Below are 60948 nucleotides of genomic sequence, written 5' to 3'. Positions count from 1 at the left end.
AGTGGGGGTCTCTGGCTCCCCCAGAGATTTAAGGGTGGATCCCCCACCGGCCAGCATCAGACAAGGTTACTCTGTGTAGCCCTGGCTGTCCTAGAACTAGGCTGGCCTCGAATTCAGAGATCCTCCTGCCTCTGCATCCCGAGTGCTGGGATTAAAAGTCTGTGCCACCACCACCACTCGGGTGTGCTTTGTGATTAAGTGTCAAAATACAGAACTGGAGGAGACACGGATACCCTAGCTTAACAGTGGTCATCACTGTGGAAATGCTGCAATTCCAGCATCCGGGGAGGCTGAAGCAGGAGGTCTTTGAGTTTGGAGGCCCACCTGGAGGCTACACAGTGAGCTCCAGGCTAGTCTGGGTTAAGAGGCAAAATCCTGCCTCAAAAGGAACTAAAAAGTGAGGTGACAATCGTGCTGTGCTTTAAACGAATTTACCGAAGCCAGAAAAGACACTTTGAAAATATTCTAATGGTTTGCTTTAAAGAAAAACATTCGTTTACCTAATTGTGTGGCACTGCGGCTGGATGGGAGCGGCACGTTCCCAAATTAACCCCTCCCTGGCTGGTCTAAGGAGGCTGGGTGGCGCAAGGCTTGCCCTTGACAGTTTCAGCAGAGAGAGGAGGAAGCGGAGGCGATCTGGCCCCCTCGGTCCCCTACCCACCTTTCGGTGTTGCACCTTTTGAACCAGTGACCTCGAGCCTCGGAGTCCCCTCCGCCCCCGCCCCCCCACCACCACCACCACAAGCGCTTGGCAGCGCCAGAGTATTGTCGGGCTTGGCAACCGGGGTGACCGCGCTAAGGGACCGGGTGCTGGCGGGGTTCTCCTTTGTGCGGCGGCTGCGCGCGGCTCCACCGCTAGGGGGCGGCCTGCGCCCCGCAGACCCCGACAATAGGCGAGGCTGGGGAGCCGCGCGGTCCCGGAACTTTCCCGGGGTCGGCGGGACACTCGGCCAGGCCATGGAGGAGGGGGCTGGCGCCGCGTCCCCGCTCTGGAACTGGGACTACCTGGACCGCTGCTTCGCCCACCGCCGTGTCTGCATCTCCTTCGGCCTGTGGATCTGCGCCGCCTGCTGCTGGATCGCCGCCCACGCGCTGTAATGGGGCTGGGACCCGCGCGAGGGGTGGCGGGCCACCCGCGGGGCAGATTGGGCGCCACTCGCCTCGGCTCCTCTAAGACTCCTAGGGGCAGGGGCGCAAAGGGGGCTGTTCAGGAGGCAGCTCAAGTCCGGGGTCAGATCTGACATTGCTCTATGGACTGAAGTGCGGTGCCTTCTGAATTCCGAGCACGGGGAAGCTGGGCTGAGAACCAGCGGCAGGAGGCTGGGTGGTGCAGTGGCTGCGGCTTTGATTGGCTTCTGTTGTCAGCCTTTCCCTGCTGTCCGGCGGGGAGCGAGGGCAAGGTGTGAGCCTTTAGACCTCCTGTGAATAATGAGGCTATGCCTCATAGAATGGATGCGAGTATTAAATGAGGTACGGCAGGCGAAGGACTTAGTAAGTGGTCATTAAACTCCATTACCGCTCTGAATCTGCCGCCCACCCTTAGGGACTCTAGTAAGCCTCTCGATGTTTTCCAGTTTTAATGTACCCAAAGCTGGAAAGAGGTGTGGCAGAGGCGATCTGACTCCGGCCACAATTTTTGCTTTTGTCTGCCTTGAAGTAGTTTGGCCAGGTAGTCCCTGTCCCCTGAGTTCTGAGAGTGAAGCCTCTTGGTCTTCAGCCACCCTGTCCCTTGCACGGAAATCCAGAGGTAGTTTCCAGGGTGGTACCACCCAAGTATACCCAGGCAGGATGGAGAGGGTGTGTCATCCCTCTGTCCCCACTTCTGTCACCAGCTCACCTTAACGCTCAGGTGACTGCCACTCAGACTTTCCATGGTGGTTCACGGAATCTGCAGCCCCACTAACTAGTGGTTGGAGTCCAGGAAAGACACTCCGGCCTGGGTGCATTTCTTCACGCCCTTGGTTCCTGCCTGCCCCAGCCCCTAAGGCAGGTTCTGTTAGCGCCCTTTCGGATGAGGAGCCTGCTTACTGAGGGGGCAATAGTCCTGCCTGTCACACAGGCAGGCTTCAGGGATTGAGCTCTCTGAGTCGAGGGTGCAAAGGAAGAGGATGCTGCAGGCACCATCTCCTTTGTCACGCCACTGTCTCCTTTGTTCCTCAGCCACCCTGTGCTGCTGACACGGTTAGGCATGCTTGCCCCTGGAACCAGGGCTTCTAGTAATAACACTCTGAGCTTCAGGCTTGGGGCTGAAGACCCAGAAATATTTAGGGTGTTGGGTAACAGCCTTCCTTCTGTAACTATGTTCCTTGGGACCAATGCTCAGACCCTAATCAGTTTAGTAAACACCAACCACCCTGTCTGAGTGAATGAAGCCAGAGCTATTAAATAAATAAATAAAATAAAATAAATAAAATAACCAGCAGGGAGACATCTGAACCTTCATGTGGTGGAGACGGCATTGATGATCTTGCCAGAGAAGTTTCTGCCTCTGCTAGTTTGCCCTGTCCTGTGTATGGCCCAGGTGTGAGGAAGGTGGGGGGAGGGCTAAAGGGAGAAAAGCCAGCGATTTGGAGAGCTAGGGCGAGGGGCCCAGAGCACCGTGCTGCCACTCCGATTTGTTTTCCCAGCCTTATGAATATGCACAAATTGCTCAGCTGGCAGAGCCTGCCACCCACTGCACAGATGGACTGGATAGATTTCACTCTAACTTCAAAGAAGCAAATTGCCTTTTAAATTTAGGCAATTATCGCTATAGTTAGCTGTGGCGTGTGTGTGTGTGTGTGTGTGTGTGTGTGTGTGTGTGTGTGTGTATTGTGGGGGTGACTTTTAGAACCTGTTTTGTTTCCCTTCCACGAAATAAAACCCAACAGTTAGCTTGTGGAGGGAAGGGGGGTCGGTCTGTTGACCCAGCCTGATTTGGAGGAGTCCCATATCTTTTCTTAAAGATAAGACCTACTATGTAGTGCAAGCTGACCTCGAACTCGAAACCTCCTGCCTCTGCTTCCCAAGTACTAGGACCACAGGTGTCTCAGAACATGCTAAGGCTTGGAAGAATCTGAGCTACATGCCCCTTGCCCAGCTGGTCTCCCGCTTCTGTAGAAGAGGACAGTATCTCTACAATGAGAGCTCCAGTTTCCCGGGATGGCCTCGTGGTTCTCCTTCTGGTCTTTTCTTCCCCACCTGTAGACTGAATCCAGAAACATGTGATACTCCAGGGCATCGGAGGAGCCGGTGCTTCATAGAACAGAGGTCATAGCTGCCTTTTCTAAGATGTCCTCTCTGGCCCTCTTACCCCAGGATTCTCTACCTGAGATGCACAAAAAAATGTGGCCGGGACCAGTCAACACTGTGTGCTGCCTTCTGCCTCCTGACCAGTCTGTGTGACATGGTGGGGGCCATTCTAGCCAGACAGCTCACGATCCAGGTATGCCTAGCACAAGCATGGCTTCTGTTTCTCTGTGGCAGCCACACAAACCTGTCTTTCCCCTCAGCATGCAGAGCAGTTTCCTCTCGGAACCTGTACCTTGTCTTTTCTGTTTTCTCAAGCTCCCCACCTCTCTCTCCCTCTGTGTCCACACGGCTCATCATCACCTCCCTCAAGCATTTGTTTAAAGTCACCTTTTAAAGCAAAGCTTCCACTGGACAGCGGTGGCACACATCTTTAATCTCAGCACTCTGGAGGCAGAGGCAGGCAGCTCTCTGTGAGTTTGAGGCCAGCCTAGTCTTCAAGAGCTAGTTCCAGGACAGGAACCAAAAGCTACAGAGAAACCCTGTCTCGAAAAACCAAAAATAGATAGATAGATAGATAGATAGATAGATAGATAGATAGATAGATAGATGATAGAGCAAAGCTTCCTGGGGCTGCAGCGATGTGCCCATGGGTAAGAGCACACAATGCTCTTCCAGAGGACTAGAGTTTGGTCCCCAGTACCTGTGCCAGGTTACCTATACCCGTGTGAGCTCCAGCTCCAGGGGATTCCATGGCTCCTAGTGTGCCTGTACACACACACACACACACACACACACACACACACACATAAAACATAAAGTCAAAAAAGGCCTCCCCATGTTTAAAATTGTGGCACATCTCTCTCTAAAGTGCTCCAAACTCCCTTCTCCTGCTGTGTTTCTCAGCTTACGTGTCTTAGTTAGCTTCCAATTGCTGCAACAAAAGGCCATGACCCAGGCCATATATGAAAGAAAGCCCTTAATGGGGCTTATGGTTTTAGGGGGTGTAGGGCTCACGATAGCAGCGCAGAGGCATGGTGGCAGGAACAGCTGAGAGCTCACATCTTGGTCTTCAAGTAGAAGAAAGAGACACTGGGAAGGGTGTCATTCTTTTGAACTCCCCCCTCCCCGTGACACACCTCCTCTAACAAGGCCACACCTCCTAGTCCTTCCCAAACAGTTCCACCAACTGGGGACCAGGGATTCGAAGATAGGAGTCTGTGGAGGTCACTCTCATTCCAGTCACCAGAGCAGGGACTTGCTCACTGCTGTATTGACACTGTACACAGCTCATAGTGGATGTTCAACTAGTTCTCATTGTCGCTACTGTCGGCAGGGCTGAGACCCGGCAATGGCAGCCAAGTCCTTCCCCAGGCTGTGATGTAGGATTTGGCACAGGGAAAAGCAGTTTCTGGTTTCCCCAAAGTGTAGGACCTCAGATAAAGGCTTCTAGCCCTAAACACATATCCCAAAGAATATTTTTTTTTGAGCCCCACTGCAAGGAACTCAGGATTTGACTTTTGTGGCCACCCAGGCAGGGATAAAGAAGGGCAGCCTAGTGGTCAGGACACTGGCTTGGAGGTTTGAGCTGCTGAGGACAGTACCCTGATGGCTTTGGACCAGACTCCCTTTCCTGTTGGCTTGTGGGATAAAATGAGGTTCTGCTTGTGCCCAAAAGGGATGGCTGGCTGGAGTTTGTTAAATATTTAACTGCATCTTGGTGCTAAGCTTCCCTTGCGTGTTAATTCATATAGTCCCGAAACTGTCCAATGATATGGGTCCCGAAATCATTCATCTGCTACAGATGTGGAAACTGAGGCACAGAGAATCATCTGTAAGGCCACCCTTTAGTGCGTACCCGGGCCAGGATTCCAAAGCCACAATGTACACTCTTTCCACTGGTGATGGTCTTGTCTCTGGTACCGTTGACTTTCTCTGAGTCCCAGTCCAAAAGCTTGCCATGAATTGTTTCCAGAAATCTACATGGTAGTCATTGAGGGAGGCCTGGTTGTATGCCGGTTTTACAGATGGGGAAACTGAGGCTCAGAGTGTTTCCATGTCTGGTATATAGCTCCACAGCAAAAGCTACCCATGCCACAGACACGCCCCAGTGTAACCCACGTGGTGGAGGGCATCCCAGGGTGGCGGTGCTGTGGTGTCTGCAGGATGACTCTGGATTGACCAGACTCCGTCTCCATTTGCTTCCAGGTGTTCACGGGAGCCTACCTAGCAGTTGTCGACTTTGGGAATTTTATGTCCATCCTCTTCCCAGTCTGTGGATCCAAATCCAAGTCAAAGTCTGGTGAGTGTGCGTACGCAGCCATCCCATCTGTCTACATTCTTCTTCTGTTTGTCCATTCGCTCAGTACCTGTTCCTTACCACACCCTGAGCCAGACAGAGAAACGAGGTCCCTGACCTCAGCCAGGTGAGAAAGATGGGACCCTCAACAGTCACTGTAGCTGGCGTCTAGGGGACAGACCTATGGGAAAGCAGGTGACACCAGGACTGGTGGCAGGCACAGGCAAGCAGACCACAGTGGGCCAAGGCCAGGAGCAGTGGTGGCACATGGCTTCAGGGGACAATGTGCACGACTGGCTGACCAAGCCAAGCCACACAGTTTCTGGAAATGGATGGCAGAAACAGGCATGGATCACTTCAGCAAGAGCAGGGCTGGAGGGACCGAGATGGGGTGAACATCCCTGAGTACGTAGGACTGGGGTTCCTGAGAAGAGAGAGGTGATCTTAGACTCTTGTCCAAAGGCAGGATGGTCACATCAGTGGGTCAACCCAGTCCATGTAGTTCAGAAGAGAAATATTCTTTAAAATGCCCAGAAGAGTGTGTGTCGTATGTTCCACGAATGTCCTCTCATTGGAGGAGGTGGCTGGACACACAGTCTCTTACTCACCTGTAGGATGCTGTTCTAGGAGAGTTGTGACTGTAGGGACATGGTCACTAGGATGCTGTTCTAGGAGACCTGTAACTGTAGGGACATGGTCACTGGGATGCTGTTCTAGGAGAGGTGTAACTGTAGGGACATGGTCACTAGGATGCTGTTCTAGGAGACCTGTAACTGTAGGGACATGGTCACTAGGATGCTGTTCTAGGAGACCTGTAACTGTAGGGACATGGTCACTAGGATGCTGTTCTAGGAGACCTGTAACTGTAGGGACATGGTCACTGGGATGCTGTTCTAGGAGACCTGTAACTGTAGGGACATGGTCACTAGGATGCTGTTCTAGGAGAGGTGTAACTGTAGGGACATGGTCACTGGGATGCTGTTCTAGGAGACCTGTAACTGTAGGGACATGGTCACTGGGATGCTGTTCTAGGAGAGGTGTAACTGTAGGGACATGGTCACTGGGATGCTGTTCTAGGAGAGGTGTAACTGTAGGGACATGGTTACTGGGATGCTGTTCTAGGAGAGGTACGACTGTAGGGACATGGTCACTAGGATGCTGTTCTAGGAGGGGTGTAACTGTAGGGACATGGTCACTGGGATGCTGTTCTAGGAGGGGTGTAACTGTGGGGACATGGTCACTAAGATGCTGTTCTAGGAGAGGTGTAACTGTAGGGACATGGTCACTAGGATGCTGTTCTAAGAGAGTTGCGACTGTCTGCATGGATACCAGCATTCAAAGCTTCCCTCCGAGGAAGACAAGCAGTAGGCACCGTGGGTGGAGGCAGTTTCTGAAAGAGAACTTGACCCCAGAGCTTTGAAGGAGGTCACGATCTGCCATAGCAAGACACAGGAGGGGAGGTAGAGTCTACCCCAGCTCCTCCCACACCAGCCATCTGGTGAATTCAATGGTCCAGGAGCATCATGGAGGGGGCGGGGTTTCTGATGTTTTTTGCAGGTCGGAGCAGCAGAGAGAGGAAGAGAAGAAGGCATCTGAGAGCCAGTGTGTTTGCCCTGGCTCTGCCTCTGTGCCTGGGTCCAGGCTGGGTGATCTGGGCTGCTGTGCCCAAGGCTTCAGCCCCAGTCGGAGGGCCACAGCGGAGGCTGCTGGGAAGCCTGCTACAGGTAAGGCTGAGCATAGGAAGATGGAGTGGTATAGGTCACTTCCCTCCTTGTGCATCTACTTGGTGCCCTGGGAGAGGGTGAGCGCTCTTGACATTTGACATTGGATATCATATTGGGCTTGTTGCCACTTGGGGCATAAGTACAGTCTCTACACATCCCTTCTTGCAGGAAAACCCGGAAGTCTTCGGCTACCTGCTGGGTGGCATCGCTGCCTTTGGCTCCTGGGCATCCCGGATCCCACCATTCTCCAATATCGTGAGCCTGGGGTGGGGCTGGGGTTATGGGTCATGTGACCAGTCTCGGGGCATCAGGAGATTCTGGGGGTGTGATGTCCCTGTGTGGGGCACACTTGTGCTTATGTTTTTCTGAGGAGCTAGAGTGTGACGGCAGTGGGGTGTGTATGTGTGTGCACGTGCATGCGTGTCCGTAGGTGTGTGTGTGCATGCATGTGTGTCCGTGTGTGTAGGTGTGTGTGTGCGTGCATGTGTGTCCGTGTGTGTAGGTGTGTGTGTGCGTGCATGCATGTCCGTAGGTGTGTGTGCGTGCGTGCATGTGTGTCCCTGTGTGTAGGTGTGTGTGTGTGCGTGCATGTGTGTCCGTGTGTGTAGGTGTGTGTGTGTGCGTGCATGTGTGTCCGTGTGTGTAGGTGTGTGTGTGTTGCGCGTACATGTGTGTCCATGTGCGTCGGTGTGGGTCTGAAGGGCCATGGCTGAACAGTGGAGTCCTGGGACCTACAGAAACTTTCCAGGAAGTCTGAGTTGCTTCTCCCTACTTCCTGTAGCCCAGGAAAGTAGAGCAGGAAAAGGTCTCAGGGGTGGGACAGATTAGAGTCTCACAACAACACAAGGAAGGCACGGAAGTTCAACACAGCATTGGCAGAATTTCCAAACGTCTGGGTCGTGGGAAGATTTACCGGCTAGGCCTGTTGAGGTCAAATGGGATTTGTCTTTGGGGAGCTCTCAATCCTGTGGAGACTCAGCTGGGACAGTGAGGGGTCTCCCTGCTCTCCAAACAGTGGAAACAGTGTTTGGTTTGGGGAACAGGCGAAGGCCCCTGTGCTGACTGAGTGCTGGTAGAAACCATTACAGTTTAGAGGTTTGCAAAGGCAAGGGGGGGGGGGGGGGGGCTGGCGGAGGCAGACACCGAGAAGGGGCTGTCTGTCCATGGCAGAGGGCACGGAAAAGCCACCACATAGGGCAGTGCCTGAGTGAGCTTTGGGAATGGTATAGAAACCACCCTGCCAGGCTTTCTCTGTGGAAGATCCTGCTGTCGTGTTTCTGCCTCCGTGGCAGGACCAGCGTGGGCCCTGACACCCGAGAGTGAAATGGGCCTGTCGTTTGGTCTGCCGAGAGCCACTTTGCTGGGAGTGCCATGCTTTAGTCCAGAAGAGCAGGGCGTGGAGGCAGCAGATTGGAACTGTGTGCATAAAGAGCCCAGCTGTGCCTCGAGGCCTTGGAGTCCGGGAGTCCCGGCTCCAGAGCTTCCCAGACTGACCACAGCCACCTGTGAGAGTCTCCAGGAAGGGGGTGGGCCATCACAAGGTAGGGACACCTTCCAGGGAGCAAGCGCAGTATCATGACTACCTGTTCTAGTTCCCTGAGAACTGCAGCGGGGTAGTCAGGTTGGGGACCTCACAGACCTTTAACGGCTATGAGAAACACCAGGGTGTTGTGGGAAGGAACCATACAAAAAGGCGTGATTACCCTTAGGCTGTGGAGCCAAAGACCAGGCCCACCCTCACACCCGGGGACTCCACAGAGGGGTGCTTGGCTGGGCCTCTCTATTCACTGGCCTTCCGCAGATGGCAGCCAGAGGAGAAGCTGGGAAGAGAGCTGGCTGAGATACAGCCTGTGTGCCCTCCTGGCAGTTTCTGTTTGTGCAGTGCTGAGCTTTTGACCCAGGACCTCACATATACTAGGCAATCATTCTACCACTGAGCTACCTCCCAGCTCATCTGAGCATTCTTTGGGGGATTTAAAACAAAAAATGAGAGAAAAGTCAGCCAAAATACACCCTTCTCCTGAAATTTGTTCCATTCCTTAGCCAACACCTAAATAGTTCTAAATATCGTCACCTAACAAGGAAATCAGCATAGATATAAACTTTAATATATTTGTGGTTTAGTATGTAGTCTTTTGTATGCATGTATAAATGTATACATAAAGTGACTTTTAAATATTTATTTATCCGGGGGTTGGAGGTTTGGCACATGTGTACCCTGGCTCAGGTGTTATGAGCACAGAACAGCTTGCCGGAGTCGCTTCTTTCTTCCTACGATGTGGGTTCCAGGGATCCAACCTAAGTTGTCAGCAGCAGGTGTTTTTACCTGCTGAGCCACTGGCTGTAAAGCGACTGTATACCTACAGAGACTCCTTACATAAATGTTGTATATGTCCCTGTTTAGTGAGCCAATATCTCCACTGTTAGTTATCCCAGAGTGTCCCCTTGGCTTCGCAGCTTTCAGGATGTCATCTCTCATTCCCTTGATCCTCCTGTTTGGTGTGGTTCCCCAGGGGACAAGCTGGGGCATGGCTTTGTTATAACTCGGGCTCCCTCATTTTTCTCAGCTGGCATTCCCATGTTCCCTCCCACTGGCAGGAGTTGAGCATTGAAATGGGAGGGTCGCTGGTCTGCCCCCAGGAGCACTCTGAATGTGTAAAGTCTTGCATCCCTCCATGTCCGAGGGACTTGCCTGGTGTGATGCGGTCCAGAAGAGAACCGATGCCCCATAGGGTGGAAACAGTAAGGAAGGTTTCCAGCGTTAGGACTAATCCAGATTCTGAGGAAAGAGTAGGAGTTTGTCAGGCAAAGGCAGAAGCTTGCAGAGTAGATGCCTAGCGGGTGGAGCACCCTTTGTGAGCAGCCGCTCGTAGAGGGCTCACCATCTGCTGTCGAGAGCAGGGGTCTCAGGATCCAGTGTCCTCCTGATCAGTCCCTCCTCTCTCTGCAGTGTCGGGGCAAGTCATTCTCCTACATTCACCTGTGGACTCGGTTCCTGTCAGCTCTGGCTGGCCTCCTCTACGCCTCGGCCATCGTGGCCCATGACCGGCACCCTGAGTACCTCCTCCAGGCCACACCCTGGTTCCTGATTTCCCTGGGCCGAGCTGCGCTGGACCTTGCTGTATCCACCCAGGCCTCATGGCTGTGGAGGCTGGATTGCCTGCAGCCAGCGGCCTTGTCCTACCTCCCATCTGCCATGCCCTCTTTTGGTCTTGCTGGGTAGCATGCTGGCCCAGCAGTCCGGTGAGTGAATTGTCGCCTGAAACAGGTGGACACCACTGCAGTGACCTTGACATTCAAGAGCTCTGAGTCTTGGGGGTCAAAGGACACAGCTCCAGGTTCAGTTCTGCTTTTCCCCAGCATCTCTCCAGGGATCCTGCCCTCTCGGAGAAGGAGCCTGTTTCTCCTCTCCTGTCAGACCCTTCTGAGGGGTCCTGTGGGCTGGCCTCCTGCACGGGCTCATTCTGCTCTCTGCGCTGTTCTATCCTGCCACTGCAGAACTCAGAGGTGACAAATGCTGCCTTTGGTCGGTGGCTGCTGAGCCCACTCAGCTCCTGGGGCCCCATTGGTGCTGCGTGATGTGCTGTCACCAGGTGACCTTGCGTGCGTGTTTTCAAGGGTAAGGGAAGCTGAGTTGGTGGCTGGAGGAGGCCGTTGGAGGTGCTGACAGCTTCTGAATGGGATCCTGCGGTGGTGGCAGTGGGAGAGTGGAAATTACCCAGAAGTCCAAGATCAAAGCAGGCCTCGTGCCTTCTGACCTGTGACCTCCAGAATTCTTTAGCTGCAAATTTATATTGTTTTTCCTTTATGAGACAAGTTCTTGGTACATAGCTAAGGCTAGCCTTGAATTCAGATCCTCCGGCTTCAGCCTTGGGAGTGTTGCGACAGGCAGGTGTCGCCACATCTAGCATTGCCTCCAGCGGCTGTCTGTCTTCAGCGGCTGTCTGTCTATGGCCTGTCTTCTTTCTCGTATCTCTGCATGTCTTCCCTTCTAAGGACTCCAGGCATCCTTGTAGGTCCACTTTGGCTCTCCTCTCAAATAAGCCTCTGATTTCATGTACACCGCATGTGTCTTCCCCCACCATGTGTGCTATCACTATAAGGCAGGGCCTGAGGAAAGATGTTCTCTGAATGTTTCGGTGTCACAAGCCTTTATCAGGGAACTGAAAGATAAGGAAAAACTGATCAGGCTCTGACTTCAAGATGTACTCTGACTGTCTGGGACAGGATGGTTTCAGGGAGGGACCAGGGTAGGCTGCTGGGGGCAGCAGGGTGTGACAGTCTCTGCTTCTGCTTCAGTCTACCTTAACTTCCGCATCTCAGATCATCTTTCTGTCCTGTGTGATCAAGAGCAAGATGAGGCGAGCCTTCGGGTTTGCTGCCGAAGCCAGAGAGGGCCCCGACACACAAGCCCTTTTGACATGCACAGAGAAAGAAGACAATCAGGAGGCCGGGATCGAAGACAAGGTCTCTCTGGGTAGAAATGGTTTGCAGACTGGGTGCGCAGAGGCGAGAAGTACTAGGAACCTGGGACCATCCATGCTAGGTTTTTGTATTGGTTTGGTTTGATTTGGTTTGGTTTTTCGAGACGGGGTTTCTCTGTGTTGCTTTGGAGCCTGTCCTGGAACTAGCTCTGTAGACCAGGCTGGCCTCGAACTCAGAGATCTGCCTGCCTCTGCTTCCCGAGTGCTGAGATCAAAGGCCTGCACCACCACCCGGCTCTATGCTAGGTCTTTAAAAAAACTCTACTTTTTATATCCAAAGCTCACACGATCCTCCAATTTCCCAGGTCCAAAAATTCTTTTAGTGTTTTTTTGTTGTTGTTATTGTTTGTGGTTTTGGGTTTTTTTTGTTGTTTGTTTTTGTTTTTGGTTGTTTCGCTTTGAGTTCCACAAGGCATTCTCTCAGCTGCGTAGCTGGATAATCAGAGTCCCTTGTGTTATTCAGTAATCCACATACTGCCTACGTCAGTGTCTTTATTTTACAACAGGTTGGGCTTTCCCACTCTTTGCCCATAAAATCGCCTTCCCACGTTCCCATGGATCTTTGATGTCATTGCCACCTCCTGACAATCCCGGAGCATAGCAAATGTTCGTTCCCACCTTTGCGTATCTGTGTGGTACTATTTCTGGAAAACTGGCCCAGGGCACAAGGACTCATTTGTATTTGAGGCCACTGCAGTTTAACTGTCCCTGCTTGGAGGCTGGTTTTGCTAAATGCTCTTCTGGGGAAGTGTTACTTGTGATAATGCCCAGCATTTATGCTATAATCTACCACGAGTGAGAATCGATATGTCGGAGGCATGTGTTTGTCTCCTTGGTGTTGCGGTGTTAGGGCTGACCAGAGCCTTCTGCCCATTACACAAACTCTGCCCTGAACCCAGGCCTCCTGTCTCTTTCTGCTTGATTCAGACTGGTGACTCTAACTGAGGCAATCTGTCCTCATCAAAAGACCCATTGTGGAAGCTTGTATGAAGATAAGCAGCTCCCTTTTACTAATTTGGGGGGACTAAAGTGGTGTCATGTAAATGGAGGTTTCTCTCCCACCCACCAATTCCTGAATAGCCACTCAGAGGCTTACAAACTGGCCTTGTTTAGCTCAGGCTTATTACTAGCTAGCTCTTACATTTAACCCATTTCTATTAATCTGTGTATCACCGCATGCCCCGTGGCATGTTGTTCCCCCTCCAGGGCTTCTCCCCAACCCCACCTTCTTTTTCCCTGTATCTCTGCTTGGATTTCCTGCCTGGCTCTATTCTGCCTGGCTATTGATCAAATCAGTTTCTTTGTTAACCAATGGTAATAAGACATATTCACAGCATGCAGAAGGGCATCCCCCATTAGTCTCACCTGCTGCATGGCTCCTCAGCACTTCAGGTCCCTTTTACAGAGCACGGACATGAAGGAGGCTGGGATTCCTTTACCAAAAAGACTAGGAAATGGGGACAGAGGGGGTGAGTGAAAAATTAAAAAGTAAAACTGCTCCCTGGAACATTCTAGGCTCAATAGTGTAGCGTGAGCTGACAAAACAGAAGGGACTGGTATGCATATAGCAAAGAGTGAGTGGGGTGTTTGGGCTGTGAGTTTGCAGGAGGGCCCAGGGGACACTTATTTCCTTCACTCTGGCAACTGTGCTAAAGTTGTTCCTCTGCAGGGAGCTCGCAGTACAGACGACTGTGTGACTCTGAGCAGACAAGGAGAACCCTTTGGGTATCTGCCATGGTCCCTGTAGGTATATCCAATGTTTGGACATTGTCACCCACTGTTGTCATCCACACAGTTCACGCCTGACAGCCAGGCGGTGGTGGCGCACGCCTTTAATCCCAGCACTCGGGAGGCAGAGGCAGGCGGATCTCTGTGAGTTTGAGGCCAACCTGGTCTACAAGAGCTAGTTCCAGGACAGGCTCTAAAGCTACAGAGAAACCCTATCTCGAAAAAACGAAAACAAAACAAGAAAAAACAAACAAAACAAAACTAACAAAAAAAAAAAAAAGCTCATGCCTGAGAATTACACAATCAAGTTACCAAAAAAAGCAAAAATAAATCTAGCAATGTTTAAACTAAGGCCATGATCTTGGGTCAGACTACATTCATTCAAATTTTTGTGACTGGCGAGTTGTGGATTAGACACACCTCTTGACAGTAAGAGTTCTCAGAGTGTGAGTTCTGGACCAGATGTCCCTACTCTAAATCCAAGGTGGCCTCTAGCAAACTTTCCCAAGGTCACATCAAGTCAGAACCAGTGCTTTGAATCAGACTGTACTCAGTACCTGTTGTGCTGGCTCCTGGATTCTGAGCACACAAAGATCTCCAGGAAGCCGCTTTTTTCTGAGACAGGTTTTCACTGTGTATGCCTGGCCAGCCTAGAACCTGCTATATGAATCAGGCTGGCCTCGAACTCACAGAGATTCACCTGCCCCTGAGTTCAGAATCAAGGGCTTGCATCACCAAGTCTGGCCCTTTTGAATAAAATGGGGCCATCATTTTAGTAAGTGCCTCCTGGCTTTACAGTTTCTCTTTGTTACCCCTCTGTTTCTGTTTCCAAGAACTCAGATTGGGTACCTCTCACCAGCCTGGGACACCACAAGCCACTGAGGACAATGACAGCCATCAGTCGCTACATGGAGCTGACCATTGAGCCCGTGCAACAGGTGAGTGGTGCTGAGTATCCAGGTGGAGCAGAGAGAGCAGCCCTGGAGGGCTTCCTGGGGGAGGGGGCACTTCAGCTGCTAGGATGCATCTAGAGTTCTCCAGAGTTGCAGAGGAGGGGAGCCCACGGGAGGAAAAGTCCTCTTCCCTCTGCTCTCTTGGGTACCACGACTGAGGACTGGAAATCGAACAGATGAAAGAAAAAGAAACCTATTCATTACCTCTACATGGGAGTTTACAAAGGAAAATGGGGCTCAAGGAAGTCTCCAGATGGTTGAGGTTTCTAACCCTTGTCAAGCTCAGGAAAAAGGCCTAGAGTTGTGGGGTCAGCAGGCGAGTTAGGGAAGGAGAGGGAGGGGAGTATGGGACTCAGTGTTGTCTTCTTGTGCGGTGAGAGTCTCAGGTGGCAGATGGCAGCTGTGCCTGGAAGTCGCTTACCTGGGGGTGCGGGGTGGGAATGGGTGTTTCCTTTACAAACATGAATGGCTATGCAGAAAGGAAATGTATAGCCGGCCTCTTTTGAAGATTGCAGCTTTTATTTACTTAAGTGGTTTTTCATTGTATCTATCCATCACAGACAGCTCCTTATTACCCAAAGATATTTTCACACCAGTGCACACTGTATGTATGCTGACACATGGTATATGTATGCATGTTCCCCACCTCGTGTATTAGTGTTTGATACATTGCTAAGACAAAGACAAACCACTTCAGGGAGCTGGGGGTGACTTGGGCTCACAGTCGTGGAGCGACTCAGGCGACTGGTCACATGGCATCCGCAGACAGGAAGCAGGAAGGGATGGTTGCTGTTTGCAGCTTCAGGACCCAGTCCTGGGACTAGTGCTGTCCGCTCCTAGGATGGATCTTCCCACTAACTGACTTGCTCTCCACATGATCACCAAGGGGCTGGTACCCAGGTCCTGTCAAGCTGACACTCAATATTAGCCATCACGCCACCTCCTGCTTCCGGACTCTTCTTTCTGCCTCCTCCCCGCTCCCCCTTCCCTTTAGTTCTCTCTGTTTTACTGGGCAGTGTCTTAATTAGGGTTTCTGTTGCTGTGGAGAGACACCATGACCACGGCAACTCTTACAAATGGAAAGATTTAACTGGGTGGCTTATAGTTCCGAGGTTCATTCCATTATCACCATGATGGGGCATGGCTGTGTGCAGGCAGACATGCGGCTGGAGAAGGAGATGAAAGTTCTACATCTTGGTCCAAAGGCAGCAAGAGTCTCTGTCCTACTGGCCAGACTTGACTTTATAAGATCTCAAAGCCCTCTTCCGCAGTGGCACACTGCTTCCAACAACGCTACCCCTATTCCACAAGGCCACACCTCCTAATAGTGCCACTCCCTGTGGGCCAAGCATTCAAACACATGAGGGCCTCTGAGGGCCTTTCCTATCAACCCACCACAGTCAGCTTTCCTCCTGTGCCCATGTCGTAGACACTTACATAACCATGTCTGACTTAAGATAAGGGACCACACATGAGAGAAAGCATGTAATAATTTACCTTCCTGAGACTGATTTAATTCTCTTAGTGTGACTCTCTGGAGTCGAATCTATTTTCCTGCAAATGACCTGGCAGTGTTTTTTCTTTAAGCCCACTCCATTGCGTATGTAAGCTACACTGTCTTTATTCTTCGGTTGGATACCTGGGTTGGTCCCACAGCTTAGGTACTGCACATAGTAGCACAGTAAGCACTGATGTGTGGGTGTCTCTGTGACACCTTGACTAGGAGAGGTCCCTCAGGCGCATCCCGGAGTGCTAGCTGGGCCCTGTGCTGGATCTGTGTTTAGTTTTGTGAGACTTCGCCATACTGACTTCCTAATGGCTCGGCTAGTTTGTATTGCCACCAGTAAATGGGGAAGGGTCCCTTTGTCTGTGTCTTTGTCGGTGTTTGTTGTTTCTCTTTTCATTCTCTCTCTCTGTCTGTTTCTCTGTTTCTGTGTGTGTGTGTGTGTGTGTGTGTGTGTGTGTGTGTGTGTGTGTAGGCCAGAAGAGGACATTGGAACTGGAATTACAGGCAGTTGTGAGCTATATGATGTGCGGAGGGGTTGGGATCTGAACTCGGATCCTCCAGAAGGCAGCATGTGCTCTTAGCCCCTGATCATCTTTCCAGACCTGTTGCTTGTTTTCTTAATGACTGCCATTCTGACTGGGGTGATATACATTTTCATTGTAATTTTAAATTAAGGATTCTCTGGTGGATAGTGAGGTTGAATACTTTTTTGTATGTTTATTGATCACTTATATTTCATCTTTTGTGGACTGTACATTTCATTAGAATATTTATTGACTGAGTTGATTGGTTTCTTATTGTTTAGTTTTTTCACTCCTTTGTATATTCCAGATGTTAATGCCTGATGTATAGATTGTCAGCATTATTATTATATAGTCCAGAAAGTAATGTCCGTTGGCAAAGATTTTTCTCCCCTCCAGTGGGCTGTCTCTTTATTTGATGAACTATTTCCATTGCAGTTCAAAAGCTTTTTAATTTCATAAGGTTCCATTTACCATCTCCTCAGTGACTGGAATCCTATTCAGAATATCCATGCCTGTGCGTGGATCCTGAAGTCTTTGCCCACTTTTCCTCTAAGGATTTCAGAGCTTTAGGTCTTACATTAAGGGCTTTGGCTCATTTGGAGCTGCTGGTCTTCATCTTACTGTTTTGCTTTTGTGTTAGGTTTTTGTTGTCGTTGTTATTTTGATTCTTTCCTCCCCCTTGAGATGGGTTCTTAGCTTATGATGAAGCTACGTAGACCAGACTGGCCTTGCTACATAGACCAGACTGACCTTGAACTGACAGAGCTCTTGCAAATCCAGCACCATCCACATAAGGGACTTGAGCACCCCGAGTTCCAGTGTCCATAACAGTCCTGGAAGGAGTCACCATTTTGAGGGATGACTGTGCTTTCTAGGCAATTATGAGATGGCAAAGACTTTCTCCTGGTTTTTACTTGCCCTTAACTTAAAATAATCCATATGCCAAAGAGACATGTTTTGGTCCCTTCCAGAATGCATTGTATATGAAAGCCGGAGAGGAGACGGAAGTCAGATCACCAGGTGTGGTGTCCCGATGTCATTCTAAGAGTAGTGACACCTGGGAAGACTGTGGGTCTAAAATCAAGGTCACCCATGCCTGTCTGAACCATCCTTAGGTGGCAGATAGGCAGAGAGATGACTAGCAGCGGCTGGTCCACAGGGGTCACTGTAAGTCTCGAGAAGAGTGGTGAGGCTTTGGGCTAAGGCTGGAGGCCATGGAAAAGCAGAGGGCCGTAAGTAAGGTTGGGGAAGGGGCTGCAGGGCTCTGGCCTGTTTTCTGGGTCTTTAAGAGGGAGAGGGCTGGGAAAGGAGTGACGGGAAGTTCATCCCCTCATCCCACTCTTCTCAGATTCCTTGGCCTGCTCACCAGTGACTTCCGAGCTGCTGAGTTCTCAGTCGTTTCTGTCTGGGACTTAGTTGCCTCTGCTGCTGACTCTCTGGCCCCAACCCCGTTTTCTGCCCTTCGCACCCACTCATGGTTAGCTTGCCCTTAGAGTGGGACTGTCTCGACCCTGTCGGGGAGTGCTCCCCCATGGCAGACTCCAGTTCCACTGCCCACTCCTAGCTCATGCTGACTCCCGGGAAGCATCTGTTCCTTTCCCCTTACTTCCGGTCCCAGATGCCTCTTCTGGTCACAGCCCCACATGGCATCTCATACTTACTATATCCACACCCAGCTCAGGCCTTCCCTGCCCAGGTGGGCTCCTTCTGCATCACGGGAAGTAGTATCCCCATCTGTGTGGTGGCTCAAGCCCCAGAGTCCCCTCTCTCTTCCCCTCGCTCCATCCCCTTCCTGCCCAGCCCATTTGACAGTCCTGCAAATGCTTCTGTTAGAATAGCTAATGACACCTGTAGTCCCGTACTGGAGAGGTGAGGTAGAGGATTGCTCCGAGTTCAGAGTCAACCTGGGCACACAGTGAGTTCAAGACCCAGGGTATAATGAAACTCTGCAGAAACAAAACAAAATAATGCCTGGGCCATGTGTCAGCAACCCGGGACGCACACAGGGAGTGTCTCAAAGAAGGGAGGGGCTTCTTACGGCAAACAGCTGTCCACTGGCTCTCCTCTGTTGCCATGTCTGTCCCACCCTGCCATCTAACCAGCAACCATAAGGGTTTTTTTGCTTTGCTTTTGGTTTGCTTGAGGTTTTGTTGGTTTGGTTGTTGTTTATTTATTTGTGACAGCTCTATCGGGAAGCTGTCCTGAAATTCAGCTTCTCCTACTTCAGGCACTGTGGTTGTAGGTGTGTGCCCACATACCAGGTAGGAAAGTTCTTTTACAAATGTAACTTACATTTCTTAAGATGTATTCATTAGTGTGTGTGTGTGTGTGTGTGTGTGTGTGCGCATCTGAGGTACGTGTACACATCACATGTGTGCAGTAGCCCATGAGGTCAGAAGAGAGTGTCAGATCCCCTGGAGCTGGAGTTATGGGGTAGTGGTGAGCCCCATGTAGGTGTTGGGATCCAAACTTGAGTCCCCCGCAAGAGCAGCAAGCGCTCTAAACCATGGAGCCCTCTCTCCAGCCCCATAACTGACATCTTAACCTGCCTTGCTTTAAAACACTTCTCTCTGGCTTTCTCTTTCACACAGAGTAAAATCTAACCTGCTTCCAGGGACTCCAGGCCTCCTAGGTCCTGGTCCGTTCCTTCCCTGGCTGTGCCCCCACTCAGCACCTGCTCAATGCTCCCCACTCTCCAGTACCCGCCCGCCCCCCCCCCCCCCCCCCCCCCCCCCCCCCCCCCCCCCCGCGCGGCTGGCCTCTTCTCACACTCCTCGCCCCCACTGTTCTGCCCTCCCCCTGGATTGTCTTAGCTCTAAGGGTTCTCAGCAAAGCCCTGGTCACCTTTTTACTTTTCTGCACTGGCCCTCTCCCGCCTGACTTTCTCCTGGAGCCTAGGACTTGCAGGTCATGGGCCCTCACTCAGTCCAGGTGCATTTTGACCACACAGCTCAGTGGTGTGTCTCCTGTGCCACTAGGTGGTGGACACTGGAGCCCGGAGGACAGCTAGGCTTGACCCTTTGCCGGGTTACTTATTGGTGAGTTCCTCTGCCCCGGCGAAGTTCAGAGAGAACCAAAGCAGGAATTTATAGTGAAGAGCCCGCTGCAGCCATGAAAGCATTCTTTTGACCAGAGGGAAAGAAGAGTAGGTGGGGGAAGGACTCGGGAATGATTTATTTATTTGTTTGTTTGTTTAGGTTTTTTGAGACAGGGTTTCTCCGTAACTTTGGAGCCTGTCTTGAAACTAGCTTTTGTAGGCCATGCTGGCTTTGAACTCACAGAGATCCATCTGCCTCTGCCTCCCGAGTGCTGGGATTAAAGGCGTGCATCACCAGCTTGATTTTTAAATCACAGCACTTAAAAAAAAAGCATCCGAAGCTTTTCTGGGATGGGACCTGGGCTGTGACTTGCACCTTGAAGCCCTGGGTTCCATCGCCAGCACTGTAGAAAAGAGAATAGTGTGAAATTGTGTTCACCTTCAGCCACCTCACCCCTCGGTGTCGTAAGGCCGATACTAGGGAACTGCGTCCTTACTACCCCGTGTCCCCCATTCCTACCCACGCACTAGGGCTGTGCGCCTCCCCATTTCTCCCACACTGAAACCCCACCACCAGGGCACTTTACCCAGCCTCTTCCACCTATGTCCACCAGAGGGCGAGAAGGGCCGAGACCATGCGGACCAACAGCTCCACAGTCAACAGGGAAGTTTGAAACCCTCGTTCATTTGTTGATTTGGGTGTACATCTGCCCACCCCCCGAAATTATAAGAATTATTCTGTTGCCTAGGAGCCAGCCGCTTCCCCGCTCCACCCACAGGTTTCTATTTCAGCTCCCGTCTTCCGAGGGCAGCAGGGTGGAGCCCTACCTGTGTTCAGAGCGGGGCCGCGCACAGCGCAGGGCCGCGTACCGAGCGGGGCCGTCATTCCCTTGCCGACTCTCTCCATCTGGCGCACTGACTCACAGGCAGGGGTGCGTGCAGTCCTCCTAGGACTGAGCCCTCATTATCGGGCCCAGAGCGTTTCCATCGGGCCCCTTTGTCATGGCTGAGATCATCACACTCGTCTACTGGCTGGGAAAAGAGAACCAAAGAGGACAGATTTCCTCTGGAGGTGACACAGCCTTTCAGAAAGCTCTGGTGGAGGCTGCGCGTGCTGCCCAGCAGTTGTGCCGTGGTCCTACACACAGCATACAGGGGTCAGTTCTGCCCTTTCCACCATGTGGGTTCTGGGGGATCAAGCCCAGGCTTGCGGGCAAGCACCTTTACCTGTTGAGTCACATTGCCAGACCAATGTACAGCCCAAGCTAGCCTTGAATTTATAATCCTCCTGCCACTTCCTCTTCAGTAGATCCTACCAGCTGGGCCACCACACACCCTCTCCTTTTCGGTACTGTTGTTCAAAGAGACCATCGTAAGCCTGGAACTTGCCGTGCAACTGAGTATTGCCTAAAACTCCTGGGCTCTTGCCTCCCTCTTATGTGCTGGGATTAAGGACACACGCCGTATCCTGGCAGAAACCCGAAATGTTGCACGGCTCTGAACGTCCTGCAGGGGGAGCTTTTCTGCTTGCCGAGAAGACTGTCTTCCACGGGCCCTGTGCTCTGTGAAGAACAGAGGGGTCAGGGAGGTTGAAGACGGATGACAGATAGATCCCAATTCTCCCACCACACCTCACATGCTGCTATAGTGTGAGCTGAGAAAGCCTCAGTGGAATGTGTTTTAGCTGTCCGGGTTACAAACGGACACCCCCTTTCATCCGGAAATTCCTAGAGATTCTCTGAGTCCCCGGAAATCTTAAATGTCTGCCTGTGTTCGTTATTTTTCTATTGCTTTGCGGAAACACCGTGACCAAAGCAACTTATAGAATGAAGGGTGTTGTCTGCGCTTCCAGTTCTAGAGAGAAGGCGTCCAGAGTGGTGAGGGCAGCTGTAGCTGGCCAGTGGAAACGCGGAGCTCAGCTCATCCCTGGAACTGCAGCCCCAAAGCAGAACTATCAGTGGCGCGAATCTAAAGTATCAAACGTTACCCCGCATGTGTATTTCCTCCAACAACTCCCCACCTCCTAAACTGCCCAGACTGTCACCAACTAAGAACCTAGTATTCAAAAGCCTGAGGCTACAAGGGCCACTGCCCTGGTGTGACTGTATGTAGTCAGCGCGGACTGGAAAAGCGAGAGAATTCAAAGCCCTGAGTGCACATTAGTAAGGGACTGTTCAGTGGACTCCAAAAATGCTGCTGTCCGGGCACCCTGCGGCACACACATTCCCACCTTGGGAATCCCAAGTATATGCTCGCTTTGTACGCTGAAAGGTGAAGTAAGTCAAGTGTCTTCACCCACCCTTTCCTTCGTTCCTTGCAGGCTGGCTGTGGTGCCACCAGACTACCTGGTGACGGACAGACGGTGACTGGAGATGCCACTTTGCAGGAGCCGCCTTCATACCCTCCCATTCAGGTCATCCAGGCCAGAGTGTCTTCCGGCAGCTCCTCCGAGGTCTCTTCCATCAACTCCGACCTGGAGGTACAGGGCCTGCCGGGTGGGAGGGTTCGCGGGTGTGTCATCTACCAATCCTTGCTGGGCCTCCTTGAGATTGACATGCTTTCTAACCCTGCCTTCTTAACTTCGAAGCTGCTAATCACAAATGAAGCTCTGCCTGGCTCCCACGGTCTGTGGAGAAGCTTCTCAAACTGGATGGGCTACTCCATGGTTGGGCTGGTCAAGGGAATACTGAATGTTGGGGTCCATTTCTCCTAGATGCATATCCAGGTCCTTCCTACAGGAAAAAAAAAAAGCAAGGGTAATCCCTTAAAAAGCCTCCATGGTTTAGGAGGGATGGCTTAGGCTGTAACCCCAGCGCTCAGGCAGCTGAGGCATGAGGATCATGAGTTCAAATCCAGCCTGGGCTACATATGAACCTGTTAGAAGGAAAGGAAAGAGGGAAAGAGAAAGGAAGGCAAGAAGGTTGGTACCAGTGTTTCCCTGCCCATCTGACCATGGAAGAGTTTCTTTACCCCAAAGAAACGGGAACCCATGATACCGGTTCTGACCCACGTGGGCAGGACCTATGGGAAGCGGCATGCCTAGCCCCCATCTCACTTTGTGTCTGAACAGGATGCATGTCACACCAGGGATGCCGAGAGGTGTAGCTCCCACACGTTCTGTCACCCTAGATTCTGGTTCCGTAAATCCCAACCTCATTCAACAAGGGGGTTACATTTGTATGAGGCCAGAGGAGAGCAAGGACGGCATAGGGGTCACGTGTATGTTGAAGAGGGTTGCCGTCTGGAATTTTTGGTGGAGGAATGACTGAATTTTGCATTGTAGCCTTTTGGGTGTTGAATGCCCCTTTGTGGTGTGATGGTAGTCAGCAGTAAGAATGCTGAGTTGTGGTTTGGGTATGGTTTGATTTTTAATGCCCTTATTTGGCAAAATAATCATAATTTGCTCAGAATCTGAAAATTGGTCAGACTTATGCTGTACCCTGAAATCCAAAACTCAAGACCTTCTGACTGTGGGGTAAACCAGCTTCCTTAGTGTGATATTCCAACCCTTTCTAGATGTGCACAATGCTGTCTCTGCTCGTAACTAGCGTTCTGTCCTGGCCACTCTGTTCCCTGTCCCAGACCTCTGGACCGTTCTTCCTGGGTTCCCTCTAGCCCCATTTCCATGGGTCAGAATTTTACCCAGAGGCCTGCTTCTGTGAACTGTTACCTCAAGCTCCCTCCACCGGCTGCCCAGAGCCTGTTTTCCTGCCCACGTCCACAGGTGACCACGGCCTGATGAGTATGGGAGTGTGGGTGTCTCTCGGTCCCTCACTCCTAGAACAGCTGGTGGCTGAGAGCTGGGTTGTGCACCCACTGGGGCCATATTCCTAAACTGAGTCTGGTAATGGTTGTGACCCCAAGAAGCCTGGAGCCGGCAGTCTCCACAGACGCCTGCGGCAGAAGGAACTACAGAGCGAGCCCAGGGCAGAGCAGGGACAGGAGGGCCCATGGGGGAGTAGGAAAATACTTACTCTGTGGACTCGCTCCCCGTCCTGCAAAAGCATTTGTTATCCATCTTGGACATTGCTGGAGCCTGCCCTTGTCACTGGTTCGGGCCGTTTCTCTGCCCCTTCTTTCCCTCCTTTACAGTCTCACAGTCTTTAGAAATCCATTGCTTAAAAGCAGGCACATCCTTGCTGTGTTGGTATCTCATGCCCGCAATCCCAGCACTCAGGCAACTAAAACTGGAGGACCACTGAAGGTTCGAGACCAGCCTGGACTACACAGGGAGACCCTGACTCAACACAAAACAGGAAGTGAAATATATGTTAATTCTTCGAGTCCACACTAAGCAAGTGGCCCTGACTGTGTCTGCCCACATTAAATGATTAATTTGTAAATCGGGTGGTAGTCGTGAACACCTTTAATCCCAACACTCGGGGGGCAGAAGCAGGTGGATCTCTGTGAGTTCCAGGCCAGCCTGGTACAGAGTGAGTTTCAGGACAGCCAGGACTTACACAGAGAAACCCTGTCTCTCAAAAAAAAAAAAAAAACAAACAACAAACAAAATTCTCATTCTTTCTATTTCCCCATTGCTTTGTTTATTGCTGGGGACGGAACCCACAGAACTGAGCAGCCTACAGGAGTACCCTGCTGTTGAGCCATTATCAGACCTGTGTCTTCAAACTCATTCAGTACTCGGGACTACGCTGCTCCGAATGAGCTTGTCCCCCATAGGTTCATAGTTTTAAATGCTTGCTTCCTAGTTGGTGGCACTATTCGAAAAGGGTTAAGAGTGTGACCTTGTTGGAGGAGGCATGTCACTGGTGTGGGCTTATGTCTCCCTCTGCCTCATGCTTGTGCCTCAAGATGTGGGCTCTCAGCTGCTCCAGCACCATGCCAGCCTGTCTGTGTGATGAGATGCCATGTAATACACATGTGGGGGGCAGAAAATGTGGAGAGCATAAAGAGAGTAAAGAAGAAAATTAAAATCAAGCACTTGACTCACTAACCAACGGTCACCTCCTCCATGCCGTTGGTTTGGGGAGCCGTGTTCCTTAAAGAACTTGGTTTGTTGGCTACTAAGTGAGATCAGAAAGGCGTCTGTTAGCAGATGATGTAACCGTACACTTTACCTCGGCTTCTGGTCAGTTATTCAGTAAACATTTTCTGAGCGTGGGCATTTGAAGGAAAAATACACAAGGTCTGAGGGACTGGCCTGAACCTGCCCACAGGCAGGCAACTGCAGTGCCTCTTGGCCACAGTGACTCAGATCCTCTCTGCACATGCCCTCAGATGGACGTGGGGGTCAGAGTCAGGTCTCACCTCACTCATCCCTAAGCTGGTATCATCCACATACTCGATGGCATGCAGCTTGGACATCCAGGGCAGCTCTTCTCCCTCTTGGGATGCCTCTGCCCCTGCCCTGCCCCTCCTCTCTGAATGCTACTGAGTGTCCTTCCCCCATCTCCCTGGCTTGAATCTGTCAGTTATCACCCAGGCTTCACTTTGATCCCATTTGATGCAATCTAGGAGAATCATACCTGTTTGTCTCTCTCTGGCCAATGTGAAAACGTGAACCCTGCCAAGTCTGGTACCATCTTACTTCCCTGGCCTTGGGGACAGTCACTTCTCCTCAAATATAGGAGGGAGAAGTTAGACAGATGGTCTCCAAGAGTGAACCACAGTTCCCACAGTCTGTACCTTAGACGTAGAAGGTGGCCTTATTTCCTCAACACTTTTAGTGCCCCCTTCATCCTCAGGAATAGAAGAAATGATACCACCTGCTGTGCAGACAAGAGCTAGCGCATGCTTCTTGGTTTCAGAAACACGAGAAAGCATGTTTTAGGAAGCTTGTGAATTGAAACACTGTGTGCTATGGTCCCAGGATCATGGCCCTGAAAATTAGTTGGGAATGCATGGAGCCAGGTATGGTGGCCGCACCTGGAGGTCTAGTCCTTGGGACTCGGACGCTGGTCCAGTGACACATCAAGATCCTGTCCCAGAGGATAAAGACTGTGGACATGTTTATTGTGTACAAAAGGGAAAACGATTTCGCACAGTTTGATCTTACTGCAGTGTACATAGAATACACATATGGCATCATTATACGTACAGCCGTACAGCATGACTGTGATAATTGTTCTCAGAAGGTTATTCGATAACTGTTCAGAGAGAAAATCTCCCAAGGATAGAATATGGACCACGCTTGCATGCACACGTGTCTCTGTGTGTGTGTGTGTGTGTGTGTACTTTTAAACATTTATTTCTATTTTTATGTGTATGAACATTTTCCTGCATGTGTCTTTGTACCACATGCATGCAGTGCCTGAAGAGGCCAGTAGAGGGCACTGTATCCCCTGGAGTTAAGTGAAGCACCATGTTGGTGTTGGGAATCAAACCTGGGTCTTCTAGAAGAGGTGTTGAGTCATCTTTCCAGTCCCTGGTGTGTATATATTTGGAGGAGTCTTTTTTTTTTTGAGTCCTATGTAGCCTAGGCTAACTTCAAACCAGTATGTAACTGAGGGTGGCCTAGAAGACTTCAGATTCTCCTTCTTGACCTCCTAGTGCCAGCTGGGATGTTTTGTTTTGTTTTATTTTTTCTGTGAGAAAAAAAAGCATCTTTTTATTTTCTTTTGTTGTTATTCTTGAAATAGGGGAAAGGCCTAAAACATTTTATTTATTGTTAGTCTTTTGGGAGGATAGACTTCTGTTACAAAGATTTGAGTTAACTGGGCTTAGGATTTTGTCATTATTGGCTTAGAATGATGATTTATAAACCAGGTGTGGTGTTGCTTGTAATCCCAGCACTACAGGCAGAGGCAGGAGGGGTGCCTGTTTGAGGTTAGTTTGAGCTACATTACCCTGTCTTTTTTTCTTTTTTTCTTTTTTTTCTTTTTTTTTTTTTTTTTTTTTTTGGTTTTTCGAGACAGGGTTTCTCTGTGGTTTTGGAGCCTGTCCTGGAACTAGCTCTTGTAGACCAGGCTGGCCTCGAACTCACAGAGATCCGCCTGCCTCTGCCTCCCGAGTGCTGGGATTAAAGGCGTGCGCCACCACCGCCCGGCTTACATTACCCTGTCTTAAAAACAAACAAAAAAAACAAAAAACAAAAAACAAAACAAAACAAAAACAAAAAAAAATAAAAACAAAAAAAAAAAAAACACTAACTACTCCTTCCAGCAGAGGGCGCTCTTCTTAAATCTCATGCTGTCTCTGGTGTTGGCTTCTTGGAATGACTTTCAAAGTTTCATTTCCACCCAGCTGGGAGACCCAAGCCTACTTATTGGTTTGCTTGGCTTTAAATAAACTTTTTATTCTGAAATAATTTTGGATGTACAGAATTTTTTTTTTCAAAATTAGCACAAATTTCCCATGTGCCCTTTTTCGCCCAGCTGCCTCTGTTAGCGTCTTACACAACACGCTACATTTAGCAAAACTAAGAAATGAACTCAGTACGTTTCTACCAGCTGGAGTCCAGGCTCTGCTTGGATCTCGGCAGTTTCCCACCGGCTGGATTTGGTCCAGGACAGCACACAGCACTCTGAGACATTCCTTAAAGAACCGAGCGCACGTTAACTGTAACACCGCAAACGGCCGTTTACATGTTGTGGGGATGTCTGTATTTTTGTAAGGAAAAGCAAAGCGCTTTTGAATTTGACTTCTCTTCTCATTCCCATCATACCTTCAAGTTATGGAGCTTTCTCGGCGCCTGCGTTATATCGGTTTAGTAATTTGTACCTCTTCCCATGCACGTTTTCCACTTGTTTCCCCGAGAAGAAAGTCATTTAAAGATGGGTAGAGGTGAGTGCCCTCATCCCAGAAGCCCCCGCCTCCCTGGCTGCAGCGTGTCTGTGTTATTGATTTGTTTCTGAATGTTTCCTCTCCACTTAGGGAGAAAGAAAGGTGACCATTGGCAGGGAGGAGGCAGGGAGGTAGGAAGGGACAAGGATGAACAACAATGATAGATATATATTCCAGCTTAGAAAGGAAGGTGCATGTCAGCCAATCATAGTGATACAAGCCTGTAATCCCAGCGCCGGGGAGGCCAAGGCAGGAGGATGACATGTTTCATGCCAGCCTCTGCTACACCCTGAGAGCCAGTTCCACAGAATGGACTTAAATGATTGAAAATAAAAAGACGAATGGCAGCTAGGGGTGCAGCTCTGGGAGAGTTAATGCATAGGCCAGGTTTGGTGTGTCACCTAACATCCCAGCTCTGGGGCTGCCACGTGTTCAAGGCCAGCCTGAGCTATACTATGAGTCCTTATCTCATAAAAAAAAAAAGGAAAGAAAAGAAAACTGAGGTTTAGCATGCGTGAGGCCCTGTGTTTCAGGATAAGTACCCCCTCTCTGCAAAATGAGATGGTTGCTAAGGATTCTGCACTGAGGTTAGCTGGGGCTATATGGAGATTGTTTTAGGTTTAGTCATGACATTGGAATAAGGATTTATCTACCGAAGCATTCTAAGTTATTCGCAAATAAAAATGATTTACTTTAAGACACCAGATTAGAAGATGGGGGAGCAGGCGGTCCCGCTGGCATTCATTATTCTTTTGCCTTTGTGTATGGCTAAAATACCCTATCATTAAAGCATTGAAAATGTAAAGAGTTGGCCAAGCCAGGTCTGTCATCGCATGCTGGTGACCCAGCATTTGGGAGGTGAAGGGAGGAGGAGGGAGGCCAGCCTCAGCTGTACAGCGAGTTTGAGGCCAGCCTCGCCTACGGGAGACCCTGTCTCAAACAAACAAAACCAAAAACCGAAACAAAACAGAAGACTCAGAAGAAGCTTTGTTTCTGAAGTCTATCGCCTGTGGCGTTGTCTACTAGACACCCACAAACAGCCAGTCAGCTTAGACTCCTAGCACTTGGGTCAGAAACGCAGGCCTTTGGGATCCGAATGGAGAGCTGAGGTGCGAGGCAGACGGTCTGAACTTGCTCCTCCAGGATCCTGAGTCAGGCATATTTGAGGCTTGGAGAGGAACCAGCCATGCAGCAGATGCCAAGTAAGGGAGAGTGTGAGCTGCTTGGCAAAGCCCATAGGTGGAGGTTTTATTTGTGCCTCTTTCTTAAGAGGTTTATGAGTTTGCATTGGCCCATCCCTGCTATGTGGTTAATAAATAGAAGATTTACTGTTATTATTACTATTATTAGAACCGCCACCACTACTACCCGTAATTTCTAATTATAGTAATTGTGAAGTGTCTGGGAGTCGTTTCTTCCAGAACCCCAGCCCTGCATAACCATGGTGGGCTTATTTTATTTGATCATTTAACTAACTTACTAAATTAATTACTCTGCCAATCGCAACCGCCTTCCTGCTTGCTGGAACCTTGTCTTTCCCCCACCCCCACCCCGCAGTCATCCAAGGCTCTGACTCCCGGCTCTGAGCTCAGGGGCTGGATCTGGGCTCTGCTCTGTGGCCTGGGATGGGATCTGTTCAACACTCTGTCTCTCTTTTTGTCCTACAGCAGAAGTATTGGGAAGCCCTAAACTCGGAGCAGGTATGGACAAGCACTTGGTCTCCTTCTGGAGGGAATCTCTCTTGGAGGACATGATAGGTTTTTTTTTTTTTTAGTTTAAAAAAAGAGGGGGGACTGAGTTGTGGAGATGCAGTTCAGAAGAGGGTCTGCCCGGTACAGCCTACTCCCAGCACTGCAAAGTGAATATGTAAGAAGTAAGAAAACTCAGGAAGAAAGTCTGAAGACCCGTGGGGCTCGGGGACTCTCTTTACAAGGTCTTTTTCGCACTAGGAAGTATTCAGAACCAATTGGCTCAACTTGGGAAGAATTCAGTATAACCCAGTGAGGAAACCCAGTCTGTCGGGGTCTGTGCACTGTGGAGTAGCTGCAGATCACGTGTGGTGTTTGGGGTGTGGCTGCAGCGGTTATGAGAAACAGCCTCACGCTACATGTTGGCCGTTGTCTTTCTGAGACCGCATGCAGCTGGCAGTCTCCTTGCTCGCAATAACAGATAAGCATATTTGGTGACAGCTACCAGTGCCTGTCATCACCCAGGACTGTTCGTGACACAAATTCATGGTCTGCCTTTTTTTTAATTTTCCTTTTTTTTTTTTTGTCTTTTGTTTTATTTTTTGAGACAGGTTTTCTTTCTGTATTCCTGGCTGTCCTGGAACTCACTTTGTAGGCCAGGGTGGCCTCGAACTCACAGAGCTCCACCTGTCTCTGTTTCCCTAGTGCTAGAATTAAAGACGTGAGCCACCATGCCCCGGCTTTATGCCTTCTTCCTAATTATATTTTATTGCTCAAAGCAGTTCAACACATTGTCCTACAGAAGGCAGACTCTAAAAGCCTTCTAAGATGTAATCTACATTAAAGGGTTCACCCGCTCAGAGTGCCAGACTTTTTGTTCAGGTGAGTCCATCAAGGTTAGCAAGAACAACTTAAGCAGTATTCAGAGTTGGAGCGGCGGTGTTCAAACATCTAGGAAGCACTGCAGTGACTTGTTAAGATGTTAACTCGTGAGTCTCAGCCCACCAACCGAGGTTGCAGAGCCTGCGGCGTCCTTTCAATGACTCCTGGAGCACTGTCAGTCCAGAGTGTGTTCTGAGATGTCAGATCTAGGCCCGAGGTCTGTGCTTGCCCACTGTGTTCATCGAAAGAGCCCTGGCCATCCTTAGAGGACAGAACAGGCCCCTGCTGCTGAGCACGTGGCTCAGCACTAAGTTAAGGCTAAGAGCCACTGAGTTAGTTTATGTAGAATCTTCGGTGTCTGGAAAGGGTTTGGTTAGAGGTGCCACGTCTGCAGTCACAACTACACAAGAAGTTTGCACAAGCCCAGATGGGTACAGAGCACTGAGCTGCAGGAACCAAGTTATCTCAGTGCCAGATCTGCGGGGTCGCTGGGCTGCAGGAGTCTTTTTAAAATGGTGTGTGTGTGCGTGTCTGTGTGTGTTTGTGTGTGTATGCCTGTGTGCATGCATGCATGTATGTGTGTGTGTGTATGTGTGAAAGAGAGAGAGAGAGAGAGAGAGAGAGAGATTGAGAGAGAGAGAGAGAGTAGGGTGGTACAGAACATCATGCACTCACGGAGGTCAACAGACAGCCTCCTCATTTATTCCTCTCCACCTTACTCTTTTAAATGAGCTGAAGAGAGTCTGAATAAAAAGGCGGGGTCTCTCTGTAAACCTAAACCTTGTCATTTTCAGTAGGCTGAAAATGTGTCTGGGTCCATGACCCTGCTCAAAGAGATCTTTCAGCCCAAGCTGACATGGCTCCCATGGCCATTGCTTGTTTCTGGATTTTGTTGTTTTGTTTTTTATTTCTTTGGTTTGGTTTGCTATTTTTGTTTTTTGTTTTGTTTGTTTTTGAGAAAGGGTTTCTCTGTGTGGCCCTGGCTGTCCAGGAACTCACTATATACACCAGGCTGGCCTCGAACTAGAGGTCTACCTGCCTCTGCCTTCCAAGTGCTGGAATTAAAGGTGTGTGCCACCAACCACAGCCTGGCTTTGTTTTGCATTTTCGTGATAGGTTTCACTGTCTAGTCCCGATTGTCCTGGAATTCTCCATGTAGACATCTATGTAGGCTGGCCTCAAACTCACAGAAATTTGCCTGCCTCTGCCTCTTCCTCTGCCATGCTGGAATAAAAGGGGTGCACCACCATGTCCAGCGATGGAGTTCTTAATCTTCAATCACGTGCAAGTCTCACTGTCTGCTTTGTCGTCTTTGGAGAGTATTTTGCAGATAATGCCACCTACACTTACAGGTCATTTCTAATCCCTCCTCTCAAGCCTTTGCAGATTTCAAATTGCCATTCTTATTGGAACCAGTGATGGTAGTATCCATCATGCTGAATTGGCTTTTTAAAAATTACATGTGCATCTGTGTGTGTGCGTGCATGTGTATGTGAGAGACAGCTCGCATGTGGGGATCAGAGAACAACATACTTGAATTAGTTCTCTCCCTTCACGTGGTCTCAGGGCTCAGACCCGTACTGTCAGACTTGGCAGCATGCACCTTTTACCCACTAAGCCACCTCACTGGCTCTCAAGTGGTGAAGTGGCTTTCTAAATATATATATTGCTGGGTGGTGGTGATGCACACCTTTAATCCCAGCACTCATGAGGCAGAGGCAGGCGGATCTCTGTGAGTTCAAAGCCAACCTGGTCTACAGAGTGCATTCCAGGATACCTCGGGCTATAACACAATGAGACCCTGTCTCGAAAAACAACAACAAAAAATTATATGTGGAAAATTTTTGCCTGCATGTATGTCTGTGTACCACATGTATGCAGTGCCGAAAGAGCCAGAAAGGGGGATGGGATCAGATTTCTGGAATTGGAGTTACAGACGGTTGTGAGTAGCAATGTAGGTGCTAGGAATGGAACTTGAGTCCTCTGGAAGAGCTCTTACTGCTAAGCCATCTCTGGCCCGGAGCTGGCCTTTAAGAGGTGACTATAGCTTTTAATCCCAGCACTCCAGAGGCAGAGAGGCAGTTTGAGGCCATCCAGGTCTACAAAATGAGTTCCAGGACAGGCTCCAAAGCTACATAGAGAAACCCTGCCTCGAAAGAAAAAAAAAGTTGACCTTAGACCTGTCTGCTCAGCCTCAAGCTGAGAGGAAAGACTTCATGGGGCAAAGGCACAGCTCTGCTCGGCTCCTCAGGAACTCATCATCTCCAGCAGGGCCAGGCAGATGTTCAAGGAGAGACTAGAGCTGCCCATAAAGAAATAGGAATGAGTGGTGGGGCAATACAGAGTAGGGCTGAGAACTCCCCGATAAAGCTTCAGAGAGTAACACTTGCTCCGGAGGAGCTGCTTCCATGGGCTGGAAAGGGAATTGAGTCTCTCTGCTCTCTTCCAGAGTGTTCCAAGGGCACTTGGGGGCAAGGCTTGGTGAAGGAAGTAATGGGGGAGATGGCAAGGGACATGGGGCTAGTCTGCCCAGGGTGAGGGTGGCTGTTCTTTCATTCCTTGATTTAATGCTACACTGTGTGGGGGCCGTAAGGCCAGTGTGAGGACAGGAGACATAACAGTGGTAGAACACTTGCCTGGCATGCTCAAGGCCCTGAGTTCCATCCCAAGACCACCAAAATTAGTAAAGCTATATTCCTCTAATTGTAGACCACAGGCCGGGCTAGCTTGTGCTTGCTGACTTCCCCTTGTCTTTGCTTGGGTCATGAGACCCAGGGTTGGGCTGTCATCTGGGGGTGGCCAGGCTGGAATAGTTGGAAAGGATCTGTCACACCAAGATACCTTTTCTGTGTCTTCTCTACAGTGGGACCCTGAAGATGTCAACCTTGAAAGGAACAAGGACAACGTGGAGTTTGTTAGCTCACAGATGCACAGGGGCTCTTTGACTCCGGTGGATTTGACCTCTGACGACTGACCTCTCCAGAGCCAGTTCACCAGCTCAGAACTCAAGGTCAGGCATCTGCCAGTGGGACAACCTACAGTGCCACCCCTGGCAGAAGCGGAAGCTGCTGCAGAAGCTTTCCAAGGAGTGAGGACCCCCAAGCTGTCACTTGGCTCATGGCTCAAGTCTACCCCATGGCTCAGAATGGAGCTAAGGCTGTGGGGCCACTAGACAGAGCTGCACAGGCCACGATTACTCTGATGATGATAAGTTCGCAGATGAATCCTGTTTGTAAAGATAAGCTTCCTCCCAAAGGACATAGGATCTATTGCCGTGAGAGTCAAGCGTAAATACCGTTTGCTTAATAAGAGGGTTGGACTCGCCAAGTGCTACCGTTTGGACCTCAGAAGAATGCATTTGAGATTCAACTCAGCTCCGATGAGAGACTGGGCCCACAAGCTAGGGGACCTAGGCACATGCACAGGGACTGGCTTCTGCTGTCCAGTCCCTTACATAGCTGCCACCACACCTTATATAGGACTGCCTGGTCAACCGAGTATTTGAAAGACATTGGCAGGGCAAGGGCAACTGCTATGTGATCTTGGGAACAGGACCCCCTCCAGCTTGGCCACGTCTGGGCTGGGTTCGCACAGTATGGGGTCTTATGTGCACGCAGGGGATACGGACACAAAGCAAAGAGCGGTTTCAAGTATGGCGAGGCCATCTAAGGGTGGTTTTGATACCATGACCATGATGAGTGAGGGGAAGAAATGAAGGGAATGGGGTCAGGCGGGAGTGAACACTGGGTTGAGTGGATTAAAATATCTCAAGGTGGAGTACAGGAATAAGTCTGAATCCTAGCACAGAAGTCTGCCACGAGGGGAACTGGGAGAAATGCCAAGAAACACAGCTCTGCTCGCAGCTGGCCCGTGACTGCCTGTGACTCAGCTGCAGTTGCCCAGTGTCTCCTTAGGGGCGATACAAATCTCCACAGTGTGAAGAACGGGGTGCTGGTGGAAGGGGTTGATTGCGCAGATTTCCACAGAGTGCCTAATGCCCCGTGACCTCTAAGCCAGAATTCAAAGCTGCTTTATCTGCTTTGAGCCCTTGGTTTTCTTGTGAGGGAGCTTGCCGAAGTCGGTGTTGCTTTGTCGTCTTCAGTCCTGAAGCTATTTTGAGGAAAGAGGATCATTGGGGCCTGGGGTGAAATGGAACATTTCAGCCCAGATCATAGCAAACTAGAGGCAGTGAAGGGTGTGATCTAGTCAAGGAAGAAGCCTGGCATGGCCAGCATGGCTAGAGCCATATAATTTTGAAAAGAGAGAGCTGGGAAAGAATCAGACTATGGAGACTAGGGTGTTAGTACCAAACGCTGTAACCATGCAAGAAACCAAAAGAGGAAGGTGACTGACTTGCTCAAGTAGACTACAGTTAGTGAGTTTCTCATCCTTGAATTTTCATAAAGCAGAAATGTAATCATGGGTGCAGAGTAAACATGAGACACACGATTAAAGTATATTTGTTTAAAAAGGGGAGGGGGACTGTAAGAGGCCAAGATAACCTCCAGATCATGACCCTCGTCCTGCCCCTGCTTTCCGAGTGCTGGGATTCCAGGCCTGAGTCATTGCCGCCTTGCACTTTATAGACGAGGAAACATGTTTAGAAACTAACCAGAGTATTTGCCCACAGGTGGAAGTGGCCGTAATAATGACAGTGCAGGCCCTGCTTGAACTCCTGGAGTCTGGGCACGCTATCTGTCCTGACGTCTGTATGATTTAGGGAGTGCTCTGATTACTACATTCCCTTAAAAGCTTGCCTGGGGGTCTGGGGCTCGGTTGGGTGAAGGCTTTCCTAACATGCACGAGCCCCTGGCTTCTGTCTTCAGTACAGCATGAAGGAGGTATAATGATGCACAGCTGGAATTGGGAGGTGGCGCAGCAGGGTTAGAAGTTGAAGATTATCTATCTTTAGCTACACAGCAAAGGTCAGCATGGGATGTCTGAGACCCTGTCTCAAGGGAGGAAGGTAAAATACAATAGTATAGACCTTGAGGAACTAATCACTTTCAACCCATCCAGAGGTTTGAGGACGAGGACCATCTGATGATGTATGCACATCTGTTTCCATGAGAAATGGCTCTGGGCCCAAGAGCATGACCAGTCTCCCATTCCCAGGGCTGCATCAGTATGCTGTCATCCCTCTTTCTGGGTCACAGTTTCCCCATCTATAACAAGAAAGGCCAAGCATGGTGGCTCACACTTGGGAAGCTGGGACAGAAGGGCTTCCACAAGTTCAAGGTTAGCCTGGCTATCAAGACCAGGTCTCAAAAGACCAACAAACCAGGCTGAATGTGGTGGCACATGCCTTTAATCCCAGTACCCAGGGGACAGAAACAGGAGAATCTCTGTGAGTCTGAGGCCAGCTTGGTCCAGGGCAATATAGTGAGACCCTACCTGAAACAAAACAATCAACCACCACTGACCTGGGGCTACGGCTACAGCTCAACGCTGGAGTACTTGCCTAGCATGCATGGGCCCTTGGGTTTCATCCCCTTCCATTTTCCTTTCATGAATATGCCAGTTAGCATTTCATACATAAGACTGACTTTATAAACAGAAAGAGATGTTATATGAAGGGAGATTTCATATACACCTTGAAAATAGGTATCGCTATATAGTATATACCATTGCTTCAATTTGTTATTTTTTGTGTATGTTGCAGCTGCACCAAGGAGCATGTATGGGGGTCAGAGTGACAACCTGCAGGTGTCAGTCCTCTCTCCACCATGTGGGTTCTGGGAATCGAATTAGGTTTCAGTTTTAGCAGCAAGCAGCTTTACCAGCTATACCCCACCCCCACCTCCTGCTTATATTTCACTACCCATTTAAGATAAATACTAAAGTTAAGATATCGCTGAGTGGGATAGTAAGTGCTTGGCACGCCGGGCGGTGGTGGCACTCGCCTTTAATCCCAGCACTTAGGAGGCAAAGGCAGGCGGATATCAGTGAGTTTGAAGCCAGCATGGTCTACAAAGCGAGTTCCAGGTCAGTCAGGAGTACACAGAGAAACTCTTGTCTCGAAAAACCAAGAGGGGGGAGGGGAACGCGTGGAATGCGCAAGACCCTGAGTTCAATTTCTAGCATCAAAAAATACTTCTCAATACTTTCAAAGTTCTATGCGATTCCCTCCTTCACGTTCTGCAACTTAAACAGACATTAATCTATATTCTTCCGCGCTCTCATCCTTTCTGAAGTTAAAAGGCCCATGCATGGGAACTGCTGCTTCCGAGCAGGGTAGGTCGTTAAACTCCTAGATTCCTGCTCCAGTCGCACCGGAACCCTGCCGGTCTCGGCCAGTGTTGGTGGCGGAGGCCCGCCCGTTTCTTCATATTCCCGGGGTCTGCAAGGCTCACTCTCCGAGGCCATCGCAGCAGTGTCCTCTGGCAGCAGGGCCGCAGTGAGCGGAATCGAACCGAAATAACAACTCCACTCGGGGCCATTTGCTCCACCGTGGGGCACTTCCGGAAAGAAAGGAAACCTGCAAGGCTGGCGCATGCGCATACCCTGCAGCCACCGCCTCTGCGACCCACGCAAACTCATGTACTCTGCCTGGGTGTCTCTGGCTTCTCCCGCTAGGTTTTTTAAAAGATAGTTACAAGGCTGTTTTTGTCATGCATTTGCGACTCACCAATAGCCTAAAGCTGTACTGCAAACCATTCTACCTAAGTACATTCAACTTTAAAAAAAAAAAAGCGCAGGTGCATGATTTAACAAAAGAAAATCAGATCGTGCCAAAGTTTATTAGGAAAACAACAGTGCTCTGCCCACTCCCAACAGCCCCACTTTCATCTTCCATTTGGGTGTTTTGTTTTGCCGCCAGAAACAGACGCTCGTGTCTTTGCACAATGTCAAAATGTATTCAGTAAGAGTAAATTCAAAACCTACTTGGAAGTCTAGATTTCCCTTGGTAGCAGACACCTGGTAAACACAAGTTTGTTTGTTTTATTTTGACCTTAATTGCTAATACTAACTCTCAGATCACACACTGCCTATCACCATGTAATTGTATATCTGCTGTGTGTGTGAGATACAGAATCGCTACAGGGATGGCAGAGTAGGGCTTCGCTGGAGGCAGAGGCAGACAGCTGGTACCAATGCAGCGTTATGGCAGATAGATGATTGATAGATAGATAGATAGATAGATAGATAGATAGATAGATAGATAGGTGGGTGGAGAGAGAGAGAGAGAGAGAGAGAGACCAACAAACACAGTCTGAACATTGTGCTAAAGGCAGAGAACCAAGTCGCAGGGTCATGAGGGTCGAGCCTCACTGCAGAGGCTCAGAACTATGGAGCAAGGTGCAGGACCTGATTTGGATAGATGGATAGACAAGGGCAACTCTAGTAGTGGAGACTCAGCTAAGCTAAAACCCTGGGGACAGCAGAAAAGTGGGTGGGATCATGGACATTGACCTTTTAGTTGTCCTTTTCATGTGGTCTAGGCGACGGTTTTGCTGGTCTAGTGAGTTTGATAAGTTATTGGGCCTGGTTTTACTGATAAGGATTTAATCACACCCATGTGCTCTTACATTCCTAACTTACTTCGAAAAACATAGAAGTGATGTGTTTTCACTTTCAGGCATAAGCTCTTGACAAGTCTGTGGCACAGGGGTGTTACCGGACTCAAGATGGGGTCCTCATGTACAACAAGGTACAGAGTCTCCCCGCTCTGCACACGCACTTACATAATGGAGCCAGAGGTCGCTTTAAAAATGGAGTTACCCAAGGCCAGGCGCAGCCCGAAAGCTGCTGTTTCTCACACTGTGGAGTGACCCGGAGCAAGGCACAGTGTGACCTCCACTCTTGGGCCTTGTGAGCCTTGTAAGCAAGCCCACCACCACTTAGTTCCATCCCCAGACTCCAACCGGCTTTCCAGCTGCAAGTGCCCAGATTGTAACTTTCTTACCTAGATCACCTCCAGCTCCCAGTGAGCACCAGTTAGACAGGGACACTGGCAGATGGAGAACTGGACAGACCTGACGACACATCCAAGTCGCTGTGGAAGCTTCCTACCGGGACCTGCTGATTATTCCCTAGCTAGAAGCTGGCTTTTGAGTTCTCAAGTAGTGTGGATTTGAGCCCTCTCCAACTACAGGCAAACAAAACACTCATACACATAAAATAAAAGTAAATAAATCTTTTCAAAAATTAAAATAAGAAAACAAAAGCAAAAACTGTTCAATACGATGCCAAGTGACAGAAGCTGAATACAAGAGAGCATGCAGCATCACTAGCAATTACGAGCATGGATTCTTGTAGTTGTGGTTTCTAGGCTGTGGGAGCACCTAAATACATCGTAATTACAAATATAGCTCCCTAGGCTGTGGGTGTAGCTCAGGGATTGCCTTAGCCTGTGTGCTGCCCTGGATTCCACCCACCCTTGCCACAAAATATCTCCCAGGGAAATTCCTTGTTCTTCAAAGCTTGTAGCACAAATATCTTCCATTACATCTCAAGAGAAGCCCCTGGGCTCAAGCAGATGCAGTAGTTCAGCTTGATGCCCAGCAAGTCTCCTGAGACTCAAGAAAGATAATAGAAGATCAGATAAAAACTATTCCCAAACTGGAGAAAACCTGCCAGAGAGAGCCCCTGGGAAATCAAGTCAAATTGCTAGTTAAAAGCATGCTGGAGGGAGAGAAACAATAGGGGGGGGGGGGAGAGAAACATTCTATTGTCTTTTTTGTGTTTGTTTTGCTTTTTCAGACAGGATCTCTCTACATAGCCCTTGCTGTCCTAATCTCGCTGCAGTGACCAGGTTGGCCTTAAACTCACATAGGGACCCCCACCTTCTGCCTCCCGAGTGCTGGGATTGAAGGCGCACACCACCACGCCTTGTTCTTCCTATAGAATGACTATTTGTCTAAGGAAGTTGTAGGAGAAAGTAAAGATTTGAAGAAAGGCCCCCGGTGTTGGTCCCATCTGAGAAGACTCTCCAGGACATCAATCACATTTGCCAGCAAGTCGCTAAAGTCCTCAGGCTCCATGAGAGGAATAGATGTCAGAGAGCACTTTTTAGTGACTTCCCACGTGTGGCTGGGTGCCAAGCAAAGCAATACTGTCATACCGGGATGGGTAGACAGATTCCAGTTGGTCTGGCCCAGAGAAAAATAACAGGACCTACGACTTAGATGAGATGCCTGATGCGAGGCTGATAAGGTGTCTCTGGGGCTGGAGCAATGGGGATGCACTGGCCTAGGAAGGCAGGACAAGCGGAAAGCCTGGAGCGTCCAGACAAGGAAATTCTCTGGCTGAATTGCCTTTTCCTATTGAGATAAGATAATATACAATAAAACACTGAGCTACAAAGAGCTGCCTCCAAGCCTGGCAGAGCAGCCAGCACTCAGGCAGGCCTGGCTGAGGCGTGTGATAGTCGTGGGGGTCTCCTGCTGGCTCTGGCCGGCTACACAATAAAACAGTCATTGATGTTGTACCCAGAAAGCACGTCCTGACTCCTACCACTCATCAGTTATGGGATTCTGATTTCCTTTTTTGTATTTTTATTTATTTATTTTGAGGCAGTCTTACTGTGTAGTCCAGATTGACTTCAGACTTACTATGTATACCATGCTGGTCTTGAACTCTTGATCCTCCTGTCTCAGTCTTCCCATTACTGGGATTATAGGTGCGAGCCACTGGGCTGTTTTTATTATCAATCTCACATATCTGTCCACCTCTTCAGCCTACTAGGAAACGCAACGGTTCCTAAGGAGCCATTAGAGAGCTCTCTAAACCCCAACATGTCAAGAAGAGATCAGTTGTCATCGTCTGATGGCACAAGGGTTTCATTTGTATAGTTTTTCCATTTTCAGGAGCAGATCCACTTAAAACTCACCTAGCTGTCTTTCAACGCCTGGGCACATTTTTATTAGCCGGCTGTGCGTGTGATTACAGACGTGATCAGGAGACTCTGAAATACGTGTGTGCAGCGTCAGAATATGCCACCCTGTTTGTAGAGGCTTAGGCAGGAAATAGATCCCCGTAGGCAATCCAGTGACTCACCTATTGTCCCTAGTGAGTAAGTGTCCTAGGAGAGCCAGGGCTGGCAGCTGCTAGAGAAGATGGAAGGCAGGATCTAGGTCTGGACTGGACCAGTGACTTTTCTTGTCACTATGGCCAAATAACCAGCAAGAAGCAACCTGAAGGAAGAAGAAGGGAAGGCGCGGGAGCAGAAGTATGTTGCCGATGTTCACACTACAGCCACAGTCAGGGAGCCCAGAGACATAAATGCTGGGCTCAGCTCAGTTTCTCCTTTTTGTTTAGTCCAAGACTCCAGCCAGCAGGGATTGGAGCCAACCAATTAGGGGCAGGTCTTCCCTACTCAGCTAGATTCTTCTAGAAAACACCCTCCCAGATTTTCCCTGAGGTGTGTTGCCACAGCGATTCTAAATCCAGTCAAGCTGCCAATGAAGCCTAGTCCCTGGTCTGAGATGTTGGTCTTAATGGCTGCATCAGAGAGGCGAGCAGACAATGAACAGAAAGAGACCCGACGCCTTGTGAATGCTCAGCGAGTGTCCTACCCTCCCCCCCCCCGCCCCGAGCTGCACCCCAGCTCTGTGTATGACCTTCCTTAGTTTCCTCGGCTGTAAAATGAGATAATTAATATCTTCGTCTCACACAGAGTTGTGAGACTACAAGCATTTCTTGGTACAACGGTAATTTCACCTCTCTCTATACTCAGGCCCTGGGAGATAGGCCAGTGCTCCGACTCTCAGGGTACCAAACAAAGGTCACATTCTCGCAAGGGGCCAGCATTAAATCAGGTTCCACTAGCTATCCTTTGAAAGGGGCCACATTTCTGCAGCCCTGCCTTCCCTGCCCCTCCATCTTCTTTGGTCTCCCCTTCTTTATATCCATTCAACTAATGCCTTCTGAGGGGTTAGTGTTTGCAAGTCACGCTGCTGGGCCTGGGAAGAGTAGAAAAAAAAACACCCAGTCTTGGCCTGTGTTGACTGGAGAGAACACAGTGCCCCCGGGGGTCGGGGAGGTTGGGAGGTAGTTCTACTGCTAGAACTTTTTTTTTTTTTTTTTTTTTTTTTTTTTTTTTTTTTTTTTTTTTTTTTTTTTAGTTTCTCGAGACAGGGTTTCTCTGTAGCTTTGGTTCCTGTCCTGGCACTAGCTCTTGTAGGCTTCGAACTCACAGAGATCCGCCTGCCGCCCTAATGCCAGAGCAGGGAGGCATTTACCAAGGATGTGACCTTTGGGTCTAGCTTGGAAGAGCAGATCATGATCTTCCAGGTGGAGGAAGGTCAAGGGCCCGGAACACATGGGTGCCTACCTGTCTGGCCCATGTATGAGTATGGTTACCTGTGCCTTTATGACAGAAAGGCAGCTTCGGCTATGCAACTCCTCTCTAAGCAAGAGAATTTCAAAGCTAGACAGTTCCCGGAAACAGGACTGCCTGTTCTTTCTGGGTTGTGACCATGACTAAATGCAAGGCAGCAATCCCCCGCCCTGCCTGTGCTCCAGAATTACCTGTGGTTTGTTCGAGGTTCGGATTTCATCCGCATTTCCTGGCCCCACCTTTCATGTACCCTGATTTAGTGACTGGGTTTGGGGCTCCCTAACTGCATACAACATTTGCAAATTTTGAGGGCAGAAACACTGTGTGGTACTTGTTTTTCTGGTTCCACACTAGAGGTTGAACAGGGGCCAGTGTGGGGGCGGGGCTTGCCTATAATCCCAGCACTCAGTAGATAGAAACAGGAGGGTCAGGGCTCAAGGCAGATGGCCACAGAGCAAGCCCCCGCACAAATAGTTCTAGTAAATGACTATATGTCATATAAAATATATCTATTGACGAGTATGTGTAGCCCTCCAAATACAATGCAGCAATAAATAAATCCAAACAGTCAAAAGGCACATAGTAAGCATTAGTAAGAACTTCATAGTAAGTTCTTTGTGGTAAGAAGAGACCAGTGCTGGGTAAGTAAGACCAAGAAACCCTAGCCCTTACCTCTGCTGTGACAGCTTACTGCCTCCTGGTGTCACTGTCGGACACTGGTCCTACTGTGTCTGCAGCGGACTCCACCAAAGGCTTTTCATAGCAGGCAAGCTGTCTGGGTGGCTTTCACCTTTGCTAACCTTGGCTCACTTCCAGTGGTACAACGGTTCACCTGCAGAGGCTCCTCCTCATTCCTTAAATCAGGCCAGACCTAGTTCGAGTCCTATCCTGCTCCCCTAGCCGCACCTCCCCTCTCCATCCCTCTCCTCCAGAGGTGCATCTGAAGGGCTTTTCTGTGAAGTCTTAGGATGGGAATACATCTATTTTCTCAGATAGTGAGATTGTCCTTTTAAGGAAAATGACCAGTCCTTTCTGCCCGCTCTTCAGAAGGCTGTACTTAGTGGTCCCTATTATCTTCTAGAGTGGTTTTCAACCTTCCTAATGCTGTGGCCCTTTAATACAGCTCCTCACGGGTTGTGATCCCCAACCATAACATTATGTTCATTGCTACTTCATAACTGTAATTTTGCCACTATTGTGAAACGTAACCTAAGTATCTGTCTTTTCCAATGTCCTTAGGTGACCCCTGTGACATGGTTCCCCCTACACACAAAGGGGTTGCAACTGCTGCTCTAAAGGGCACGCTGTTCAAGACTACCGACACTGGTACTCCCCGTGAAGCCGACACCTGGGATTCCAAGGCAGGTGTTTGCTTCTTTAAGGAAGGAGAAAAATATCCCACAAGCCTAATCTCAGGTTGGAAACCATCTGGTGTGTGAATTGTACAAAACCCAGCAAACACCTCTATGCAGTCAAGACAAAGGACCGGTGGGTCAGGAAGCTTTAGCTGTATTGGTTATTGAAGGTCCCCGGAGAGGGGGGAGGTTGTGTGGTTGTTCATCTGAGGCTGCAGATGTCTGCAGTGTGCTCCATAGTGGAACTGAAAAGACTGGTGCTAAGTCAGTCCTCAGACCTCCTGCTATACCCCGAGCTGCAGAGTCTCTGTGGATTCTCAGGTCTAGACTTCTCACCGGTAACACTGGGTCAGTGACATGCGGTGGGGAGGTGTAGAGGAGTGAGGAGGAGCCCCACATCCTAGTAAGAAGTCATGGAGAGGCAGAGAGTGCTAGGGCAAGGCCGAGGGCTGCCCATGGGGTCGCGCCTAGTTAGGGGCTTAGGTGGCAGGAAGAGCATCGCACGCACATAAGAGTCCAATACAGCAGGGCTATCGGCAAGGCTGGGAACAAGTTGCAGCTTCCAGATAAATCTCAAATCTCTTGACAAATAATATATTGCCTATCTGACTGTCAGGTCAGCATTTGAGATGGAAGAAAATGTGTGTATTCAAAGCATCCGTGGGAGCCGAGGTAAAGCCCCTGGGAACCCAAGCAGGAAGACAATTGTGACCAGTGGTCAGTGAGGAAAGCCTGGTGCTCCGATGACCTCATTGCTCTTTTCTAGACACTCCCTTCCCTCCTGCCCACCTCCACCCACGGGCATATCAGACAGATGACCGCATGACAGGGGAAAACGGTCCCCATCGATAACGCTTGTTCTCACGTGTGGCTGCCCACCCCCAGCCTTGTCCCCCGAATGTCCCCTGACTGCATGCTGAGCAAGGCTCAGTGAGGTCACTGGAAGCTCATGCTCCCTCTCAGCAGACCCAGGAACGTTTGAAGATTGCGTAAGGGCAAATGCCTGGTCATGCCTCGAATCCTTTGTGTGGATTTCCAGCTCTGACAACGCAGGTCACATTTTGTTCCCTGGCTCAATACACATGATTTTGTTTTCTGAGCCGTTTTGGCCACGAGGATAGTTTCATTTCTCTTCAGAGGGGTCAGCAAGGGACCCGAACTGATGCTGAGAAAGAGACAAGCTGAAGCACACTTTGGCTTCAGTGCTCCAGTCTCCGGAGTTCACACCTCAGACGAAAAAGTGGTGAGGGCCCCTAACAGTCTGCTTCTACTCCTTCAGAGTTAGTGGTGGATCAGTGACAGCAGAAGTCCTGGATCCAGAGCCTCCCTGGTGTCGTCACAGGCAGAGAGAGAAAATGCAAAGGGGTCATCAAACCTCGGTGCTGCCCCCCTCTCTCAGGCCTCCTGCTTGGCTAAATATTTGGGAATTGACACAATAGCTTTACTGAAGCTGGGGTGGGCAGTTATGTGGTGGGAAGTCATGTGATTGTCCGAGTTGAACCAATTTGTCAAAGACCATTTTCCTTCACCCTCCCCCCCACCCCGCCACCGCCACACCCCATGATAAGATACAGTCCCCAGAGCACAATAATCTTTTCCTGAGATACAATTTAGAGGCTCCCGAGAGAAGAAACAACAGTGAGGCTAATTTTGGCTTTTCTGAGACTAAAGAAAAACACACAGGCAGGCCCTGTCCTGCCCCAGGAAGCCAGGGTGGGCCCCATTTTGTCTCTCCAGGGTCTCTGCTCAGATCACCAGAGGTTTGGGGTAACAATACTGGTGGGGGGAGGGTAAGATGGGAACTGAGTCTGGCCCTTGCAGCAATGACCATGATCGTCGTCATGGTCTCAGTGCAGACACCTGTATTTCTGGAACTCCTGCAGATGCTTACCATCCCCCACTCCCCAACTAAACTGCGAATAAGCTAAGAGCTGGGATTCCTTGAGACCCAGCTGTGGCCCCGATGCCCTTCTGTGGATCCCCTCCAGATGTTACTGTGCTGGTACACAGATATACTCTTTGTTCCCCCTACCACATTTGACTTCCCTCTGATTCTTTAGAGGGATCTGTGGTTAAAAACAAAGGGAAATCCCAGTGAACCCTGTCAACGCTGGTCAGATTTTAGGGTAGCTTAGAGTTTGGAGAGTCTCCTGTTCCTCTTACAGTAGTCTGGGCGAGGCTCACACTTCTGCCTGAGCTCAGGGTGACACCCAGGCTGCTGTTCTGCAGACCACATTTGTGTAGCAAGGCTGGGAGGCAAGTGGTAATTTGCTCCCCCTGAGCCTATGCCATAACCACGGCCTCCCAACTGACCGCCAGCCCTTCAGGTCAACTCCAGCCCACTTCCGTTGCCACCCGAGGGGTCTCATAGCACACCATCAATCTCTGTGATAGCCGGGCGGTGGTGGCGCACGCCTTTAATCCCAGCACTCAGGAGGCAGAGGCAGGCGGATCTCTGTGAGTTCGAGACCAGCCTGGTCTACAAGAGCTAGTTCCAGACAGGCTCCAAAACCACAGAGAAACCCTGTCTCAAAAAACCAAAAAAAGAAAAAAAAAACCTCTGTGATAAGGCTGGAGAGAGGGCTCAACCACTGACAGCATATATTGTTCTTCCGGAGGACCCGAGTTCAATTCCCAGCACCCACATCTAGTTGCTTAAAACCATCTGTAACTCCAGCTTCATGGAATCTGATTCCTCCAGTCTCTGAGGTCACCTGAACAATACCTACACACACACACACACACACACACACACATACTCACAAACACACCCACACCCACACACACAATTAAGAGTAAAGTAAGTTGGGCAGTGGTGGCTCACTTCTTTAGTCCCAGTGATCGGGAGGCAGAGGCAGGCAGATCAGAGTAAGTTCCAGTATAGCCAGGGCTACACAGAGATGCCCTGTTCCAAAACCCCAAAATAATAATAATAATATAGATAATAAATATTTTAGAAGTCTGTGCTACATTATCAAAATGTCTTATAGCTGGTCTTCATTCCATTTTCCCCGCTCCATAGGAATGGGAAGAACAACACGGACTATAAGGAGCAACCAAGACAAGGGCGCGTCTGCAGGCTTTCGGCAGCAGGCTTCCTGCACTCAGGAAGCAGAGACAAGTGTGACTCATTCAGACATATTCACCGTGTCTGCTCAGACCATGCTCTCCCAGGACGCTTTGTTCTTTCTGTAGGGAGCAGAGTTTCTTGGTGGAGGTGACTTTTGTTAGCCATTTCCTGTCAGTTGTCCCTTGGTTTTCAGCAAAGGTGTATTTAGTTGAGAGTTAAGAACTCTCTGACCTCCCCCCCCCAAAAAAAATCCTCTCCAGGGCTGGGGAGTTGACTCAGTGCTTGCCATGAGAGCATGAAGGACCTGAATTCAGATCCTCAGATCAGGGCAAAGCCCGACACAGAAGCACACCCTGTAACTCCAGCGCTGGCAGCGTTCACAGACAAGTCGGTGTGTAAAGCGTTTGTTGGCTACAACAAGGCTAACTAACCTTGTTGAAGTGATGAGCTCCAGGTTCGGGGAGAGACCTTGTTCCCAAAAAGAAATGGAGAACAATTTAAGAAAAACACCTAACACTGACTTTTGGCATTCACCTGCATGAACTCATACACACACACGTACGTGTTGTCCAATCCAAAAGGAACTCAGGGCAGATGGCCAGCTATTGTCCCTATTACCATACCAAGGCTCACTCTGTACCTGAGGCTCCTCTCAGCTCTCTCTGCTCACCCGCCCCTATGCTAAACCTTGTCCAGCTCATGGTTCTCCTTCCTGTATAACCCTGCCATTTCAGCCATGCACCCTCTTGGCTCTCTCTCTCTCTCTTCTTTCCCTGCCTTCTTTTTCTTCCTCACTCCCCTCACCCCATCGCATGGCCCCATTTAGTCTGCTAGCCATGTTTAGTCTACCACTATCTCTCCCTGCTGTGGACTCTTCCAGATGCCTCTGGCTCTCCTCTCCCTCTTACCTACAATAAAACCTTTCTTTTTGACCATACCTTAGCACAGCCAGGTCCTCAGTTTATACAACCCCCACTTTATATACATTCACACTCACGAGCATGTACACACCACACACACACACAGAGTATATACGTACCACATATACAGACCAGCATATACTTACCACAAACACGAGCATGTAAATACAACACACATTCACACACATGTTTAGCATGCACACACAATTTTTTAAAATATCTATTCTTAATATTCTATTCTGCTTCATAGTGCCTCATCCTAAAGCTATTTTCTGCGGTGAAGTCAAAGTCCTGGCTCCCTCAGCACAGAGATCTCTGACAGTAACTCTGCAGTCTACTGCGGGCGCCCCCCGGAGCTCTCTACCCAGCTCATGCCGCTGCTGCTGCCCACTGACGCGGCAGCTATGGGTAAGAAGGTTGAGGCTTGACCAGGCTGTGCTGCTCAAAACCAGCAGAAGCTGCGCCCTGGAAACCAAGGCCCTTGTTCTCCCGAACTAAAAGTCCCTTCGTTTCTGCAGTGACTTAAATGTCCTGACGTGGCCTGTCTCAGCTGCAGGCTTCCATTTAGCACAGGGTCACAGCTGCCTAAGGTGGCTCCTGCCCTCTGGCTACCCGCGGAAGAGCGGACGCTTTAGGCAACGTTTCCTGCCTCGCGAGGCAGGTCTGGACTTGTGTGTCCACCCCAGGCTCCCACATGTGTTTACCAAGCTCTATCACATTTTGCTCATTGGCTTGCCCAGCTTTTATGTCCTGGCTTCAGCTATCACTAGTGTCCCGGTGCACCATTCCATCCGGAGCGGAGGAACAGCAGGAAAGCTCCCGGCAGGGAGTGGAGGAGGTGATGAGAAGGAAAAATGTTTGGCTTCCATTTGTCCCGTGGGTGAGCGGAATAGCTGCAGAGGTGTTCCAGCTGGGAGCCAGCGTGTCACGGTGGAAAGTCCTGTTGCTCCCAGGACTGGCTGGGTCACCACACAGGTTTGCTTCGGCCTTTCTGTTTACAAAGGGGACGAAGACCGTTAACAGGCTGGCGAGAGAGCTCAGAGGGCAAAAGCCCTTGCTGTGTACCAGTAACCAGAGTTCAATTCCTGGAACCCACGGCAGTAGGAAAGAACCAACTCCCAAATTTGGCCTCTGACTGCCGCCCATGCACTATGGAGTCCCATTGGAGCCCTCTGCGAGAAGTCACAGACGAAAAATCACACATTAAAACAAAAACAACAGATAATTTTAAAGTAAACTTATAATTAATACTTGAGCAACATTATGTCTTTCCTTGACTGCATATGGCCCATGGGTCAAAGTTTGGGCATGTTTTCTTTAGGGGGAAAATATGCAGGTATAATTAAAGATATCTTATTATTTTATTTATTTATTTATTTGAGACAGGGTCTCATTATATAGTCCTGATGTGATGGTTTGAATGAAAATGGCCTCCATAGGGATTAGATATTTGAACGTTTGGTCCCCAGTTGATGTAGTTGTTTGGGAAAGATTAGGTGTGGCCTTGTTAGAGGAAGTGTGTTATTGGGAGTGGATTTTGAAATTTCAAAAACCCACTCCATTCCCAGTCTCTCTTTCGTCTCTCTCTGTCTGTCTCTCTGCTTCATGCTTGTGGACCAGATGGAAGCTCTCAGTTACTGCCCAGTGACTTGCCTGCCGGCTGCTGCCATGCTTCCTGCCGTAATAATAATGGTCATAGACTTTAAAGCCCTGGAATCGTGAACCCCAAATTAAATGCATTCTTTTATAAGTTGCCTTGGTCCTGGTATTTTGTCATGCCAATAGAAAAGTAATCAATACGCCTGTCTATTCTGGAATCTGAAACAGACCAGGCTGGCCCCAGACTTACAGCAATCCCCCTTCCTCTGCCTTCCAGGTACTGTCATCGCAGGTGTGAGCCATTATTACTCCTAGCATGACCACGGTTTATCCTGCATTGTGCAAGGAGGCCTTAAGTGCAATCACACTCATCCCTAGAAGAGAGACAAAAAGTGATTTGGTTGCCGGGTGGTGGTGGCACACACCTTTAATCCCAGCACTTGGGAGGCAGAGGCAGGTGGATCTCTGTGAGTTCGAGACCAGCCTGGTCTACAAGAGCTAGTTCCACAATGGCAGTGGGTTTTTGATCCTACTGCACATACTGGCTTTGTGGGAGCCCAGGCTGTTTGGATGCTCACCTTACAGACCTGGATGGAGGTGGGTGGTCCTTGGACTTCCCATAGGGCAGGGAACCCTGATTGCTCTTCGGGCTGAGGAGGGAGGGGGACTTGATCGGGGGAGGGGGAGGGAAATGGGAGGCGGTGGTGGGGAGGAGGCAGAAATCTTTAATAAATAAATAAATAAAAAGAAAAACCTAAATAAAAAAAAAAAGAGCTAGTTCCAGGACAGGCTCCAAAACCACAGAGAAACCCTGTCTCGAAAAACCAAAAAAAAAAAAAAAAAAAAAAGTGATTTGGTCTACGCAGAGAAGGCAACACTGGGTAAATAGATTCAAACATGCTGGCCTTAACAATGAATATGGTAGGGCTAGAGAGGTGCCTTCGAGGTTAAGAGCATTGACTGCTCTTCCAGAGATCTGGACTTCAATCCCCAGTAACCACATGGTGGCTCACTACCATCTATAATGAGAGCGATGCCTTCTTCCGACATACAGGCAAACATACTGTCTACATAATGAATAAATAAATCATAAAAAAAAAATCAATGGATATGGTGTGGTCACAAGCCAAGGAAATCTGGCAGCCACCAGAGCGGGAAGAGGCAAGGAATGGTTTATCCTCCTGAGCCTGGCTTCTGCTTACATCCCGTTGCCCCCTTGATCTAGGCGCAGGGAGACTGACTGAACTTGTGGGCTGAGAGCTATATTCGGTAATGAGGATGACTTGTTTCTGCTGCTGGGTTTGGAGGAACATGTGACAGCAGATGACGAAGCTGACTCAACCTCTACAGACATCTTTGTTTCAGTCTGGTTATGGCCAGCAGCCCCAGCATCTAACGCTCAGATGGGACCGTAAGTAGCTTCCTAGGGGAAAGGACTCTCCACCTGGGGACGCTAGTTCACTGTGAGCATGGTGGCCCACACCTTTAATCCCAGCAGTCAGAAGCTGATGGATCTCTGTGAGTTCTAAACTGGCCAGATTTACATAGTGAGTTCCAAGGCTGCCCAGGGCTATACAGAGACATCTTGTCCCAGCCTCGCCCTTGTCTTTTGGCAACTTTCTATGTCCTAGCATCCTTGTGTGGTGGTTTACCCCTAAGTCTCTGCCTTAACTTCCCACTCAGCTTCCTATAGCCTTTTACCTCTATTATTTATTTATGTCTGACTTTTAAAAAGATTATTATTACAGATGATTCAGCAGTTAAGAGGACTTGGTACAGCTGAGTGGTGGTGGCACACACCTTTAATCCCAGCACTCAGGAGACAAGGGCGGGCAGATCTCTGTGAGTTCAAGGCCAGACTGGTCTACAAGAACTAGTTCCAGGACAGGCAGGACAGGCACCAAAGCTACAGAGAAACCCTGTCTCCAACACCCCCACCAAAAGTACTTGGTACACTTGCAGAGGGCCTGGGCTCAGTTTCCAGCCCCAAATCAGGTGATTCACAACCATATGTAAGTCCAGGTTCAGGGACCCAGTGTCCTCTTCTGGCCTCATGGGCAACACTTAGAATGTACACACACACAGCAGACAGACAGACGCACAGAAATATAAAGTAATTTTTGTTGGTTTTTGAAACTGGATTTCACTGTGCAGCCTTGTCGTCTGACCTGAAACTTGCACCAGCCTTTCCTGAGGTTACAAAGTGAACCGCGGTTCCCAACCCCACCCCTTTCCTTTCTTTTCCTCCTTCCTCCTCTTCCTTCTTCATTTTTGAGTCTGGATCTCATTCCTAGAATTCACAGTTAAGCTTCTGCCTCAGATTCCCAAGTGCTGAGGTGACAGGCCTGAGCCATCAAACCCAGCTGGAGGTTAGGGGTTCAACATACAAACTGTGACCAGCATGTGCAGGGCATAGCACTGCGGGGACCTGTCCATGGTGTTACAGCTTGCCAGTCCATCAGTCAGGCCGTGTGCTTCCTCACTCTTCCTCCTCACCTCCTCATCTCTGCTATGCACACTGTCTTTTGAGTGAGCATAACCTTTCTCCTTCCCTTCCCTTCCCTTCCCTTCCCTTCCCTTCCCTCCCCTCTCCTCTCCTCCCTTCTCTTCCCTTCCCCTCCCCTCCCCTCCCCTTTTCTCCCCTTCCCTTCCCTCTGTTTGTGTTACTTAACCACCAGAAAGCTATCTTCTTACAGTTTTAGAAGCAGGCATACACAAGATCAAAGTGGCAACGAGGCTGTTCTCTCCTGAGGCTTCTGTCCGTGTTTTATGGATGGGCTATGTCTCCATATGTCTGTCTCCGGATTGCGGGGGTTCTGTTCTGGATGCAGAGTGTGGACATTTCTGAAGACACTTGGTATAGAACAGCACACTCTCCACCAGCCTTTAGAAGAAATAGAGAACAAGATCATTTATGTCAGGATGCACGATCACACATTCCCAAGGCGTCTGAGGGGAGATGACCTTCTCTGTGCATTAACTCGGCTGAGCTACGCTCACCAGCTATTTAGTCCGACAGGAATCTAAGTCGCTCTGAAGATACTATATCTGTGGGAATAAAGTTCCTCTCGGGCAGATCATTGACTCAGTTAGGGGTCTTATGAGCAGAGGAGAGATTTCCCTAAAGAAGAAAGTCCCCCCCGAGGGTCTGACTCAGTAAATTCCCTAACAGTTATAGAGAAATTAAATCTTATGAACACACACATGCACATACACTCATACACACACACCCATGCGCACACACACATACACACATATACATGCACACACACCCATGCACACACACATTCACACATATACATGCACACATGTACATGCACACACACAAACATACACACATGCACACATATACATGCACACACACATGCACACACACATACACACATATACATGCACACATATACATGCACACACACCCATGTGCACACATATACATGCACACACACAAACATACACACACATGCACACAAACATGTACACACACACCTGCTCAAAGTAACACAGCTAACGTGCAAGAGCCAGCCTCGAACGTGCTTGCAGATATGCTCCATGTTCTTGGCTTGATTCATTAACAAACCTGCCTGGTGCTGTCTGGAAAGTTCCCCGGTGGGGGGGAGCGGATAATGGAAACGATTAAACTTTGACGAATGGCTGCTTCTTCAGATATGATTTAAACACAAAGCGCCATAAGGAACTCAAGTACTGAAACCCCTGATAAGATCAAGGGAAGGAGTCATTTCACATAAATCTTGGGGATGATGTCATCTAAACACGCGAGTGCTTAGTAGAAGCTCCAGCTCATCGTGGAGGAAATGATTCTTATAAATAGTTTTGATACGGAGATAGCGTTTGGCGTCTTAAGAATCGACTCTCGAAATAGGAAGAGTCACCATGGAAGTCATCTGACCCAGAGTACACTGACCCTGCTAATCTCAGGCAGGGCAGTCTCTCTCTCTGCTGTGTTTCCCCGGGATCCGGGACTGGTCACCGCTCCAGCGTTTCGTTTGTTCAATGGGAGTTTATTACTGCAAGATGAAGGCAGCTTTTTCAAGTGACTGAACACACATGGGCTCATGGTAATACTTTGGGCAATGCCGTGGGACACGAAAGGGCTCCTCGGAGATCCTCCACCCAGGGATAACTGTTGTTAGCATGTGGGTGAATCTCATTCAATCATTTCTCCACACTTATAGTCTATAGTCTCACGTCTATGATTTGACAAAAGTGGGGCAAGATTAAAAATGGGGTTTCCTCGTCTCCTTTTAACTGAACTCTTTGTAGAGCTTAGATTTTCCAGTCTAATGGCTCCATATTGTCCCATTGTCTGACTGACCCTTAATTTCAGTTGGGCTGTGCCGAATGGACCAGGTTGTTCCTGTTTTCTCCTTCATTACCAAGAATGTCACCTTGATGATCCCTGGCAGGAGGAGTTCTCCTTGCCTCCTCCAGGGTAGTTCAGGAGGTGATTGTGTTGCTGGGATACCCTGGAGAATGAACGGGTAGTGGGAAGGTCCATCTTCACCCTAAGAGAGGGGAACAAATGGAGTATCAGAGTATCATGTAGCTGCCATATCAGGGTAAGGCTGCAAGCGTGTGCCCTTGTGGCTCCTCTCCTGACCTTGTGTGATTTCCAAGTCTGTTTGCAAGCTTGCCTTTACGGTTCTACCCACAGCAAAAGCAAGGCAGGACCAGCCCTCAGGTCCAGGGCTGGGTCACCCAGGCAGCCTGCTCTTCTGCAGCCAGGCCTTCACTTGTGCCCCCAGCATGGCAAGTCTAATCATTGGTCACTGCCTAAAGCCACGGCGTCACTCGCGCCTGTGCTTGACAGATTACCTAAGACCTAGTTAGAACAACAAACTCAGCATCTAAGTATGATTGGGGGTTTTGTTGTGTTAGAATGCTCCAAAAGCAGAGGCAGGTGGATCTCTGAGTTGGAGGCATCCCATCACCAACCCTCCCCCTTACCGTTCTAGTAAGAGATTCGGTTTCCATCGGTGCTGCCTGAGCTGGAGCTAGAGAGGCTCTGGAATTCACCCAAATTCCGGGGACAGCCTGTGAGGTAAAATTACCACTGCCACGGCCTCCAGGTGAAAGGGGGGAGAAGATAGAAATGACTGGGGTGAGTGCCTTTGTACACATGAACTTACGCATTTGTTCAGCAATCTCCTGTGAGTGACATTGTTGTGTCTAGAGGAATGTCAACGTTTGAAGAGACACTGAGCTGCCTGGGAAGGACCAGCTTCTCGGCTCCGAGAGCAGTCACTTGCACAGCAGCTTGATGTCAAAGCACCCAGGTCCAGAGCCCAGCGTCAAAGGCTCAGAAATTTGATCCTGTGCATGCCTCAAGGTTAACAGGGCTCTGAAAGCTGACACAGGCAGAGGAGACTGAAACAGGAGGCCATGGAAGGAAGCCTCATGACCATCAGGAGGCAATGGTGGCCCTAGACTCAAGCAAGGGGCGTTAACTTGGTGATCGGGAAGATGATGAAGAGCTGGTCCCCCTTATCGGGGGAGCTATACCTCTCAGGTGACGATGGCTGCAAAGAAGAGACAAGTGAGCTGGAAGTACAGAGCCTGCCTCATGGCTGAGGTGATCATCTAGCCCACAGTGTCCATGGCTCTGGTTCTGAGCACACCAGCAACACACTTTGCACCACATTGCCACCAATGGCACCCGTGCCACTATACACCAATAGACACTGCCTGAGCTCTCAGCTCAGGTCTGAGACACGTGTGTGTCTTGAAGTGCAGTGTTTGAACTGGGCACAGTTTTCTGTTCATTGTGAATTATCATGGTTTGATTATGAAGAAGATCTGTGCTGGTTAGTTGGCCAATTTGACACAAGCTAGGGTTATTTGGGAAGAGGAGACCTCAACCAAGGAATTGCTCCCATTAGACTGACCCGCAGGCTAGTCTGTGTGGTTATCCTCTTGATTAATGGTTGACGTGGGAGGACCTAGCTCACTGTGGGACGTGCCACCCCTGGTCAGTTGATTAATGATAGACGTGGGAGGACCTAGATCACTGTGGGACGTGCCACCCCTGGTCAGTTGATTAATGATTGACGTGGGAGGACCTAGATCACTGTGGGACGTGCCACCCCTGGTCAGTTGGTCCTTGGTTGTATAAGAAAGACTGAGCAAGACACAAGAAGCCAGCCAGTAAGCAGAGCAGCTCTGCTCTGTGGCTTCTGCCTCAATTCCTGCCACTCAATGCTTGCCTTAAGTGTCTGCCCAGACCTCTCTTTATGATGGATTGCCAGCTATAAATTGAAACAAACTCTTCTGGAGTCGCCTTGGTCATGGTGTTTATTACAGCAGTCGAGACCTAGTTAGAACAACAAACTCAACATCTAAGTATGATTGGGGGTTTTGCTGTGTTAGAATGTCTGATTTCAAAACTTGGTAGTTGAGTGCTGGGTATGGAACTCTCTTGCTTAATCCTGGTGCTCCAAAAGCAGAGGCAGGTGGATCTCTGTGAGTTGGAGGTTGGGTTGATTTACATAGCAAGCTCCAGTACAGCCTGGGCTACATAGAGAAATAGTCTTTAAACAAACAAGTCATAAATACCGCTATTTGAATCACTGACTTGAAGGCCTAAACAAAGATGTGATGGAGGAAGGTCATTGGCTAATAAAGAAACTGCCTTGGCCCATTTTATTGGTTAGAACATAGGTGGGTGGAGTAAACAAAACAGAATGCTGGGAGGAAGAGGAAGTGAGCTCAGACTTGACAGCTCTGCTCTCTGGAGCAGAGACGCCATGCTCCCCTCTCTCGGGAAGACACGATAGCTCTGCTCTCTGAAGCAGACGTGATGGAGCAAGCAGCCAGGTCAGACATGCTGAATCTTTCCCAGTAAGTGCACCTAGTGGTGCTATGCAGATTATTAGAAATGGGTTAGGCAAAATATGAGAATTAGCCCTTAAGAGGCTAGAGCTAGTGGGCCAAGCAGTGTTTAAAAGAATACAATTTCCGTGTAATTATTTCGGGGCATAAGCTAGCAGGCAGCCGGGGTGCTGGGGATGCAGCCCCGCCACTCTTATTACAACAAAGATGATTAAAAGAATTTTGGCTAGGGAACAGGGCAGAGTTTCTAGAACTTTCTACAGTTACCTAAACATACTTTTGCTAATGCGCACTACCTATTTATGCAAAATGGATATCTCAATATTGACAACTACAAAAATAAAACAGCACACAGAGAAAAAGTTGAAGGTTCTGAACATCTCGCATTGTTCTAGGGAATCTGCTGTTGAGTGGCAAGTGAGCTGCTTATTCCGTAGTGTTTAGAATTATTGATCATTAGGGCAGGGACATTAGAAATAATGTGATCCCCACTATTCAAAGTATGGTCATGGACCAGAGACTTGTCGTTCTTGGAGCTTGTTAGACACAAAGAATCTTGGTTCCCTGCCTTAGATTGCCTGAGTCATAATTTCTTTTTAAATATAAAATTTATTTTTATTTCATGTGCACTGGTGTTTTGTTTGCATTCATGTCTATGTGAGGGTGTCAGAGTCCCTGGAACTGGAGTTATGGATAGATGTGAGCTGCCATATGGGTGCTGGGAACTGAAGTCAGGTCCTCTGGAAGAGCAGCCAGTATTCGTAACTGCCGAGCCACCTCTCCAGCCCTGAGTCACAATTTTCACTGAACAAGCCTAAACCCAATCCCCCAACAATCTCCGTCCCCTTCGCTTTGACTTGACTATGTCCCCCAAAGGTTCGCACATTAGATTTGATCAAGTGCATATTAATGGTGTTGGAAGGAGACTTTAACTAAGAAGTCATGAGTGTGGCAACCCATGCCAGGCACACTGACTTCCTAAGCACAGGCAGAGAGAGGTTCTTGAGTTGGCACATTCACCCTGAACTGGCATTTGATGTCCTCCACCATGTTATGGTACAGCCAGGGCCTGGCCAGATGCCAGTACAATACTCACAGACTTTGCAGTCTTCAGAGGCAGGAGTTAAATGTACCCAAGCTCAGGTATTTAGTTAGATACACAACAGAAACTACACTAAACCGCCCTCATTCTCTAAGTAATGAAACCAAATGTCAGTCTTCAGAAGAAGCTCGTTTGTACAAACATGTTGAGTCCACCTCAGTGCCTTACAGTGATTGCTCTCATTGGTGTGACAAGAAGAAACTCCTGAGAAAAAGGACTAACTTTGGCTCACAATTTAATTTCATCATGATGGGGAGGGCATGGCAGAATCATGGAGGCAGCAGGACCTTGAGGCTAGCATTCCTTACAGCTTGATGCGTCAGAAAGTACGGATTGAGGAATGCTGGTACTCAACTAGCTTTCTTCTTTTTCCCTTTATATTCAGTCTGAGATCCTACATTCAGGGTAGGTCTTCCCTCATCACTTAAGCCTCTCCGCAAACACCATCAAAGACATACCAAGAAGTGTGTCTCCTAGGCAGTTCAAATTCACAATGAAGATCAAGCATCACAGAGGCTCCTCCTGCGCTCGCTCTGGAGAGCTGATTTTCCATTGTACGACATTATCTCCCACTGTGATGAGGACCATAGACTGTAATAGCCATGGCTTCTGTCCATCACATCAGCACTCAGCCAGTTGCTCCTCACTAGGGTACCATCCACGGCAGCATCAGTCTCATTAGAGACTTTGTACTCCAGGAGAGCGAGACCAAGTCCACACAGGTTACTCTAGTTTCAAACCCCGCCTTTAGGAACCCAGGGCTCAGCTGCAGTTATTTCCTCCTCTGTCTCTCGTCAATGCTGAGGTTTCTCTGCACACACACCCAGGATGTTTAGGTGTGGTGGCCCCTGACATGTTTCTTCCTCCTGGAGGGTGGGAAAGAACGCGAATGTCATTGTCTTGGCAGAAAAGTCTCCCATAACCTGAAATAATTAGGGGAAAAAAAAGTCTGTGTGATGTACCATCCCAGGAGCTTGGGTATTAGACACAGAAACCCAGGTCATGTCCCAGAAGAGAAGAGTTCAGAGAGCAAAGACTATTTTCAGGGTCGGAGGGTGAATGACTGGAAATTTCTACAATGGAAAAAAGGCTGGGTTATCATCACCGACCTTGCTATTATTGTTGTTGTTATCAAAAACATGTAAATAGTGCTCTTAAATTATTGTCCCCCCAGAACAATAAAGGTGATAACAGACTTCTTTGGACATTGCAAATCCAAGGAAAATGTCATTGCTCAGCAGGAGCTTGGCTCTGAGAAAGCACTGAGCACTGGCGTTGGGATCCCAGCCATTGCAGGGCCAGGGCTGAGGCCAGGCTTAGACTCTGTGTTTTGAGAGATGAAGATGGTCAGAGAGTGCTTTAAAGAAATGGTCTAGCACAATGGATGGGCACTTGCAAGGGAAGAATTCTGCTATTTCAGGAGTCAGATGACATGTGTGGAGAAAAGGAAGGGGGTGGGAGGGAGGATGGAGGACCCTGTAGAACAAAAATTGGGGTGGCCAGCGAGGTAGGAGAAGGGGAGAGAAAGGAGGACTGGAAGCTGTCTGTGTACTAAATTAAACCCAAATGACATTATTTGGGCAATGTGAGCTTTGTGAAAAGTTACTAAGTTTCTTTATTAACCAGGACTTTTAGTTCTAGTGGATGCTCATTCTCTTTCATCTCACCAGAGCTCACAGCAATAGAAGCTCTTACTTAGGCTTCTGTTGCTGGGATAAAACAACGTAACCAAAAGCAGCCGAGGGAGGAAAGGAGTTATTTGATTTATATGTATACTTGGACACTGGGGAAACCAAGGCAGTGGTCTAGAGGCAGGTACTGAGAGCAGAAACCATGGACAATGCTGCTTGTCCCCCTGACTTGCTCAGCCTGCTCTTATACCACCCAGGACCACTTACCCATGGTGGCATCACCCAGTGTTCTGGGGTCTTCAACATCATTAATCAAGAAAATGCCTCATAGGGGTAGCCGGGAAAGAAACTGCTATGGACAATCTGGTGGAGGTTCCTCTTCCCTGATGGTTCTAGTGATTGTCAAGTCAAGAAAACACCAACCAGAACAACTAGCCCCTTGTCCACCTGCCACACAAGCTAGAATCACCAGAGAAGAGGGAACCCCACCTGAGAAAATGTCCCCATCAGAGCGACCTGTAGGCAAGCCTGTGGGGTATGTTCTTGATTAAAGACTCCTGTGGAAGGGCCCTGCCAACTGTGGCCAGAGCCACCCCTGGGCTGGTGGTCCTGAGATGTAAAAGAAAGTAGGCTGAGCAAGCCATGGAGAAAGCAAGCCAGTAAGCAGCATCCCTTCAAGGCCTCTGCTTCAGTACCTGCCTCCAGGTTCCTGTCTTGAGTTCCTGTCCTGACTTTCCATAGTGATAGAGAGTGACCTGAGGGTTGTAACAGGAAATCAACTCCCCCCACCAAGTGTTGTCGGTTAGGGTGTTTATTGCAGCGATGGAAATCTTCTCTCAGACACTTATTTATCGGAACTCTTTAAAGGGAGGATGTGGATAGAGGTGGCGTTTCTCTGTGGATATCCTTAGAGCTTTGTCACTGCAGAATCCTTTGTTCCCAGCCTGAAGGGAAGGAGAGGAAGCACAGCTCTTACTTTGCCCTCCTGATGGAGTGGCCCATAACATCTGCTCACTTCTTATAGATGCAGATGACTTCCACGGTTCTGGCAGAGAGGTACGCCTCTGCCATGGGGTTCAAATGGATGTGGCTGAGACCTTGAGTACATGCTGGGGGCAGGGGGAGAGCTCTTGGCAGGGTGAGCAGAAGGTAGCTTTCCTTGGTGCTGCCTCATTCCTGCTCACATGATGCTACGCTGTCTGCACAGTCCTGGGTTATAGTGCAAAGGGCACCAGGGTCCACGGTGGCTTGTCACCCAAAGTTGAGTCCTCTGTGGTCCTTTGTTGCTTGTGGTGGTCCTATTGTGTAGCATCTAATGCTCCTCCAACATGGAACTTTGATGATGAACTTTTAGCTTTAGATTCCCACAGCTCTATCCTGACTTGACCTGCTGACTTCCATCCCCCCCCCCCCCCTCCGGTGCAAAGCAGTGGACTGGTCTGCATGACCTTTAGTGTCCCCATAAGGCCAGAGAATCATTTCTCCTTCAAGACAAACTCAAACCTTCCCAGTTCTGCCTCCAACCCCTGAGAAAACAGCAAGGCCTGGCAAATCTGTTTGGGTCAACTTGGTGACTCATGCCTGCAAGTTATCCTAGCATTTGGGAGTGTGGTGAGAGGATTGTTGCAAGTCTGAAGTCAGCCTGGACTACACAGTGAGTTCCAGGCCAGCCTGGGTTACAGAGTATCTTTAAACAGCCTGTCTCAAAACAGCAGCAGCAGCAGCAGCAGCAGCAGCAGCAGCAGCAACAGCAACAGCAGCAATAGCAATAACAAAATCCTTTTGAAGTTACTCATGTGAGCTTCCCTAGCTAATCTGGTCTAAAATTGCAGCCACAAACCCAGAGACTCCTTCCCAGCAGCTGTAGGCGTTCCTCAGCTAGCTAATACCTCCACAAAGCAGATCCTGAATGGAAGACTGGCGAAGACTTAGGCACTGTATGGTAGTTTGAATATAATTGCCCCCCTCCTCATAATCTCAGGGAGTGACACAATTAGGAGGTGTGGCCTTGTTAGAGTAGGTGTGATCTTGTTGGAGGAAGTGTGTCACTGTGGGGGCAGGCTTTGAGGTTGCTTCTCAAGCGTCACTCAGTGTGACAGTCAGTTGACTTCCTGCTAACTGCAAGAGGTAGGGCTCTCAGCTATTCCAGCACCACATCTGCCTGCATGCCGCTAAGCTCTCCTGTAGTGATATTTCACTTGTATTTTAATAACTAAAGCTTGCCTGAAGTTCAGAGAGTAAAACAGCTGCACTGATCAGCTCTACAGACCAGGCAGTGACACACACCTTTAATCCCAGTAGCCAAGCTAGTTTGCCATAGAAACCAGGCAGTAGTGGTGCGTGCCTTTAATTAGCAGTGGAGAGGAATGTAAGACGGGAGGAGACAGTTCTCACAGACAGTCTCATTCTAAGATTCCTGGAGGCAGGATCGCCATTTCGGACTGAGGTAGAGGTAAGAGCCAGTGGCTGACTGCCTTGCTTTTCTGACCTTCAGATTGAACCCCAGTTTCTGTCTCTGGTTTTTGATTAATCGTGCTATACTCCCTGTCATGGTGCTGATGGACTGAACCTCTGAAACTGTAAGGAAGCCCCCTCGGTGAAATATTTTCCTTATAAAATTTGTTGTGGTCATGGTGTCTCTTTGCAGCATTAGAGATCCTAACTAAGACACCCTTCAGGGTTAGATTTCCTAGCAGATCACTGAGATCCGGGTGTGAGCAAGGTCTGCATGCTCTAGAACCAAGACCAAGTTTCATCAGTCAGGACCCCAGCGGGCAGCAGGTGCTAGGTTACTTGTTTTTGTATCACTCTGCCCAAGTGTCTGACAGAGACGATGGACGGGAGGGAAGACTGACTCTGGCTCAGCTGGAGAGGATGAGGCCTTTCCTCTATCCTTCCTTGTCGTCACTATGGGGGCACATGAATGTCCTTCGCAGGTGGTCTTGAGAGCATCGACAATGCAGAGAAAAGAGGAAAATGCTGCATCGTTGTCAATGGTGCTCCAAAGTCTCGGTTCAGTTCCCAACTGGTGATGAAACCTGGTTCCATTGGAGAATCTGAAACCACCGATGAACACAGACCTGGGGAAATCATTCTGAACCTCACAGGTAGATTGTATAAATGTGGAGGGATTAACTCTTGATTTCATGTGCGACTCAAAGACCTAGAAAATGGCAGAATAATTGGCTTTCAATCTGTCATTTTGTCATGAAACTGGGATGAAAACACATTTTGAAAAACCACCTGAGTGTTGTTGGGGGAGTGGTACTGGCTCCCTCACACCCGGGTAGAGCATCACGGTCAGGGGGTGTGGTAGAGGACGGTTACTCATATCACGGCAGAAGGAA

The 60948-nt window shown here is 49.3% G+C and overlaps 1 protein-coding gene across 4 annotated transcripts; it reads left to right on the top strand.

Moving 5' to 3' along the window:
* The first annotated feature begins 879 nt into the window (after window positions 1–879).
* On the top strand, window positions 880–34239 carry Tmem44 (transmembrane protein 44). Of its 4 annotated transcripts, none has more exons than XM_041647179.1 (11): window positions 880–1094; window positions 3298–3424; window positions 5437–5530; window positions 7085–7251; window positions 7420–7506; window positions 10202–10372; window positions 11575–11718; window positions 14297–14401; window positions 21805–21963; window positions 28895–28927; window positions 32661–34239. In XM_041647179.1, exons 1-11 carry the CDS (start codon window positions 958–960, stop codon window positions 32769–32771), a joined length of 1335 nt encoding a protein of 444 aa, XP_041503113.1. In that variant the 5' UTR covers window positions 880–957; the 3' UTR covers window positions 32772–34239. The 4 variants fall into 4 exon arrangements, with proteins under 4 accessions (XP_041503113.1, XP_041503114.1, XP_041503116.1 ...); XM_041647182.1 differs by having other exon boundaries at window positions 960–1400; XM_041647181.1 differs by having other exon boundaries at window positions 960–1470.
* Window positions 34240–60948: the final 26709 nt, after the last annotated feature.

Source organism: Microtus oregoni, unplaced genomic scaffold (assembly GCF_018167655.1).
Source record: "Microtus oregoni isolate MIOR12 unplaced genomic scaffold, Mior012 000162F_ref0000463, whole genome shotgun sequence".
NCBI lineage: Eukaryota > Metazoa > Chordata > Mammalia > Rodentia > Cricetidae > Microtus > Microtus oregoni.
Note: the sequence above shows the minus strand (reverse complement) of the source record. Positions and strands in the feature narration are given on the sequence as shown.

Excerpts from the sequence above, each read along its gene's own strand:
- Tmem44 (XM_041647179.1), top strand. The coding sequence starts at position 958 with ATGGAGGAGGGGGCTGGCGCCGCGTCCCCGCTCTGGAACTGGGACTAC. Across the intron at positions 7,252-7,419 it reads TGCTGGGAAGCCTGCTACAG|GAAAACCCGGAAGTCTTCGG; the intron begins GTAAGGCTGAGC and ends CCCTTCTTGCAG. Across the intron at positions 28,928-32,660 it reads AAGCCCTAAACTCGGAGCAG|TGGGACCCTGAAGATGTCAA; the intron begins GTATGGACAAGC and ends TCTTCTCTACAG.